The sequence below is a fragment of the Copadichromis virginalis genome, linkage group LG11 (genome assembly GCF_057382275.1).
Source record: "Copadichromis virginalis isolate Kocher_CV1m ecotype Utaka linkage group LG11, C_Virginalis_male_GT1.1, whole genome shotgun sequence".
Classification (NCBI taxonomy): Eukaryota; Metazoa; Chordata; class Actinopteri; order Cichliformes; family Cichlidae; genus Copadichromis; species Copadichromis virginalis.
The window spans coordinates 15,257,245-15,322,534 of record NC_140628.1 but is presented as its reverse complement, the minus strand read 5'-3'; the positions used below and the strand labels follow the sequence as shown (position 1 = coordinate 15,322,534).

The 65,290-nt window shown below is 39.3% G+C and overlaps 2 protein-coding genes and 1 long non-coding RNA gene across 3 annotated transcripts; 2 read left to right on the top strand and 1 right to left on the bottom strand.

Annotated features, from left to right (window-relative positions):
- Window positions 1–8,338: 8,338 nt before the first annotated feature.
- LOC146698249 (uncharacterized) lies at window positions 8,339–18,335 on the bottom strand. The gene is made up of 2 exons (XR_014922895.1): window positions 18,253–18,335; window positions 8,339–8,807 (listed from the first exon to the last, which is right to left on the bottom strand). It is a non-coding gene; the product is annotated as an uncharacterized LOC146698249 (long non-coding RNA).
- Window positions 18,336–19,060: 725 nt separating this feature from the next.
- On the top strand, window positions 19,061–36,070 carry LOC146698248 (sulfotransferase 2B1-like). The gene is made up of 6 exons (XM_085473290.1): window positions 19,061–19,299; window positions 24,663–24,871; window positions 24,961–25,087; window positions 25,202–25,296; window positions 34,111–34,291; window positions 34,482–36,070. Exons 1-6 carry the CDS (start codon window positions 19,158–19,160, stop codon window positions 34,595–34,597), a joined length of 870 nt encoding a protein of 289 aa, XP_085329416.1. The 5' UTR covers window positions 19,061–19,157; the 3' UTR covers window positions 34,598–36,070.
- A 2,089-nt stretch (window positions 36,071–38,159) lies between these two features.
- Window positions 38,160–42,099, top strand: LOC146698247 (sulfotransferase 2B1-like). Its single transcript, XM_085473289.1, has 6 exons — window positions 38,160–38,313; window positions 40,280–40,488; window positions 40,577–40,703; window positions 40,790–40,884; window positions 41,265–41,445; window positions 41,566–42,099. Exons 1-6 carry the CDS (start codon window positions 38,178–38,180, stop codon window positions 41,679–41,681), a joined length of 864 nt encoding a protein of 287 aa, XP_085329415.1. The 5' UTR covers window positions 38,160–38,177; the 3' UTR covers window positions 41,682–42,099.
- The last annotated feature ends 23,191 nt before the right edge of the window (window positions 42,100–65,290 follow it).

Below are 65,290 nucleotides of genomic sequence, written 5' to 3'. Positions count from 1 at the left end.
TATATTTATCAATCTAAAAAAAAATATTTAGTCTGATTTTATGTTACAATTAAAAAAGTGTTTTTATCTGAAGAGTTTGTAAATATCTGGTTTCAACTGTATATTTGATGATTGTCAGCACAAAGAGGGAGAGAGAGGAACAGAGAGGGAGATGGGGAATGAGGACAGAACAGAGATGGAACAAGAGCAGGTGAGACACACATGTTAGTCAAATGGTTGTTTACCAAAAGTATCACCGTATTATAGGTACTCATGTATCTCGTACCTAGTGTTTCTTTTTAGGTTTGTTACGTTTCAAACTCTATTAAGTTATACAGGCTTGTTTGCACAACAAGGCTAAATAATTATATAAACTTTTCTCAATCTAAATAGTGGACTTTGGTAGAATTTAAAAAAAATAAGTGTAGTGCAGGTCTATGATGATTTTTAGTGCTGCTATCATCTAGTTCTGATTCTGGTTCTGTCTTTGTTAAATCCTCAGTAGTCCTGATTTTGAACTGTTGTAGTCCTGTTTTAGTTCTGGATCAGTTCTGGGTCTGGTTGAATTGGGGTTTAGTCCGCCTGTCTCGATACAGCCCCGACATTGTTCTGCCTCGCTGCTTAATTAAAAAACTAGTTTAAGGTGTCCTGCATATGTGATATATATTTTTCCTATATGAAGCCATTCTTTTTTGAACAAAACTCGAAACAGAGCCTATTAATCTTTCAGTCATTTCTAACCCCCCCCCCCCCCCCCCCCTCAAAAAAAAAAAAAAAAAAATCCCACATGCATACTACCCTTTAGGGCTAAGCCCTGGGTGTTTCAAATGTCTGGCTCCGCCTCTGCGTGCATTTATCGAGACTTTCAACCCCAGGTAGGCCAATTATGGATCTTCGGATCCACATTATGTCAGCAGCCATTCTCCACTGTGAACTATGTTAAAAACAAACACAGCTCACACCCCACAGATGACAGTTTACAGTCCTGCTTAAAGATGAAAGCCCCACCGCTTTTCACACACGATTGCTGTACGCATAGAGCCGGCTGTAGCTTTTCAACAGCAGAGAGAGCACAGACTTTAAGGCAGCGAGGCGTGATTGCGGGTCCCGCTCAGGTGCGTCCGCCTCCCCTGCAGCGGCGCTCCAGACCACGCCCCGCCACACACATTAACCAGGTAAATACATATTTAGGCAGAATTTTGCAAATATCTATTTTTTTTTTTTTTTTTAGCAGCATAGTGCTTTTTTTTCAATTATTTTTTAAAAGTCAGGTCAAGGCTCCAAAAGCCCAAAGACGATATAAGGGTGGCGGCTCACAACAGTTTTGTTTGCTACATGGATCATTTTAGTTAAGCTGGGTGTCTTTCCTTTTGTTATATTTCTTTAAGAGTTCAAAATGTGTTATTTACGGTGGCCCCTAGAGACAAAGCAGTACAAACTCCAAAACACATGCAAACCCCAAAGCACATGTAAATTCCAAAACACAACGAAGTGCAAAATAAACGGCAAGTTTGTCTGTATGGGACGGTCTAGTCTCCGTCGTGCTTCCCAGGTTGCCTAGCAACCATGATACTAACCGCTGGAAACGTGTCATACAACTTTGTTTGACAGAAATGAGGGAGAACATGTTTTGTTCATTTGTTTGTTTGTTTCTACAAGAGCTTTGTGTGATTTGATAAGTATCTGAGGCTGAGACCACAGGACAGTAAAACATGATTTTTGGGCTTCATTTCTGTACTGAACAGTCATTTAAGATTAGTTAGTAAATAACAATTAGCTAATGTTGTTCATGAGACTAAAGTCATATCACTTTGGTAATGTAAATATAATATGGCCAATATTATAGTTATTATATTAATCATTATTAGCTATTACAGCAGTGAACATGAACTCTGTCAAATACTGAGCTTCAGTACAGATTCAAGTTGCAGTTATTTATGTCTTATCACCTTAAATCTTCACTCAAAGACAAGTATCTTTGACAGTGCATATATAGGTGTATCATATATAAGAGACAAATGTTGTTCCTTCAGTATGTTGGCATTACTAAATTTGGCTCATTGCTTACATATATTTATAAAAAGAAAATGTACAAGCTGTGATAACTGTTTCTGATAAAATGAAGAGTAGACTGATATATGAAATATTCCTTTATTGGGTGAGAAAATCAGACCATGTCATAACTGCTTTAAGTCATACAGAATAGATATCAGAGCCTTAAACAGGCTGGCTTCTGCTAAATGGGTCAAACTGGGCAGAAAGTATACAAACACATAACATCCTTATAGAATATGATGTAACACTATAGATCAACTTACCTCAGAATATATAAAGCATATAAACAATTACAGCAATATGATGCAACAAACACAGCAGTGCTACTAATCCAAAATACTCAAAGCTTCATAGAACTGAAACAAACATTTATTTTTAGCTCCATTCTGCTGCTGATACATACTTTAGGTTTCTGAACATTAAACTTGTTGCTGCCTTTCATAGTGTGTAACTTGAAGGCCCTGAGTACTTTCTCCCACACTGAAAACACTGGGAGGATAAAATTATTTGACCATTACCTAATAAGACTGATTCAGGACAGACAATTAGTTATTTTAAACTTTTCTAGCAGTCCTTCACAAACAGGGAACAGTCTGTCTATTCTCTCCATCTGTCAGCTGCTGCTGGCTCTTCCTCCTCTTCTTCCTCACACACTGCTGAGTTTGTCCTGGTGGATCATCAGGGGTGCAAAGCCTCACAGATGATATGCAGCAGTGGGTCCCTCAGTCTGTCCTCACTCTGGACACTTGCAGTCGTCACATATGGAAATCAAATGTGTGATAAGCTGCAGGATTCAAACACAAGTGTCACTTATAAATACATGTTCATACTTTTATTACACAATCAGAGAGAAAGAAACAGAGAGAGAGTGCAGGACAGACAGACAGGTGACAGTCTCAGGTGTATACACTGCTACAAAACAGCACAAAAGAAGGAGGATTGTGTTATTACGAAACAAGAAGAGTTCCCAGATGGTACAGTGGACACATGTGTGACTCCTGTGATTAAAGCATCTTTCTTTCAGCGTAACGAGTGAACCGCCAGCTCGTTCAAACACACGTTAAAGTCCGTTTAGCTCGACACCACCGAACAGAGGCAGCAATATAACATAGCTAACATTAACAGTGCAGTGAATCCTGCTTGTGCCGTGATATTCATGACTGCAAACCGAGCAGCATCACTGACTTTCAGCTTGTTGTGTTTGTGGATATATGACTGACTTTAATTATACATAAAATCATCACATTCTCTGTAAGATTAAAGTCAACTATTGAACGGCGTATATTTTGAAGTAAAGGCTTTAAAAACAAGTTAGTACAAACATCGCTAATGTCACATAACTTTCCCGACATGTGGCCAACAGTAATGTTTTAATGTTCTTCATTATAAAAACATTCGCGCACAAATAAGTGACATAATATTCAGTACTTACTTCTGAAAGTTTACTCTTCGGCGGCTCCGTTTCCGCCGTTTTTTTCGGCAAAATTATCCACACTACCGCCGCGCTATGAAATCTGGGATATGTTGGGCCATGAAGGCTACACCGACCCATCCTTAAAATTCAGGGAAATTAAGGACGCATTTGAGGGCCGCATTGTGTTTTGGAATTTGCATGTGTTTTGGAGTTTGCAAGTGTTTTGGAGTTTTTACGTGCTTTGTCTCTAGGGGCCACCGTAGTTATTTACATGAATAAAATGTAGCACTTCATGGATTTCATAAGCAACACACTTTAGTTGCTCTGTGGATTCTTTTAAAAAGCAGTTAAAAACTATTCTGTTCAAACAAGCCTTTTGTTGATCTACGTATTTTATATTCTTTACATTATTTACATTTGATCTTTTACATTGTGTATAATGTTTATTGATTGTATTGTTTATTTTAATATTTGTGTACAGCGCTTTGTGACTGCCTGTCTGTGAAAAGCGCTTAATAAATAAACTTTACTTACTTACTTTAGTTGTTCACACAAAGCATAAAGGTAAAAAAATATATATATATGTACAGTGTTATCTTCATTTTAGATTTCAAAAAGTATTTGCGGCTCCCAGTGTTTTCTTTTGCGTGGAAACCGGGTCCAAGTGGCTCTTTGGGTGTTAAAGGTTGCAGACCCCTGGTCAAATCAAATCAAATCAAATCACTTTTATTGTCACATCACATGCGCAGGTACACTGGTACAGTACATATTACTGAATGTGTATACTAAATATGTATATCTACGTGTGTGTGTGTGTGTGCATATATGTGTGTGTGTGTGTGTGTGTGTGTGTATACATATTTTACAAATTAAATAGAGTAAAATAAAATAAATATATAAAATATACAGAGGTTGGTAGTTGGATATTGTGCAAAACAAGTGGCATTTATATACAGTATGGAGTGCATAATGTTGAAGTTCCAGTAGTGAAGGTGAGGTGTCTATGAAGTGTTCAGCAGTCTGATGGCCTGGTGGAAAAAGCTGTCTCTCAGTCTGCTGGTACGGGACCGGATACTGCAGAACCTCCTTCCTGATGGAAGCAGTCTGAACAGTTTATGGCTGGGGTGACTGGAGTCCTTGATGATCCTCCCCGCTTTCCTCAGGCACCGCTTCCTGTAGATGTCCTGGAGGGAGGGAAGCTCACCTCCAATTATCCGTTCAGAGCACCGCACTACTCTCTGGAGAGTAGTGCGGTGCTGTTGCCGTACCAGGTGGTGATGCATCCAGTGAGGATGCTCTCAATGGCACAGCGATAGAAGGTCCTCAGGATGCGGGGGCTCATGCCGAATCTTTTCAGTCTCCTGAGAAAGAAGAGGCGCTGCTGCGCCTTCTTCACTGTTTTGTTTGTGTGTACTGACCACATAAGATCCTCAGCCAGATGTACCTCAAGGAACCGGAAGCTGCTCACTCTCTCCACAGCAGCGCCGTTGATGGTGATGGGGGTGTGTACTTCTCTGCACCTCCGGAAGTCCACTATCAACTCCTTTGTCTTTGCGACGTTGAAGGTGAGATGGTTGTCTTGACACCAGTGGGTCAGGGCGCTGACCTCCTCCCTGTAGGCCGTCTCATCACCGTTGGTGATAAGACCCACCACTGTAGTGTCGTCCGCAAACTTTACAATGATGTTAGAGTTTCTAGTGGCCGTGCAGGTGTAGAGTGAGTACAGGAGAGGGCTCAGTACACACCCCTGTGGAGCACCAGTGTTCAGTGTGATGGGGGATGAGGTGATGCTGCCCAGTTTAGCCAAAAGTGATGTAAAGGCTAATATTTTGAGGTGTGTAGGAGTAGTTAGACCAGTATTAACTGGAAGCCCAAAAATAGCCAAAAAAGGGTTCATTCTGACCTGGGTCCCAAGAGTCTTGGAAAGAATAACTAAATAATGGCTCCAGAAGTCATGGAGTCTTGGGCACAGAAAGAACATGTGACTCAGGTCACATGGGGTGGCATGACATCTCTCACACTGATCCACCACTTGTGGGTAGATCTCGGACACGCGAGATTTCGAATAGTAAACCCTGTACAATACCTTGAATAAGTTGTAACCTAGCACCAGTGTTGGGACTAACGCGTTACTTAATAACGCGTTACAGTAACTACGTTATTATTGTGGTAACGAGCACGGTAACTAGTTATTATGCCAAAACCAGGAACGCGTTACTCGTTACTGGGATTTAAATAGGCTCGTTATTCTTTACTTCGTGTGGTGGCTATCGCGGAGCTTCCACAGATTCAATAACATTAGCAAGTGGTGGAGGCCAGCAGGTGGATGAAGGAAAAGGGAGGCAAGAGGAGAGACCCGAAGTGGCCGCTGGTCCGAGAGTGTCAGGTGAACTGAACTTCAGGTAAGAAGTTATGACCTGCAGTCTATCTGAGTCAGATATGAACCAAGTTTAGGTGGAGTTTATTTTCGTTGTGCTGACTTTTTCGTACTGCGTACTAGCTAGCATGATGGAGTTTCTATACAGCTGGGTGGGTGCTATGATGTTACTGATGTTGAACTTTATTTTGTTCATAAGGTTAATTATTAGAGTTGCCAACTGTCCCATAAAAAACTGAATCGTCTGGTATTCAGAGAAAATATTACGCGTTTCGTATTGAGGTGAAAAGGAACAGTTTGTCCCGGACGTCAGCTACAACAAAAAAGACACAAAGCTGGAGTTATTCTGTGTTTACGCTGCACAGCTGCCTCTTCTCCTCTCATTCTCCCCCCTCCCTCCCTCTCCTGTTTCTACTTCAATCACAAAACTGATCAGTGATCAGCTGATCGGCTTTTCTCTCTTGTTTATTTATCGCCCACTTTGCGCCAGAAAGAGGAAACCAGAGGATGTCGCGCTAAACAACAGCAGCACGTTTAAGCTTGATCAGCTGTTGTTAGAATTTATTTAATATTACGTTCTAGTATCAGCTGATGTTTGCTGGAGCCAGGGCCGTAAAAGCTGCTGGTCATGATATCGGTTTGGTTATCTGGTGAGAGGGAAACATGAAGATGAAACCAGGAGATGTCCTTACTGAATCATCACAGCCGAACAGGTGATGGAGAAACAGGTTTACCTTTTAGGTGACATGAATGAGTTGAAGGGAAGTTATGAACTGTTTCTGAGAGACAAATAACACCAGGATCCTTTTTTAGGTAGCTGACAGCTGGTAACTGTGCAGGGGCGGATCTAGCAAAGTTTTGTCAGGGGCCCAGGTAGGGCATTAACAGGGAGAGGGGGGCACAAGGAAATACTTTTCTTTCTTATTCTCATTTAAAATGTCTAGCTTTTAAAAAAATAATTATCTGAGTCTTACAACAAACAATTGATAGATTGATACATATATACCATCAGAACAGTGTACATCACTGTCACAACAGTATTTATTTTCATTCAAAGTCTTTATGATTTTTCCTATAATGATGGGCCGTAGTCAAATTCCCCGGGACGATTTTTTTTTTTGTCCCAGTCCAGCCCCGTATACAGTTCATCTGCAGTCTGGTGTTACCTACATCTTCCTATTCAGAAGGCAGAATTTCCGAGTTCTGAGTACAATCGAAAGCACTACGACTGCAGTTTTTGTGTTGGATGTAAAAAGCAGGCTAGAATCATGCGGCGGTCAACGACGGTCCAGGCGTGGGATTTCTCTCGTGGAAATGTGCACATTATTTTTTTCCTTTCTATTGGTAAGTGGCACAGTGCACTTCTGGCAATAAGCAAGCTAGAAGACTGGCAAAGTTATGGAAGCAACACATTAATAAGAGAATTCTGAGTAAAACCAAAGTTACTTTCCCTAGTAACTAGTTACTCTGAAAGTAATGAGTAAGTTGAAGTAACTGAGTTACTTTTGATAGAAGTAACTAGTAATGTAACTAAGTTACTAATTTAAAGTAACTTACCCAACACTGCCTAGCACAGGACGTACTATAACAGACATTGGATACTGCTTTCTCCCACTGCTGATCCAAAAAGATTATTCCTAACTCCCACTCCAAGCCCTCCTAATAATAACCACCAAATGGACATCTAAATCCATGAGTTGTTTATATATTACAGATATAATTCATTTCTTATTGGGCTTAAGGGACAATTATTCCTCCCACGGTTAGACATCTGGAAGCTTGGATGCTGTGCCTAAAAATAATGAAATAGATGGGCAGCCGAAAGATTTGTTTCTGAACAGAGGTCTTTAAGTTAAGAAAGTGCCATCTTTAAAAAGATATTTAAAGGTGTTAATACTATTAAGTTTCCACTGTACATAAGTGCCATTGATAAGAAAAGGGGTAAATAGGTGGTTCTGTGTGATGGGCATGTGTACTGATGCAAAGACGTACTTAAAATGACTCCTGTATTGTGACCAAATCCAGTACCACAGTAGTGATGTGCGATACCACTGATTTCCTTTCCGATCCAATACCAAGTAAAATTCAGGGTGGTATCGACGTTACTGATCCGATACCCATACTTTGTACAAAAACGTATTTTATTTATTGTATCTTTTATTGTATCTCAAATTATAGCGTCATAATGATTACAGGATATCAGATTACTTGTTCTTATCACTTAATAATGCAGAATTCATCATATAGAAATAAAAAAACTGAAGTTGTGCGCAATTTGAACATGTTGCCTGTCTGCAGCACTAAAGGACTCCGCGAGAGACGTACGGTTGGACCGTTGGAAAGGATATTTGAACCTTAACAGACGTCATATTCTGTGATATGATTTACCCTGAGGTGTTTGACGAGGTTAGTGGTGTGGTGTTACGCCCCAGTCTAGGGGTACAGGAACGCAACATAAGTTTGAAAAGACTGCCCCGCCCTGGTCCCCAAAACCATACACAGAGGGAAACCAATTCCTTAGTGAATCGTGTTTTATTATCTACACTGCAAAAATGAAGCTCCAGGGTGAACAAAGGCCAAAATAACAAACAAAACAAGCTAAGTCAGGAGGAGGTGCTATCTAAAACCCTATGTGAAATCAAACATCAAACAAAAGACAAGCGCTACACCTAACTCCCTAACTGAAATAAACAGGAGAAAACAGTGCAAGGAAAAACAATACGGCAGCTCACCCCTTCTGTTGCAGTGCTATTTACAATGTGCTATGTACAATGAAAGCTAATATACACACTATATACAAAACTCAGAAAAGCCGCACAAATCACAAGCACAAAAATCTCAAGTTTTGAAGGCCAGGGTCAGGTCTGCTGCTGCTGTCAGTGGCTGCCCCGGGACAACTGCTGGTGAGGGATTTGAAGAAGATCACATGGCCAGGGGACCAATCAGCAGCCGTCAGCTCATCCACTCCGGGACCTGCAAAGACTTAAAGGCACAGACAACAACAGCCACCAAAACAGATTATGGACAGGGCCATAACAGTGGCCACAACACCTCACTTTCTTGCCACATGTATCACAAACCACGTCTCGGCTGTTTGTGGAGGTAAAATACGTCCACACATGACTCCATTCACGCTCAGCCATTGTTGTGAGTGCCATGCCAAGGGGCTGCAACACATTTATACAGCCATATTTCGCATATGACTATGAAAGGCAGAAGAGGAAGTAGTTCCTTCCAATGTAGACAATCCAAATGATATAGTTTCTTTCCACTGTGTTCCTGTTAATAATAAACTACAAATTTACCCTAAATTACTAAAATAGCGATATTTTAATATGAGAATTGATTCAAGAACATAAATGACTGGTATCGGAGGAATCGATATTTCAGTATCGATCCGCACATCACTATACCACAGATTTTTGGGGGTTTTTTTGTGAAATGAGAGGGGTTGAGTGGTAGTGGTTAGCACTTTTGACTTTCAGCAAGAAGGTCCTTGGTTGAAATCCAGCGTGTTGCGTTTTCGTCCTTGTTTGTATTGCTTCTATCCAGATACTCCAGCTTTCTCTCTCGTGCCAAAGACATCCAGTTAGTGTAGTTGGGTTAATTGGTGATTTTAAGTTGCCCATAGGTGGCTATCTCTCTTTGCTAATCCTGCTATAGAATGATGATCTTTCCAGGATGCACCTTTCCTGCCACCCAATGAAGCTGGGATAGGCTCCAGTCAACCTGCAAACCTGAACTGAATATTTATTATACTATTAGAAGGATTTCATTAAATATTTTAAATGGATTAGTTGGTGTTTTACATGCTAGTTTTCTAGTTAAGAGTTTTACGTGTTGATTTTAGCTTTCATTAGTGCAATCTCACAATAATAACAGTAAAAGCTTAAAATACTTCACAGCTGCATGATTGGTTGACTGGATTTGTAGAAAGATACACTTGTGGTCATAAGGTACATACGCTCATCATGGACATGAATACCATGGGCTTTGATCTTTAGTGTCTTAAAAAAAAAGAATCGTGGTCAAGTTTGAATTTATTTTGGATTCTTCTACACAGTCAAAAGTACAGATGCATAGGTGAAATGTAGGCATGAACTCAAATCTTTTAATAAGTGGTTCTGAATGAGCTGCATGGTCTTTTAAAATTGCACCACACATCAAAACTGGAACGGATGAAGAAGGTTAACATTCCCCAAAATCTGAGGACTATGCTTAAAAGCAGGGTCTGTATAAAACCAACCAATTTAGCCAACTACTTTTTGACTACCAAAAATGCCTGTTAAGGTGGTAATTGCTAATGGACATTTACCCAAATATTAGTCCTGGTGTATTTGTACTTGTATCTCTGTGTGTGTTATTATTATTATTATGTGTCTGGTTGTTATTATGAAAAATTCACCTCTTAACAACCAGGAATGCTGCAAACATGTGAAAGTAATCAAATTTGCTTCTGGAACATGCAGAGAATGACACATTCCTGAAGTTTGGCTCAAAATGCAGGATAACTTGTAGTTCTTTACATACTGAAAAACTGCAAGTATTAAACATTCCCCCATTAGTAAATCAATCAGATCAAGATGAGGATCAGATGGAGATAAAAAGGTCATCAAGGAACAAGAGAAAGAGACAATTTTTCCAGTTATCACACAGAATTGTCTTTTGGTAAAAGAAAACTGTATAAAAAGAAGATGGCAAAAAGGAAAGTGAAAGGTTCATGCCTTTGTATGTTTCAGGTGTCTCCTCTGCTTTTCACACACCTGATTTTCCCAGTAGTTACATCTCATTTTTCTTGGTTAACAATTTTTCTCCTAATAGAGCTCACACTGCCAAATGTTTTCTCCATCTGACAGCTGTTGTCTCTAGAGTCAAATAAAGCACTCACTTTTCAAGCGTCACAGTGGACTTTGTTGTTACATATTATAAACAGACACACATTATATTAACATGGACCCACTCCAAGGGCGTAGATTTGGTATGAACGGAAGGGACATGTCCCCACCAATATCCAGCGATTATTCAAATGTCCCCACCAATAATTTGATCTCTCCGAATAAAGAAAAACAAATCCGATAAAAAGAAAAAAAAAACGATCCGTCAACGTCTCATTCACACAGCGGCGCAGAAAGAGTTAAATTACGTTCTCTACTGGAGTCCTACCTCATGTGACAAATATGGCCAATGTGATTGGCTGTGCCTTTCAGGGAGCTCTGTTTAGTTTTAGCAGCTGCAAGCCTGCGCTGCGAGGACCTGCAAGGAGGAGAGGAGGATGGCAGCAAAAAGGAAGAACCTGGATATAAAAAAGTATTTCGGAAACTAACTGCACAACAGGCAGCACTATTAGTTATCTCAGTCTCCCAGAGTAGCATTTCTAATTTTGATTGAAACTGTCAGAGAAAACGGCAGCCTCGAGCAAGCCAGGATACTAGTTTACAGAGCCTGTTAAAATTATATGTCTAACACAGTGGTTCTTAACCTGGGTTCGATCGAACCCTAGGGGTTCGGTGAGTCGGTCTCAGGGGTTCGGCAGAGCCTCCACTGCGGAGGTCGCAGAGGTCCAGCCACGCCCGAATTATCGTGTAAATTTGTGATGACACGCCCCCTTCTGGCCATCGCTGGCTGCAGACGATCATGCTACACTGCTTGGCCAATCAGGGCTGCGGGGAATGTAGCGCGCGCAGTAGTCAACATGTGAATGTCGTGGTAGTACTTCGCGTGATTTTTTTTTTAACATTTTAATCCATACTAACTATGTCGGGCAAAAAAAGAAAGTGGTTGGACGAATATGTACAATATGGATTTACATGTATCACGGAACGTGATGGGAGTGAGCGTCCTATCTGCATGATTTGCAACGCCAAGTTGAGCAACTCTAGTCTCGCACCGGCAAAACTAAAGGAACACTTCTTGAAGCTGCATGGAGACGGGGAATACAAGAACACAACACTTGCTGAATTCAAGGTGAAGAGAGCCAGATTCGATGAAAGGCCCACTCTGCCTGCTCTTGGATTTGTACCCGTTAACAAACCGATCCTCACAGCATCGTACGAAGTTGCTTACCTGATTGCAAAGCAGGGCAAGCCACACACCATTGGTGAAACACTCGTGAAACCAGCCGCGTTAAAGATGGCAAATCTGATACTCGGAACAGCGGCCAAAGGTAAATTATCACAAATTCCTCTTTCAAATGACACAGTCAGCGACAAAATAGAAGACATGAGTAAAGACATCTTGGCTCAAGTAGTCGCCGATCTGATTTCAAGCCCGGCAAAATTCAGCCTTCAGCTCGATGAGAGCACAGACGTTGCTAATCTAAGCCAGCTTACTGTTTTTGTGCGCTATGTGAAAGATGACACGATAAAAGAAGATTTTTTTATTTTGTAAGCCTCTTACAACAACAACTAAGGCAGCCGATGTGAAGAAGCTTGTGGATGACTTCTTCGGAGACAACAATCTTTCATGGGACATGGTTTCTGCAGTTTGTACAGACGGAGCTCCCGTCATGCTGGGAAGAAACTCTGGTTTTGGTGCGCTAGTAAAAGCCGATGCACCACACATCATTGTGACTCATTGTATTTTGCACAGGCATGCATTGGCAACAAAAACCTTGCCTCCAAAAATGGCAGAAGTATTAAAAACAGTGGTGGAATGTGTGAACTATGTGCGAAATAGTGCTCTGAGGCACCGCATCTTCAGTGAGCTGTGTAAAGAAATGGGCTCTGAATTCGAGGTACTTCTGTACCATTCTAATGTTCGGTGGTTATCCCGGGGACAGGTGCTGAATCGTGTTTTTGCCATCCGTGTGGAATTAGCCCTGTTTTTGCAAGAGCACCAACACTGTCATGCAGATTGCTTCAAAAATCCTGAGTTCATTCTCATTTTAGCGTACATGGCTGATATATTCGCAGCTCTCAATCATCTCAATCAGCAGATGCAGGGTGGTGGAGTCAATATCATAGAAGCGGAAGAACACCTGAAGGCTTTTCAAAAAAAGCTAACGTTATGGAAACGACGAACAGAGAACAACAACTTTGCAAACTTCCCCCTTCTGGACAACTGTGTAAGTAAGGTCGAAGATGTGTCTGGAATCGGAGATGTTTCTGTATCCATGGAACTGAAGCAAACAATTGCAACGCACTTAGATGAGCTTGCAAAGTCTCTCGACAGATATTTCCCTACAAGAGAGTCATATCCAGCATGGGTGAGACAGCCGTTCACGTTTGCTGTTGAGACAGCAGATGTCAATGATGAATACCTTGACGAAATCATTGAAATTCAGCAGAGCCAGGTTCAACAGCAACTCTTCAGAACAACAACACTCTCAACGTTTTGGTGTCGACAAATGGACAAGTATCCAATTATTGCTAAGAAAGCCCTGGATTTTTTTATACCATTTGTTACAACATATCTTTGCGAGCAATCCTTTTCGACGATGCTGGACATAAAAACGAAGAAAAGGAACAGACTTTTCTGTGAAAATGACATGAGACTGGCACTTGCCAAGGTGAAGCCACGCATATCTGAACTGGTCTCTCAAAGGCAACAGCAGAAGTCACACTGATTTGCAGGTATGTAATTTGTTGTAAGTTCATGCATTGTGTTGGTTTTGTTCTTTGAACAAGGTGATGTTCATGTACGGCTCATTTTGTGCACCAGTAAAAAAACATATCTATGTCTTGAATTTGAAAAAAAAAAAAAAAAATTTCACTAAAGAGGGGTTCGGTGAATGCGCATATGAAACTGGTGGGGTTTGGTACCTCCAACAAGGTTAAGAACCACTGGTCTAACATTAAAATGTTGGTGACACAATAATTTCTTCCTAATGGCACTGACATATTTATAGGGTTCATTTTTGAGGCAAAATATCATGAGATAGTCATGCTTTTGCAAATATTCCACCTTGGAGTGCAGTTTGCACAAATTGTTTTAAAAATGCACTCACCCTACAAACATTACTGATGAGTCAAGATCTGCACAAATTGACAGAAACACTGAAGCAGCTACACATTTTATTCTTATTGTCATGTATGTCCTATTTGTCAGGTGATAGAGAGTAATGGTGATACAAGAATCACAGGTGACATTGGATGATGACTTGGTGGTTCATTACTGTATTTGAAGCACATGTGTGACTGCATGTATGTGGAATGTCTCACTGTTATTCATCAGCTGACAGAGGCAGCTCTGCCATGTTGTAGCTCGGACAGAGGTGAAGAGGCGAGGTCACAGGTGACTGACTGAAGATTTGGTGCTATAGATTAACTAGTATTTATTATCATGACAATTGTTAGGCTGCTGATGTAAATTGATTCATTAGTGTATATTTGACAAAGAATCTGAATTGACATGTCTCACTTTTTATATGGCACGAATCCATGTTTTATTTTATCAGGTAGCAATATGTCCTAGTGCAGTCAGAGGGGAAGAGCTAGGGCCAAAGGTGAGGCACATCAAGCACAGAATAATAATTTTAATCTGAGGATAAAACGCATGTACTGAGCCTGAAAGAAGCTTCAGTGCTCTCAGAAGACTAAAAAGATCGCTAAGGTCCACCAGGAGAGACTGGACAGTATAGATGTAAAACAAATATGCCAGCAGTTTATCTCAGTTAACGAGAGGAGAAAGCATGTGTTCGGCTCCTTCACATAGTGGACATTGAGTTGTTGTGTAGGGCACCAGTAGTCCATGTCTGTTGCTGTAACAGTAGTTCATGTTTAGAATAAAAAATCCCAGCTCACTGATTTGATAGGGGCAATAGTGTAGTGTGCCTAAAATGTTGCATAATTTTGCTAAGAGATCTTTTACTTTGTGGTCATCTTAGATGAGCAGTTTTATGGACAAAAACCACCAGGTCATTCAGTGTTCCCTTAGTGCTAATGTGTTAGAGATGTTGGTGTACTATAACTGAACTAATGTTGTTAAGTCCTTAAAGTCATTTTCTTTTATTGTCATGACTGTATTTGAAGCTATTTTTATGTTTGTATGATACCTGATTTGTGTGGAATATGGCTGAAGTAAACTAAAGCCTAAAATACTTAGTCAGTCATTTGTTTTTATAGTAATTTAACATTATATAATTCACATATAAAACTATGAACTGCAATTTTAAATGGTTTAAAAGCATGCAGAATAGCATATGTAGGCAAGTATATTTCTCCTTTTTTTAATCAAGAAGCAAAGACAGAAAGGAAAAAAAGAAACAGGGCAGGGTTCAGTGGTTGAATCATCCGTCCCCACCAATGCCAAAACCAAATCTACGCCCTTGACCCACTCCAAGATAAGGTCAAGATACAAGAAGGGAGAACATTCTGATACTTTCCCAGAAACACAGAGGACATTTGAAGGCTACAACTTAACAAAGTTTTAAAAAACCTATGATCCAGCTTTATGCTGCAGTCAGTAATGTCTGCAGCATAAGGCTGGTCATAGTTTGTTTGTTCTTTAAGTTAGTTTACTAAATATAGCCAAGACTAATTTAGTAAGAACACAAGGGTCTTTTGGTTCAGACCAGCCCGTGGTCATCAGGACTTGGCTCCATCCAACCTGGAAATTATCAAAGCATTTTGGAATACTAAGTTTTTTTTCTGGAAGGTATACGTACTAGGGAAATTGCACTAACAACCAGGAACAATGCTAAAAATTAAAATTGGCCCTTGATCTTCAGGCAGTACTGCATAAAAACCAGGTTTCTGTCATGAAAACTATGGGATGGGTAGAGGAGCACTTCTAGAAATCCTTGTCTGTGAACACAGGTCACAAATTCAGGTTAAAGCCCTGTCTCTCTGCAAAGGAGAAGCCACATATGAACAAGAACCAGAAACATCACCATCTTCATTGCGCACAAGCTCTTTTAAAATGGACTGAGGCAAAGTGGGCAACTGATCTGTGATCAGACATTTCTATTTCTATCCTTAACCACCATGAGGAAGTCAAAAGTGAAACACATATGTGACGCTGGTGCAAAGAAATGTGTCGTGAAAGTCTTAAAAGACAAATTGAAGTATGCTAACTGTGTCTTACTCAGAGGTTGTGTTAAAATGCTGTACAGTTTAGTGCAGGCTAAACAAGTTAGCTTTCTGTACTGTGGTGAAGTCTGCAATATGACTGAAGTATGTGCTGAGAAAAACTGCCAAGAAAGTGTATGGTGTGGTGGTGGAATAAAAAATACAGGAAAATATTCGAAGGGAGAGGTTATTTATATCTGATAAATTGAGTATGAAACCCACTGAATTGTGATAAATAAATTATCATTTGGGAAAAAATATACCTCAAACATGCACTATGAAAAATCTCTGAACCTTTTTGTCTTGCCGGTCATGTCTATAACTTTAAGCTGCCCTAAAGTGCTTTGGAGGCAGACACATTTATATTCCAGGTCTCCAAAAAAAACCCCAGATTCAAAATCAATGAAAAGCTGGAAGGCGTGTTTTGTTGGGTTAACTGAGTATTTGGGAAAGTAAACCCTGGGTCATTTAGTGGTAACTGAAATGTGTTTGCAAATTGCTGATGTTTTATCTCATAACTCACAACACACGTCTCTCCTCTACATAAGCTTTATACGTTAAAAGTAGGGGTGGGTTTTTATAATCGATTTATCGATTAAAATCGATTCTGGCTTGGATAACGTAAAATCGATTCATTAAAATCCTGAATCGATTTTTTAATATAAATTTATTTTGCCCGAAATGCCAGAATCTCTGGTGAAATCTCACAAAATTTCAACAACCACCAAACAGCTAAGACAGTAAATGAGAGCAGGTACACGGATTCTGCACATAGACTTAAACACACAGCGCGACCCGCGAATCAGAATCAGTTAGATGTCGCCTTTCTCACAGTCGGGGCTGAAAGCCGACAGCTCGCTGATTCTGATCTGTCGGCGGGTCCGCGCTTTGTGTTCACGCCCTTTATGCGCTGATTCTAAAGCTGTTAGTTTGATCTCTCTCCAAACAATATTGACCGAACCAGCAGCAAAAGAAGATCCAAACTACGCTTCACATAAACATCGTCATGAATTCACTCTGACTTTTACTGTTTTGCTTCCACCATTATGCACAGCACTCTCTCTTTCTCTCTCTCTCTCTCTGTACTTCAAGAACAGTTTCCCGTCTAAAAATCTGTTTTCTGCGTTATTCGCTTGCTTGCTACGCACAAGTCTACCGTAGTTTACAGCGCTGTCGGCTGCTGTTTTTTTCCCCCTTTTACATTCTTCTGAAAAGAAAACCTCATTTCTGCTGTTCAATACTGAACAAATTTAAACTTTTTAAAATTATTCAAAATGCAAAACGCTTAGCCGTGTCTCTAATAAAACCGCTGTAACGTCAGAGGTAATGTTCATATGTTGATTAATGGTTTTCTTTCGTTTTTGATGTACTGCAGAATATTTTTTATAAAATCCCAGGCCAGGAAAATCACCTTCATGTTTTTCTGTGTTTTATCTTCAGCTACTTTGACACAAAGGCATCTGCTGTGACGCTTACACCTGTGATAAAGTCTTGCGTGTGTCAGCTTCCTTTTTATTGATACAAAAATATGTAAATGTACTGATCTGAATTATAATATTTCTGACTGTCAAAATTTCCCAGATTTAAATCGAATCGAATTAAATCGAATCGTGGATCGAATCGATTCGGCACCTTGTGAATCGGAATTGAATCGATTCTAGAAATCAGTGACGATACCTATGGGCAGAAATCTGTGCCATCAGAAACTGAATTTGAATAAGTTCAATTTGAATTTGAATTGCTTACAATCTGAATTGTAACTTGAATAAATGCTTTTGAAAAATGAATTTGAATTAGTCTAATTTGAAATTGAATTTATGCTTTGAAAATGATCATCACTAAAATGAAATTTAATTTTATATTTTGAAAATGAATTGATTTGCTTTGAAACTACATTTTATCCTTTAAAAATTCAGCTCTCGAATAATTTCAGTTTCACTTCTCACCATTCAGTTTCAGTTCTACAATTCAATTTCAGTTCCAAAATTCAGTTTTTTGGAACTTACATCCACATCCACATTATATCACTTCAAACAGAGGTGATCCAGTAATGCTGCACTAATGAATTAGACTAACTATTCACTTTAGCTAAAGTTATTAAGTTAGCTAAAGAGTTGGGATGCTGTGTAAGACATAAATGAAGCTAAAATACAAAGGTTTGGGCACCGTTTTGCATGTTTCCCTACTGTAGGGGTCTCTGCAAGCATACAGAGGGGGTACTCTGAGAGGGTACAAGATGACAACTCTGGAATTCTACTAGAAACAGTCGATCATATTTGTTTGTCAAAGCTGAATTCAGGGCAAACTACGCTAAATTAGTGTTTTTAGCTAACAGCTACAATAAGCATAAAAGTTACTGCACGGCTATCATTTGTTAACATGACGCTTGTTCTTATACATGTAATACATTTATTACCAACCTGAGAGTTTATCCGCTGGTCATTCGACATGACGAATGACTTCTGAAGTCTTAATTCAGCTCAAGACGCTGTAGATTCCCGTCAGTAACACTTTCGGTCCGCTAGTAAAACGTAGTTCTATTAATCTGCGCTTGAACCGGAATCGGATGTAAGTTCCAAAAAACGGAATTTTGGAACTGAAATTGAATTGTAGAACTGAAACTGAATGGTGAGAAGTGAAACTGAAATTATTCGAGAGCTGAATTTTTAAAGGATAAAATGCAGTTTCAAAGCAAATCAATTCATTTTCAAAATATAAAATTCAATTTCAATTTAGTGATGATCATTTTCAAACCATAAATTCAATTTCAAATTAGACTAATTCAAATTCAGTTTTCAAAAGCATTTATTCAAGTTACAATTCAGATTCAAGCGGAGCAATTCAAATTCAAATTGAACTTATTCAAATTCAGTTTCTGATGGCACAGATTTCTGCCCATAATAGTGCCCCTGTATTGACCTGATATTAATATATATATATATATATATATATATATATATATATATATATATATATATATATATATATATATTGCTGTATCGAACAAAACCTAATTGTAAATCAGGCGCCATACAGAAAATCACGTGCTGCCTTCACGTTACCCTGTAAAATCTGGCTATTACTTTATTCGACATGATTGTGGGACAGTTAATTGCTATTAGTCTGAATAGTAATTTTGAGGTCATAAGTAACATAATAAATAACTTTGGAGATGTTTAAGGAATCAAGCACTGGGCACGAGGAAAGTAAATATTTACTGTTTGATTTGCATTTTCGCCTCCTCTGTGATTTCCCACCGTGCGTGAACGTGGCGGGGAAGTACGACGGTTACTGACAGCTACACTTTCTCTGCATACTTCGAAAAATGTCGATTTCCGAGGAGATGTACCTGCACTATCACGGACTGATTGTGCCCAAGGAAACTCACTCTTATGAGAGTTTGGAGTTTGCTCAGGGATTCAAGTTTGAAGACGACGACGTCCTGGCTGTTACCTACCCGAAGTCAGGTGAGAGCTTCTGTAAAACACTCAAGCGGCTTTTACTTCACAGAAAACTGATGACTAAACCTTTGTGATGGTAGAATTTGATGATAGACGCTGCACCTGCGCATTTATCTGTGTAAGTGGTGTCAGACAGAGCACGCAGAGTCTGCGGGTGAGGGTGAAAATAAATGAGGTTCGCGAGTGAATTGTACGCCGTTGTTTTACAATACAACAGTTGTTGTACAGTACAACAGTTGTTCTGCCAAAAAGTGATTTCCGGTATTTGCCAAAAACTTATTGCTCGTATTTAAACTGCTATAAGTGTTGGCCTATAATATGTGAAACATATGTCAAATGCATCCCTTATGGATGACATAAAGTCATCTTGAGCCACAAACAACATTAGTGTAAGAAGGTAGAAGCCGCAATCAGTTTTTGGCAGTGACTTTTACGTAACCTTTATTTATGCAGTTAAAAAAATGTCATTAACATTAAAAATGTCTTTTGTAAGAGTAAGCTGGCCAAGAGGACAACAGAAATGGCAGCAAATATTACAATAGTTCTGTAAAAATATTTTAAGTGGGGATAAACGACCAAATTGGTTATAATGTAAGTACAATAACACAGAGTTGTAAAGATACTTGAAAAACAGATAATTTTTTAATTCTATATATAACCCCTTTGTAAACCCTGTTCACCGAAGTCTGTTTACGAACATACGTAAAGATATTACACATAAAAAATACATGGAAACATTGGAAATCAGTTTTTGGCAGGCAATCACTTTTTGGCACAACACCGTCCTTGAACAGTTTGCTGCTCAACCTGAATGTTTACTATTACCAGTTTGCCTTTGAAGGCTAGAGACTGCATAAACCTATATATGTGGTTAAGTAAGCCTAGATACTGTGCACTATGCAAGAGTTATGCAAAGTTTTTCCAGTCACTCCAAAGCCGTGTGTCAACTGTTATGATATTGTGAAAAATGATGCAAATGGCTGTGGTGAACACGTACTTCAAGAAGAGGGAGGAACATAGAGGGATGTATAAAAGTGTATAAAATGTGCAGTTTGAAGGAAATGGGAGTCTGCAAGGTAGTGGCAGGTGAGAATGTAGCTAGGCAGATGAGTCGCTGAAGTTGAAGAGCAAAGAATGTTTTACAGAGTTCAGAGAGGATTTAAGATAGCTCTGGGTGGAAGGCAAGGGTTATCAGATGTCTGGGAAAACTGCGCAGAATGTATCCTCTGGATAGTTTCCAAACAACAAGTAGACTTGTTGTGAAAAGAAGAACTACAGGAAAGTATCCAAAGTGAAGAAAGACCTGAGTACTGGGAGCTTGTCATACAGCAAAGAGAGCGCTTATGAAAGGAAATGGTTTATAATGAGTTGTATGTGAGGCTGCACACTAAGAAAAGAAAATGGGGCTTGTAACAACTGGCTAGTCAAGACAAGGTAGAAAGGATGTCCAGCAGATTAGCGTGGTTAATGATAGAGATGAAATATACCAACAAGTGAAAAGAGTGTGTTGAGATGATGGAAAGCACTGCACCTGGCAGTCATGTGTGTGTATGATGTGCAGGATCTTTAATTGGAGAGCAGTTACAAACTGTGCTCACATTTACTAAGACCGATTTTCATAAGCGTTCCTGATACTAAGCACCGGTTCCCACTATTGTTTCTGTTAACCCGTTATGCAGTTATACTTGAAGACCTGGGCCCTATTTCAGGAAGCCGGTTTAGAAAACTCAGAGTGAAAAACGATACTCAGGGTTGAGTAACCCCGAACTGTCCAACTCGGAATATTCGGTTTCAGAAAGGCTGATAACAATTAGTTCAATCAACGCGGAGTTGCTTTAACCCCAAGTTAAACGCGCGCACAAGGATACATAAAGCCCTGATTAGTGGAGCACAGATTAAGCGAGTCACCATGGAGACGGAGGGAAAGAAGGCGCGGTCAATGTATTTTACAGCACTTGAGGCCGAAATTCTGATGGCAGCATATGCCGATAACATGCAAATTTTGCGGAAAAAAAGTAACACAGCCTCAGCTGCAAAAGAAAGGGAGCATGCATGGCAAAACATAGCCGACAGAGTCAATGCGTGAGTGTTAATTTAAACATTGATCTAGGGATTTCCACCCATTTAACACGTTATTTTATTATATTTTATTTTATTTTATATTTTATACATTTTATTTTGTGATGTGACGTGAGCGCAGGTGCAACCCAACAGGCCCCAAACGTTCCTGGCAGCAAGTAAAAATGAAATATAAAAATATAGTCCAAACAGGTAAGGTGTAATTGTATTATGAGCCATAGTGCTTGGTCTGTTTGTCCGATGTAAATCAATTGCAGTTAGAGGCTACATTAATTTCCCCTCTGTAAGCACTTATTGAAATTATCTGAGCACATTACAATTACATATTTGCTTACTCTGTATGCTCAAATGTGACCCGTTATAGCCAACAGAAAAAAAGCGGAGGCCCGAAAAACAGGTGGAGGTCGTCCACCACCACCACTCACAGAGGCTGAGCAGTTGGCTTCCATATTTGTGATAATGTTGGCAGCATCACATATGATCTTCACAGTGCAGAGAACACAAATTAGCATCCATTACTATAATAAATAATTTGTTAGTTTGAAATGCTACAGGGAGCTATGTACCTGTACATTAATGCTGTGGAAAGACTTCCTGTTCACATAGTCTCCTTCATTTACTGAAGGAGCAATGATTGGAATGTGAGTGCCATCTATACAGCCAATCACGCCTGGGAACCGTGAGAATAAATGTAAAATTTAAGTAGTAGTTCAAGTATCACCACATCATGAATTAAGTTTCGTTCATCCTGCTACCTGCAATTTTGTGGCATCCCTCTTTGATAAATCTTGTGGGTCTATGACCGGGGAACACCACAAACGAGTACAGGAGACGTTTCAGTGCAACTGTAACATTCCTGACTGCCCGACAGACGGTAGCCTTGGAAACGTGCTCAGCGTCACCAATATTATACAGAAAGCTCCCATTTGCAAAAAACCGAAGTGCAATACAAATAATATGTACAGAACTGAGAGGATGTCCGCGATGTGTCACATGAGCAATATTAGGCCTGAGGATGTTATTCAAATAAATTATAGATTGTGCTGAAAAACGGTGACGTTCACACAGAAAATCATCAGGAAATGATAAAATGTCCAAACGCGCTCTAATCACTCTCTCCCGGCGGAAAGCTCTGCGGAGAATTTGGGCTTCAACATCTGCTGGCTCTTCAAGGAAGGGGCATGCCATGTCTGACACTTCCTACAGTCAGGTTTCTGACAAAGAGGCGGAGAAGGTCAGGGTTAGTTGAAGTAAACCTGCTAGGGGGCAGGTTAGCTTCACGGAGTGTGTCGTCATAGTAACTCACTCAGAATCAGTGTTGGGTAAGTTACTTTAAAATAGTAACTTAGTTACATTACTAGTTACTTCTCTCAAAAGTAACTCAGTTACTTAAAGTTACTCGTTACTTTCAAAGTAACTAGTTACTAGGGAAAGTAACTTTGGTTTTACTCAGAATTCTCTTGTTAATGTGTTTCTTCCATAACTTTGCCAGTCTTCTAGCTTGCTTACTTGCCACAAGTGCACTGTGCCACCTACCAATAGAAAGGAAAAGATAATGTGCACATTTCCACGAGAGAAATCCCACGCCTGGACCGTCATTGACTGCTGCCATGATTCTAGCCTACGTCACAGCGTCATGCGCGCCTTTTACATCCAACACAAAAACTGCAGTCGTGGTGCTTTCGATTGTACTCAGAACTCAGAAATTCTGCCTTCTGAATACGAAGATGTAGGTAACACCAGACTGCAGATGAGCTGCATACAGGGCTGGACTGGGACAGAAAATTGGCCCGGGCATTTTGACTAGAGACTGGCCCACCATTATAGGAAAAATCATAAAGCCTTTGAATGAAAATAAACACTGTTGTGACAGTGATGTACACTGTTTTGATGGTATATATGCATCAATCTATCAATCGTTTGTTGTAAGATTCAGATAATTATTTTTTAAAAGCTAGACATTTTAAATGGGAATAAGAAAGAAAAGTATTTCCTTGTGCCCCCCATTCCCTGTTAATGCCCTACATGCCCCCCTGGCAACACTTTGCTAGACCCACTCCTGCACAGTTACCAGCTGTCAGCTACTTAGAAAAGGATCCTGGGGTTATTTGTCTCTCAGAAACAGTTCATAACTTCCCTTCAACTCATTCATGTCACCTAAAAGGTAAACCTGTTTCTCCATCACCTGCTCAGCTCTGATGCTTCAGTAAGGACATCTCCTGGTTTCATCTTCATGTTTCCCTCTCACCAGATAACCAAACTGATATCATGACCAGCAGCTTTACAGCTGTGGCTCCAGCAAACATCAGCCGATATTAGAAATTAATATTAAATAAATTCTAACAATAGCTGATCAAGCTTAAACGTGCTGCTGTTGTTTAGCGCGACATCCGCTGGTTTCCTCTTTCGGCGCAAAGTGAGCGATAAACAAACAAGAGAGAAAAGCCGATCAGCTGATCATTGATCAGTTTTCATGATTGAAGTAGAAACGGGAGAGGGAGGGAGGGGGGAGAATGAGAGAAGAAGAGGCAGCTGTGCAGTAAAGACACAGAATAACTCCAGCTTTGTGCCTTTTTCATTGTAGCTGAATTACGGGACAAACTGTTCCTTTTCACCTCAATAAGAAACGCGTAATATTTTCTCTGAATACCAGACGGGACGGTTGGCAACTCTAATAACTTATGAACAAAATAAAGTTCAACATCATTAACTTCATAGCACCCACCCAGCTGTATAGAAACTCCGTCATGCTAGCTAGCACGCAGTACGGAAAAAGTCAGAATAACGAAAATAAACTCCACCTAAACTTGGTTCATATCTGACCCAGAGAGACTGCAGGTCATAACTTCTTACCTGAAGTTCAGTTCACACTTGGACCGGCGGCCGCCTCGGGTCTCTTTTCCTTCTGCGTCCTCTTTCCATCCTCCACCTGCTGCCCTCCACCACTTGCTAATGTTACTGAATCTGTGGAAGCTCCATAGCCACCACACGAAGTAACGAGTAACGAGCCTATTTAAATCCCAGTAACGAGTAACGCGTTCCTGATTTTGGCATAATAACTAGTTACCGTGCTCGTTACCACAATAATAACGTAGTTACTGTAACGCGTTACTTAATAACGCGTTAGTCCCAACACTGCTCAGAATTAATCTAAACTCGCTTTGTGAAACCGAAAACCCAGAGTTTTCGTTAACTCAGGGTATACTTACTCAGAGTTTGCACTAAACCGGCTTCCTGAAATAGGGCCCTGTAGCTCATACTCATTTATTTTTTTATTGCTATTTCTTCAGGTACAATCTGGATGCAGGAGATCCTCCCACTGGTGCTGAATGGGGGGGATCTGACCCCCATCCATACCATTCCTAACTGGGAGAGAGTCCCATGGCTGGAAGAGAAACAACTGGCACGGGTGGTGGATAAGCTGGCATCTCCACGGGCACTGGTCTCACATTTTCCCTACAACCTCATGCCCCCTTCCTTCTGTACCTCCAAAGCAAAGGTAATGACTCTGTGTGATATTCCCAATGTGTTCCTGATTGTGTAAGAGACTTTACACACACGTATGTTTTTGCACTCTTTCTGCTGTAGGTGATCTACGTCATGAGGAACCCAAAGGACATCATGGTGTCTTCATACTACTTCCACCAGATGGCTGGCTTCCTTGAGGATCCAGGAACCTTTGATGAGTTCATGGATAAATTTCTTGAGGGCAAAGGTCAGAGATCACATATGCACAAGAGGAGACATGCAAGAAAATCAATATTTGCAAGTTCTATCACAATAGTGGTTGGATCTGTAACTGGTCAGCCAATGTCTGCTTCATTTGCAGTGATGTTTGGAAAATGGACAGACCACATGAAGAGTTGGAGAAACAGTGAACTGGGAGACAGAATAATGTACATTACATATGAAGAAATGGCTCAGGTAAAACACTTCCAATGTTTTCACTGAAAGGAAAGTATTTCATGTGAGGTTTTTTTTTTTTTCTTGACTAAACTACCAGACACACTGTCTCATAGTGCACCGCATTGTCAGTGTGTGCGTGCACACTATGAGAGACAGGTGTAACAGAGAGCTGCCATTACCTGCACAGAATAAATATTTTAACTCACACTTTCTCTTGTTATATTTTCAATTGTCATATTCTGCATTGAAGTAAACAGAAAGTAATTGGAGGACTGTTGAAACTTTTATTCATTATCAGGTCATCAGCTGAATTACATGAGCAGCTGTTGTTAGCTGTGTGTGTATTTGTGGGTGCGGTTGTCTTGCTCAACTTCAGCCTGCACCTCGTCACTACGGCATTCGCCTACAATATACAAGTAAAGAAAGCGATCTATATCAATATACTAGAGCTGGGCGATATGAGATTTTTTCATATCACGATATGTTTTTTTCATTTCAGGCAATAACGATATCTATCACGATATAAGCCAAATAACTATATTTGTTAGATTTAAATGTGCCGTTGCTCACAAGTAAAATGTGAAATAATCAGCAGCTTGTTTTGATTTAAATATTTATTTCCCATAATAAGTTCAACAGGGTAGATGTACTAAAGGAACATGAGACTTTTTCAGATAAATAAAGGCAAATATTGCAAACTACACAAAAGGCAGCCGCTAAAGCGTTTAAGTTTCAAAATAGAACAAACGAAACAGACTACTAAATTGTCAATTCCACTTAGAAACAAAATATTAATTCTAAAAATAAATCTTAGTTTGTTTTACAGAAGAACAGACAAAATTGACTAACTTTTGTCAATATCAAATAAACTGAGAACTAAAAGGAAATTCTCAATCTCTCCTTGTTGTATAGCTTAGCTTTTCAAACAGTTTTAACAGTTACTTTAGTCTGACAAAAGCCGAATGACGAATTAGTGCTTCCAGTCAGAGATTGAGCATGCACCGCTTTATTGCATTTCCAGACTTGCTTTTGGCACAATTTACAGTGCGCGCTACTCTGTTTTTTGTCAGACTTGAAATAGCCGAAATACCTTCACACTACGGAACTTCTATGGCTCTTCCGTTCGACAATCTCTCCGGCATTGGAACCATCATCTGTTTTCTCTTCGGTCACGCTCTCGGTTGATTTTTCTCTAGTCAGCACACTCATTTCCTCCGTTACCCGGGCGGCACGCCGGCTGGCTGCTTCCCAAAACAAATACACATGTGCGGCTTGGCACTTGTGCTGTACGTAACAAGTCACGTGACGTGACGCTGCGGCTGCGATTGGTTCGGCTCTGCGCTACTTAATTTGGATTGGCTGTTTTTTTTTTTTGTTTTTTTTTTTAAGAGGACAAGAGCGGTGAGGCCTATCGCAATAGTTTAATTTTTCTATCGAGAAAAAGTTATTTCGCAATACATATCGTTATCGTTCTATCGCCCAGCTCTACAATATACAAATCTGTTGGTTAAATAACATGAATTTTTGCAAACATAAATCATAGTAGTCAGCTAGAACATCATAGAAAGAAATAGTTTTTTCAGCCTTTTACTCACCTCTGCTGCTTCCTGGTTGCAATGTTATGATCGGGGAAGATTGTGCCCCAGGCAGTGTTGGGAAGGTTACTTTTAAAATGTATTCCACTACAGATTACAGAATACATGCCCCAAAATGTATTTTGTAATGTATTCCGTTACGTTACTCAATGAGAGTAATGTATTCTGAATACTTTGGATTACTTAATATATTATCATGCTTTTTACAACTGCATGAATGTACTGTTGCTGTGTGATTTATTACTATTACTGAAGGTCCGTGGCTCCGAACCGTAGTAAAGGGACCTCTGGCTAATACGTCGGTTCCGAGTCGGGCTCGTAGCCGAAAAATAGAGACAGAGAGAAGCGTTGAAAGGCTGCTCCAACGGAACTTATTGTTTCGGAGGAAAACACGAACACAGTGTACACTCGAGTCTTAATAGCTTACTTACAACTGGGCTCGTCAGGCACTCTTCTTGGCTGCAGTGGTTATTATTGTTTCTGCTCTGTGAAAGCTCGTACTTTTCCACTCACATTTTTCTCCCTCCTTCGCTCACAGACACATAACAGGTATGGCAGTCCATTCTCCCTGCAGCACGGACTACACTGCCATAAGGCTACATTCTTTAGGCCAATTAGCTTAGCACGAGAACAACAACAACAAAAAAGCGCTCTCTAACCCAGGAAACACACAGTCGCAGAGAGAGCGCGTCACCATGGCAACCGTAACGCTGCCGCCTGGAACAACAGAACATAGCTGTCAAACAAAACCCAAACAGTCCTGACCCGCCACAATATGAAACAGGGAAGTACCGCCGTGTAATCCATTTATTTCAACAAAGTAACTGTATTCTAAATACCACCTTTTTAAACGGTAACTGTAACGGAATACATTTACTCATATTTTGTATTTTAAATACGTAACGGCGGTACATGTATTCCGTTACTCCCCAACACTGGCCCCAGGACCCGCAAACAATTTATTTGTTCCGGGAGGAGAGTAAGGCACGAGTATAGGGTATGGGAATTTATTTATTCATTCATTCATATTTATAATAGGATTATTGTTGGTTATTATTTTAAATGTGGCCTAAGTTGGAAATGTTTGTAAATAGTGTATTTTTATAAATATTTCTGTGTTACAATGCAATTTCTTTTGTATCATCTATAGTCCTGAGTGAAACCTGCAGAATGGAATATGCTGTGAGGTTATTTAAACCCATCTATTCCATTCAGTCAAAGACTCTTTGGTTCTTATGTTGGATGTCTGCTTCCATGGCCACTCGACCAAGCTGACAACTGTGTTTTTAAAAATTGTTACTTACCTACATCTATATTGTGTTTTGAGTAGGGGTGGGACTCAATTAAAAGAAAGTTAATCTAATTAACTAGAGGTTTTGTAATTAATGAATTAATCTTGATTAATCACATTTAATCGCACAAGCAAATGTGCCTCAAAGCGCAAATGTTTTTTTTGATTTAAAAGGGTTTTAGTGGGCGACAGAATAAATAATAGACATGGTCATGAAAATTGTAAACTCAAGCTCTTAATTTCTGGGGGGGAAAAAAAAATTAAACTGCATTTCAATTCAAAACAGAGAAGCAAAAATAATATCTCTGGCCAAAATTGGGCAGACTTTAAAATAAAATACTGTTATAAGTACATTTTCAAAATGGTATTGTCTTTCAATAATAATGATAAAAATTTCAACATAACGTGCAGTTTTTCTTCTTAAAAAAATAAAGCAGAAATATAAAAGGTTATTTGACCAGTTTCACCTTTAAACTGTGAGTAACCTTAGCCAAAATTATTTTGTACATTCCGCTAAAACAGTGTGATCATCGACTATTTTAGTGCAAAAAATAACAAACCCATTGGACTCACAATACCTACGTACTCCATACTGTCTGTGTCTTTTAACCAGTTACTTAGACAAAGTAACTGTGCTTTTATCTGTTTTTATCTTGTAAGGTATGAAGATTCATGTGCTTTGTGCTGAGGTGTTTTTTTCTGTTCTCAAACTGCTCTCCTCTCAGGAGCTCAGTCTGCTTTTCTCCTCCTCTCCCCTCATGTATTGTGCATTTCATTGTTTTTCTTATCATCCTTTGGGAAGACAGCTCTCTGACCTGTCTTCCCAATGTGATGTTTTTGCAGTGTATATAGTTAGAAGGGGACCCATTTCACTGCAGGTAACATGTACATGAAACATTGCAAGTGACAGGTAAATGCATAACCATCATCATCATCGCTTCCGGGCCAGGCCAGACAGCTGTGGGTGGGTCTCTGCTCGACTGGACCACCACTGCAGCGGGGAGTCTGTCTCGCTGATGATGGATTCTGCTCTGTACAAACTCAGAGCCCTGTTGCACAGGGCATCCTCATCTCAATCAGAGTCTGAAGACAAAGAAGAGAGGAGGAGGCCCATTGTCTTTGCTGCCTCCTTTGTGGTGGCATCTTTACGCTATTCCTGCAGCAGGGCTTCAAGGCTGGTCCAAAACTCTTCTCGCTCTCCGCTTGCAAGATGCTTTAAATCCTTAAAGCGTGGGTCAAGCACAGTAGCTATCTTGAGCCACTGATGGTTGAGTGTAGCTACACGCTGGGATAGGTCCTTTGTGAAGGCAGTCTTAAATTTCACCATGTAGTTTGAGTTATCATTGGAGACCTCCATGGTGTGACGCAGGTGGCAGAAAGCAGGTAAAACCACGGAATATAAGACATATGGCTCACCTCCAAGAAGCTCAGTCACAAACCTGTAGTAGACAGTTCAAGAAAATAATGTCCTAAATTCTTTGTTTAATGCTACCGCATCCGGGGCAGCCGATGCGCCAGTATTGGGGAACAAGGATGCTGGTGAGAAGTGGGCTACTGGCCGAAGGAACCGAAACATCATCACACCGAAAGTGGAAATACAAATTTGAAATCATTGCCAGAACTACTGAACTGCAAAATCGACATCAGAGCTTTATCCAAATTATGACTCACAGGATCAGGGCAGACGGTCGTCAAACCATCACTCAACGATGACCAGATGGCACTCTACTACTCGGGTGGAGAAAAACGAAAAGCAGGAGTTGGCTTCATGGTTGCCCGTCGCACAGTCAAGAGTGTTGTCTCATTCCAGCCAATCTCCAATCGCCTTGTAGTGCTCACCATCAACGGTAGCATCAAAACCCACCTCATTACCATCTACACACCAACCGAGACAAATCCAGACCCGGCCAAGAACAATTTCTATAACCAACTACAACACACGTTGGATTCAATCGGACTGGGTGGGAGAGCACGGGGTCGGGTCATTTTGGACATGGTGTAATGAACAACAACGGTTTGCGCCTCTTGTCCTTCGCCAACACCAACAACTTCATCATCGGAAAAACACCCAATTTTAACATCCAAAGAAACATCAACTCACATGGCAAAATCCAACAGGTGATGACTCAGCGATGTTGGATTACATCCTGATTGACTCCTGTTTCCGTGATAAATCTTCTACTACAAAGAGCCAAATGCAAATCGCACCCATTGGCAAAGCCCAACTGGAAATGCCTGTCAGATCCCGCTTACAAGGCAGAATTTCAAATAGCATTATCCAGCCATTTTGCTGCATTGGTGCCATCCGAAGATGTCAACGTCAAAGAGCAACAAGTTTTGGACGTCATCATGGAAAGCGCCAAAGACCTGTGCCATCCCACACGCTGCCGAACACAGCCGTAGATATCCGACGAATGTCTCGATATGGTAGATGAAGCGAAATATGTGAAGCTGGTCGACTTTAAACGATATCGTCAGCTCAACAAGGACGTCTGACGCCGATTGAAGGAAGAACGCGAGGCTTACTGGAACCAAGTAGTGGCTGACTTGGAGGAAGTGGCCTCAAAGCATGAGTGCCACACCATTTATCGAATGCTCTGATGCCTGAGTAGAAAAACCAAATCAACAAATGACAACATCTGAAAGGCTGATGGCACCTTTGTATGATCATCAACTGAGCGGTTACAGTGCTGGACGGAGCCACAAGGACCACCAGCAGAGCCGCCACCCATCGAAGCACCAGAGACCCCGATGGTCCGATGATGAGTCAACCCTGGCAAAGATGAAGACAGCCATCGGGACTTTGAAAAATGGAAAAGCGCTTGGTGTGGATGCAATTACAGCGGAATCGATCAAGGCTGGCGGTGATGTTCTTCTCCAACAAGTGCACCTTCTTCCGCAAAAAAATGTGGCGCACAGAGACGATTCCAAGAACATGGGAGAAGGCCATCATTATCCCAATCTTCAAGAAAGGCAACAACCGAGAATGCCAAAACGAATGCGGCATCAGTCTGCTCTTGATCAGTGGAAAAGTCTTCATGAAAGTAATTCAATCATGCCTGCAGAAACATCGCGAACAAACGAACCGCAAAGAGCAAGCCGGCTTCAGATCTCACCGCGGGTCCTGTGACCAGATGTTCAGTATTTGCCAGGTGAGGAGCAAATTTTATGTGGGAAACGGACGGTCATCATCTTTATTGACTTTCAGCCTACATTCGACTGCATCGATTGGGCAACACTTTGGATGACACTGGAGACTGAGCACATCCCACCAAAAGTAATTAAGCTCCTACAGGAAAATTAGAACGGATCATTGAGCCAAATTCGCATCCGAAACAAGCAGTCGACTGAATTCGCCATCCGCACAGGAGTCACCTTACTGCTGCTCTTCAACATCATGGTTTACACCATCATTTGACCGTGTAGTAACATCCTGTGTGAGTGGCTCTTTCTGTTGCTCCAGTCTTGTTTGCTCCTGGTGTAGTTCCTCCATATTAGCAGGGGTGTCTGTAATGCATCTCATTTTGCTTCCCTTTCAATATCATAAGGCTGTTCAATTTTACTTGAAATAGTCTTTCGGCACAGCAGTTGAAAGTTGGATCACCTGATGCTAACTGTAGCACATTTTCTAACCCCCTATCTTCTACCACTGATAGTAGTCTACAGTCCAGAGCAATCCTTTTATGCGAGAGTTGGTAAGTTTGTCCAATATTGGCTTACTAATTTTGGTTCTGGGGCCAGTCATTTCATCAAATTTGGACTGTTCATATGTTTTATTGTCACTGCCAGTGCTAGGTTCTGTGCCTCCTGCAACATGTTTTGAATTTGGATGGTATCGTAAGGTTGAGGTGCTTCGGTGGTACGGAAACTCCTTTTTGGACAGCTTGCACAAAACCATGCTTTTATCAAGGCTTCTGTCAGGTAGTCTTTTGAAATGAAATTTGCCTCCGATCAGTCCTAACAATGCGCGTTCTTCTTCTCCCTTTTTGTACATCTGATGTGTGCATTAGTGTAGTTGGTATTCCAGGAAATTGTGCATTGACAAAAGTTCCCCTTTGCTTGAAATGCAAAGTGTGATTAAATGCGTTATTTTTTATTTAAATTATATTAATAAATTATTTTACATGTTTAAATTCCCATCCCTAGTTTTGAGACACAATTTCCCACATATTTTGATGCTCCACCTAAAGGCCCGAGTGCACCAATGTTCCCTCTAAGCTGCGCACATGCACAATTGCGCACTGCTGGCACGGTCTCTGCGCACAGAAAATCTGTGTTGTGCACAAAAAAAAATCTAACCTGAATTGAAATTAAAATTAAAACTTTAACAATTCTGTTTTGCAGTGTTAGTCAGTGAGTGACTGACTGCTCCTGTATGGGATTAGAACGATGCCACCATATTCCATAGTCCAGCCAATAATGCCATTTACATTCGCAGCTAATCAATGTGGTTGACAGGCTATGACAGCGTCCTTATGTGCCGACACCGGTGTTTTAGCTAGCAAAGCGGCGTGGCTTATGTGGAGTGAAGCCACATTAATGACAACGTGTACAACCATTGGAGATGTGAGCAGGACAGACGAAACAATTGACGGAAAAAGTGTGGACTTTATACCAGTTTTTAAATTGTGTTGATAGGCCACCTAAAACCAGAGTTATGATAAAAAGATATGCAATGTTTGGTTTTCTTCCTGAATACTATCGTTGTTTATATTTACTGCGGGAAGAAACGGTAAAAACTGTGTTTTATAAGGAAAACGCTCGAAAGCCTGTGAGCAAAAACAAAACCAAAAAAACCCCCACCCTTTCCTATTGGTCGAAAAATATACCATGTTGACCAATCAAAAATGATATGGCAACATGGCATTTATTGTTTAGGAAGGGGGGAAGTTTTAGGAGTGACCGCAGTGTTTTGCCAGGTGAGTGATTTGCGACGTTTAGCACAAATCTTGTGTAGTTAGCGTGTTGTCTTGTATAGTTAGTGTGTAGTGTAGTCAATAGTTTTGTTGTGTGTGTCAGAACAATGAGGCGACTACTGAATGTTACAGGTGTTACAGGAGTGATACATCTCCTGTTGTCAGGCAGGTATCAGGCTGTTGTTCTCCTTTATCTCATAGTGGACAGAACTAATTTTTTGGAGTGACACAAATAATTTGTGTGGCATCAAATTTGATGCAGAACAGCTGATTGTTCTGTAAATAGTTTGAAATATTTATTTTAAAAAATGCCTTGGCTACATTTTTAGGTAAACAGCTGCAAAAAACTCCGTTGTTTGAAAAACTCAGTTACTTTTTTGAAGAAGTAACTATATAATTAATTGCCCAACATTGGTCATTATATACTGTATTTTGCAAACAGAGAATTACAGGACTCTCTCCCAGACCACAGACTCATACTCATAATTCAAGTCAGAGCTTTATTTAAAAAAGAAAGAAAGTTGTGTTTTCAAAATTGGAGTTAGAGTTATTTTCACTTCCAATAGTGTTAACATACTAAACAGGTCATGAACAAGATTTTTTTTTTTTTTCAAATTTTCATTGTCAGTGTGCTGAAGCAGTTAATTAAAAGTAGTCTAACATAAATGCTTTAATTTGATTATTTTAATAAACCATGTAATTTGGATGGATTCGATGTTGGCGTGACCACAGTGCACACTTCTAATGTTGCTCACAGTGGTCCAAGGGACCGCGCAGGGAGTTTGTGTGTTCGCTCAGACACATGAAAAATTAGAGGGAACATTGGAGTGCACCCTCCACATTTGTCACTTTGAGCAAAACAAACCCAGACTTATGTCTTGCCAAAACTTGAAATTGTGACTTAAACTATTCAAACCCCTGACCTTTCAAAGTTTGCTCATGAAATGACTTTAGAATAAGTTTTCAATAAAAGCCAAATTTAAAAAAACACTGACTGTTTCACATTATATAACGAGCGTGTTTCTTCCAGGACCTGCCTGCGGCTCTCAGGCGTATTTCTGATTTCCTGGGCTGCAATCTGACTGAAGAAGTAATTCAGAAGGTAGCAGAGCATTGTTCTTTCAAGAGCATGCAGAACAACAACATGTCCAACTTCAGTCTGATCCCCAAGGTGTACATGGACCATGACAAATCTCCTTTCCTAAGAAAAGGTGAGTTTCCATATCCCATTATGACACATCTGACTGGGTTGAAAAATTAGTGATATTGAACACAACACACCAACTTGGACGCGTTTGTTATCAAAGATGTCTTTTCAGAGTTTCTTCCATGGTCAATTTCTGTTCTCATCAGGTGTTTTTATGTTTATGTGACTCTTTGCATGCGTGTTTTTGTTGTCAGGCAATGCTGGAGACTGGAAAAACCACTTCAGCTCAGAGCAACTGACCCGATTCACCTCTGTGATTTCCAAAGAGCTGGAAGGTGAGAGCTTCTCTCTGCCATGGAGCTTGGATTGACCACCATCTGAAATAGTGAGATGGAGAGATCAGGAGTGGTAAAGACAAAATCGAGACCTATATCGCGAGTAATGTTATATTTCTTATAGGAGGCACATCTAGTATACATAGAGCTGCCCCAAAAAAACAAAAGAGTGCATTGACCAGCACAACAAATTTTGGATCCTTCGCTCTGATTTAGCGGTGAGTGCAGCGCATGCCGTTGTGAAAGGGCCTTTATGCTCCGCAGTGTGACTCACAGGTCCCAGGTCAGCCCTGACTTTGTGTTAGGTAATACTAAAGTAATAATGGGATTTCTGGTATATCACAGCTTTATCCTTTCAACAGCTACCGGAAGTTAAGGGACCTAGCTTATAATGAATATTCATATGGAAATCCTCCAGCTTCAAACTATATTACCCTTCCAGGACCTGCAGCTCAGCAAAGCACCCCTTCGACAGCCCAACCCATCTGTCTCTGATTGGATTGTTAAATTTGTGATTGACCTGACATTGACCAATCAGCTGAAAGGAAGAAGAATTTGGTCAAAATTTTTAAGTTTAATATATAGTTTTTTGCTTTGCATCTGTAACCAGACCTTAAAAAACAAATTTGTAATGTGTAAATATTTTTTTACAAATACAAATCTCTTTTACATTGACACAAATTCTCTTCCATAGATGCACAAACATAAAATTTTCAGATATTTGGTTTACAGGTTACAAAACTCAGTTCACAACTATGCTGTCTGATTTACAAAATATTCGTACTTGTAAAATATTTATAATAAATATTTTAAAATATTTATAACCACAATTTGAGCCCATAAACTAGTGCCATGAACTAGTGGTAAAAAACTAAATTGCCGCAAAATGACGTCACTTCCGGTTTCGAACAGGTCATGACGGACATGCGATAGTTCGCGCTGATGGATGTAGGAAGTGTTACAAACAGCTGATCGGATTGGCAAAGCGTGTTTCTGTAATATTATGTTTTTGTTGCTACAAGTGCTTTTTATGCAGTTTTTGCAAAGCTATATGTAGAAGGAAACTGTGACCTAGGGCAAGCTGATGGAATAAGATGTAAGTACAACTCCTCCGGTTTCATATGCAAAAAAAATTATTGCGCTAGCTTACGTGGTTGCAGTGCTACCGGGATTTAAAAATAGTTATGTAAAACGGAGCGTGCCCGCTCCGACCGGCTTTAAAGGGTTAATATATATTGTTTTTTAGTGTGTAATACTTATTGCATGTTAACCTTGTATATGATTAACTTTTGCCATCTAGGACCTCCATATTCTGGATCTGCATGTATTTGACATTTAACTGGTACAATTTTTAAAGTTACTGAGCATAGCACATTCACGGCACAGTCCACATGTTTCTGCTAATACAAAGTTATGATACTGCAATCTTAATTAACATGGATGTAATGTTGTATTTAATTTGTTGTTGAGAATTTTAACAAGAAGATCAATAAAGTCATTAACAGTAACTTGTTGTCTTATTTACTTCTTTTATAGTTTTGATGAAATAGTAGTCAAATTTTAAATGCTAAACATCATATTGTTCTCCGGACGTATGATAGACACACAGGCTTGTTTTTATTTCAGCTGTAGCTGTAATAACAAGAATGATGGATGAATCTTTGAAAAGACACATTTCTGTTGGATTTTGTAAAAATAAGGCCTACAAATAAAGCTCCATTCCCCTATATCTGTAACGGGGTTGCTTTTTTTCTCTCATAATGAATCAAGCTACTTTAGCCACTCTGCATTCCTCTAATCTGATTTTCAAGCCTGTACATTATGTGTACATAGTGACTCAATGTGCTCTAATCACCACTTATATATTACAGAGCTGGAGCTTTTAGTCAGCAGGCGAGCTCACACAAGTTGATCCTTCTGGGATGTTGCAATGGTAGACTGAAAAAAAAGCTAGGATACTAGATATAAAAATGCTTTGCTAACTTTATGGAGCAAGTCAAAGCTTGAAAATGCCTTGCCTTTTTATGTTTTGGAGAAAAGTTATTTGCAAGCATATTCAACTTAAAATGCAACAGCTATGCAGATTTGAAGCTGCTAGCATATACAGGTGTGCTTACAGCAACATTTTATGATGAACTGTATCTTGGAGACAAATGCAAACACATTCCTACATGTCAGACCACAGGGGTTGGAAGCCCACACAGGACATTGGGTAGACTAAAGCAATTGTCTGTCTTAAATGAACCATATCCAACAAATGTTGCACCAAATCAGCCGTGGGCTTTCAGTAATAGTAATAAATCACACAGCAACAGTACATTCATGCAGTTGTAAAAAGCATGATAATATATTAAGTAATCCAAAGTATTCAGAATACGTTACTCTCATTGAGTAACGTAACGGAATACGTTACAAAATACATTTTGGGGCATGTATTCTGTAATCTGTAGTGGAATACATTTTAAAAGTAACCTTCCCAACACTGCATATACTACGTTATTAAGTTTGTGTTTAGGAATTCTGTCTTTGGGATGAAAGACAGAACTCCTATAATATTTAAAACTTTACTTTCTGTATTTTGAAAATACACACCATGCTTATATGAATCAAAATTTCAGTGAGTCTTCTGCAAAGAGTTAGCAGCCAGGAATGCTGCAAAAATCTGAAAGTAATCAAATTTGTATCTGGAACAAGCAAAGAATAACACATTCCTGAACTTTCACTCCAAATGCAGGATAACTTGTATTTCTTTATAAACTAAAGAACTACTGGTGTGAAACTTTTTCCATTAATACAGTCAGATCCAGTATACTAATAAAAAGATCACATGTGGACAAATAGGTCATCAAGGAGAGGAGCCCATTTTTCACGCAGGATTGTTTTTCGGTAAGAAAAAACTGAATAAAAAGGAGGACGTACAAAACGAATGGTATTCACTCATTTTTTGCTAGTTCAGCTCACACGGCCCAATTTTTTTCTGTCTCTCATTTGTTGTCCCTTGAGTCCAATAAAGCTGTCATTGTTGAAAAGGCACAATGGTCACAGACACAGACATAAACACAGGCACACACACTACTTGCTTTTACGAGCTTGCTGAACAACGCTGTAGTGTTTACACTGTCGTGCTACTTTGCTGCGGTTGTGAATTCCAGTGAGTCATATCAAGCCAGGCATTATACTAACACGGAATCACTCCAACTTTATGTCAAGACACAGAAAGGGAGAACATAACTTGATGATTACAACCCAACAAAATTTCAAAACCTATGACCAGTCAGTAATGTCTGCAGCATGAGGTTGTTTATGTTTTATTTTCTTTAAGTCAGTTTTACTACATAAAGCCAAGAGTAATCGAATAAAAAGACAGTATACTATTTGAGACCAACCCGTGGTCATTAGGTCTTGGCTTCAACCTCTGAAATATAAAAGCAGTTTGGAATACAAAGTTCCCTTTCAGGAAGGTATACGTACTTGGGGGAGAATGGTCCAATCATGCCAACTAGATTATTAAATAAGGAGGTGCTCAGGGAAAGGGCACTGACTACGTAACAGGAGAAAGTCTCTAACGAAGGATAGGAGAAAAGTACAGAAGACTCACTCATCCAGAGAACTGTCATGTCTGCCACTGAGTACATTAAGTACCACGGTCTCCTCCTGCCCCTGGAGGCCCACACCACGGAGAGCTTGGAGTACGCCCAAAATTTCTGTGTGGAAGACACTGATGTGTTTGCCATCACTTATCCGAAGTCAGGTATGTGTTTGTTCTCATATCTGTTGTCGCTGTTTAGCTTTTCTAGTTGTCTCTGATGGTTTTTGTTGATAAGCTTTAGTTTCCACATTTTATATATGGAGGAATTTATTCCTGTATATTTAAGAAATTTGTTTTGATGGCAGCAAAACATCTCAAAAAAGCTGAGATTTGGGCAAAAGAACACTGAAAAGGGAAGTGACACTAAAAATAATCACATGGAGGAGCATTTCAAAACTTATTTGGTTAATTAGCGACAGGTCGTCAGCAACATGACTTGGAATCAAAAGATCATCTCAGAGAGGCAGAGTTTCTCAAAAATGACGCTAGGCAGCGGTTCCTTTCTGAAAACAGCATTCACAAGTTGTGGAATGGTTTCAGAAAAATGTTCCTCAAATTAATGCCTGCATATCTGAAGGTGTGGGGGTCTGTGCTTATGGAGTGAGTGCTTGCACATCTGGAAAGGTGCCTTCAGAGCAGAAAAGTAACTTTTAGTTTAATTTTTCTGTGATTTTCTGCCTCTTTTTCTGTGATATCCTGCCTTTTTGGCCTAAAGGGACCACCCACCATTGGAGAGGAACTCCTCTAATAAGCACATCAGGGCTTAGGAGGGTAGCTCAAATAAGTCAAACGATATAGACCAAAAGCAAATATCCATTACAGAGCACATAAATGAACCGGCTTGGTCTCAGAAGGATATACAGGTTTCAGAGGAACATACACTGCCGTCCAGGCAATATCTTTTTCAGGGAAGGTCTTGCATATTTCAGCAACATAATGCTAAACCACACACTGCAGCTATTACAGCATGCTTTTATAGTAGAAGGTTCTACTTCAACTGGCTCCTTTCAGTATGGAAGAGTAGCAGCTCTACCCTGAGGCACAATCTCTAATGGAGAGACCAGCCTCCCTTCAGAGAAAGGCCATTTCTGCCAACTTTCTCAAACTTAGAGGTGCTGATTCTCATTCCCACCACTTCATACTCAGCTGTAAGACAGGACAGCAGGGGGGAAAGTGGGAATTTCTTGAAATTCAGAGATTATACATAATGTCCTTATTTATTTAAAAAACAAACTGGAGTATACTCTCTGTATCCCATTCAGAGGTTGCATGAAAATGCTATGCAGTTAAGTGAAGGCTCAACAAGTTAGCTTACTGTTTGTAATAATGCACCTTGTAGGACTGGTAGAGAGCAGACTGTGGGCTTCATGGTCAGTTTAACAGACAATGATGGTGGGAATATTATTAGTAGTCCACTCACTGAGCTTGACGTTTATAGCAGCTTCATACTCTGTAACATCTAGCATCTCTGTTGGCTAAATCCATAAACAACAGTGAATCTCAGAGCAGCAGCATACCTTAGCTGATCACAGCATGTACTCAAAGAAAAATCCTACTGGAGCTCACATTGGGAATTGTTCTTATGTGATTCTTTTCCCTATGCCCACCACTCCAACAGATCTTAGCATTCCCCCACCTACTAAATCCTAATGTAATGTTGGGCTACATAAATTTTTTCTGTTTACATGTTGATGCAAAGTCACCCATCTACAGTGCAGGCAGCAGCAACAAATGTAAGGCTGAGTTAGCTTAGCACAAAAATAGCTGGTAGAAATGTTTTTCAAAGAGCTGTTTTTTTTAATTTTTGTACTGAGGGTACATTTACATCCAGTATAAGTACACATGCTTTACGTATACTTGGTCAAAGAAGTTGAATCATCTGGACGACCCTTTCAAATTTTGATTTGTCAGACCTCTGGAAAATCTTTCACTTAAGTCTTTGTTAGATGAAGTCAGCCTCAAAGAAGACAACAGCCTTTCTGGATCTTTTTTCCCTTGCAGGGCAGGATGTTGTTTTGAAGTTGTGGTGCAATGACAAACTGTGTTCAATGGCATTGTTTCTCAGAAGGGTTCCTGAGCCCGGGCATAGTTTCCAATACAGATTGTTATTTCACTGTTATTTCTTCAGGTACAATCTGGATGCAGGAGATCCTCCCACTGGTGCTGAATGGGGGGGATCTGACCCCCATCCATACCATTCCTAACTGGGAGAGAGTCCCATGGCTAGAAGAGAAACAACTGGCACGGGTGGTGGATAAGCTGGCATCTCCACGGGCACTGGTCTCACATTTTCCATACAGCCTCATGCCCCCTTCCTTCTGTGCCTCCAAAGCAAAGGTAATGACTCTGTGTGATATTCCCAATTCATTCCTGATTATATAAGAGACTTTACACTCATTATGTTTTTGCACTCTTTCTGCTGTAGGTGATCTACGTCATGAGGAACCCAAAGGACATCATGGTGTCTTCATACTACTTCCACCAGATGGCTGGCTTCCTTGAGGATCCAGGAACCTTTGATGAGTTCATGGATAAATTTCTTGAGGGCAAAGGTCAGAGATCAAAACTGCACTTCTATTATCACCAGTAGAAGAGTGGTTGCATGTGAATGATTTGCCAATTTCTATCTTATTTGCAGTGATGTTTGGAAAATGGACAGACCACGTAAAGAGCTGGAGAAACAGTGAACTAGGAGACAGAATAATGTACATTACCTACGAAGAAATGGTTCAGGTAAAACACTTAAAAAATTTTTTGTTAACAACGTCTTCCATTGTTTTCCATGAAAGGAAAGCATAACAGATCACTGTACAGAACACTTTATCTTCGAGTATTGTGTTGTCAGTATGTCTGCAATATTCCCAATAGAAAAAGTTATTTTAACATTCTTGCTGTTAAAAAAACCCTCAAAGTTCATATTACGTTTGGACGTATAGTATTCAACTAATAAAACTCAGACTTTTTATCGTGCCAAAAATGTGAAGCTTAAATCACTCAAATCGCTGACCTTTCAAAGTATGATCTTAAAATGACTTCAGAATGAGCTTTCATTAAAAGCTAAATTTGAAAAACACACACTGTTTCACATAATATAACAACCGTGTTTCTTCCAGGACCTGCCTGCATCACTCAGGCATATCTCCGATTTTCTGGGCTGTAATCTGACTGAGGAAGTCATTCAGAAGATAGCAGAGCATTGTTCTTTCAAGAGCATGCAGAACAACAACATGTCCAACTTCAGTCTAATCCCCAAGGTGTACATGGACAGTGACAAGTCTCCTTTTCTAAGAAAAGGCGAGTTTCCATATCTTCTATCAAAAGTGTATTTTTAGATTTCTTCCCAGAATCAATTTCTTTTCTCATCAGATGTTTTTATGTTTATGTGACTCAAGCTTGACATGTTTTTGTTGTCAGGTATTGCTGGAGACTGGAAAAACCACTTCAGCTCAGAGCAACTGACCCGATTCACCTCTGTGATTTCCAAAGAGCTGGAGGGTGAGAGCTTCTCTCTGCCATGGAGCCTGGATTGACCACCATAGAGATCAGGAGTGGCAAAAATCCTGGCCTGTTATTTCAGACCAAGTAATTCATGCTAACTGAGCCAATATTCTTAAACCTATTTATGGTTTCAATATTAGGACCATGAGTAAATAGCATTAGAAGTAGCAACGTTTATTCACATGTCTTCTAATACAATTAAACCAGGATTCAGAAGCCTCACTGAGTCCATTAAAGTTCTCATGACTGGCATGCTTTAAATTAAATGGAGACTATTTATAGATACAGATAAAACTAGCTTGACAAAATATTTAGTGTATCCTGATATAAATCTGAAGCCACAAGCACTGGACATTAAAGATTGTACAATTTGTGCTGATTTACCCACAAGGAAATACTGTTGCAACATTTGAATTCCTCACAAATTAAAGTGAGATTTTTATACCTCTATACTGCTGTTTTAATTTTATTTTCCAGTTCACATAATATGCTGAAATCTGTCATTTTTTAGTAAGCACTTTTTAACTTATTTTTATCTCTAATAATTATTTACATCTTCATTATTTTAATATGTTATTTTTTGGAGGGGGGAATTGAATAACTACTTTAGATTTAACTTTAAAAAAAAAAAAAAGTAAAAAATTATAATTTGCCCAGTGAGTCTAAACTCATGCACTAAAATGTACTATGTGAATACTTAATTTCTGTTACTTTGGTATTATTTAATCATAAAATACAGGTTATCGCTTATTTGTGTGATAATTTAACAGAAATGATGCCTAGCAAGAGGAGTAAAAATATAAATCTGATGTCTGAATGTACTGAAAAATGTTGGTAAAGTCCTTCAGATTAAAAAAACCATTTTTTTTCAGGACCATTTCTTTTTAGGCTAATAAAATTGGTGTAAGAATTTATAATCTGATGTAGTCTCAGCCTTCACTGATAAATGATGGCTTTTCCACAGCCATAGCAGAGATGCTTTTATTTAGAGTTGCTCTTAATGTAAACCAGGTGTTATTACTTTAAGTGTAATATACTTAATTAAAAAAATAATGCAGGGCAACTTTAAAGGAAAATGTGTTACAAGAACAGTCTAGAATCTAGATTTTAGATTTATTGTTATGTATGGTCATTCTTGGACATTTTCTTTACTGCACCCTGTGAACTCCTAGATTGCGCACTTGTTCTTTGTTTACCTCAACTTTGGACTAAATGAAGAAAAGGCTCAGTACACCTGGAACTCAGTGTAATTGGCAATCAAAAAATATAGTTAAACATTACATGAGCGATTACAGACTTTGCACCACATAGCGTGCACTTCATCTACTCATAATGCACCAGATCAGTACCAGATGAGGAGTCTCGTAATACCTGATCCGGCTCGAATTTGAGCCAAATGTGCACAAATTTTATTAGATTAGAACATTCAGTGTTGTTCAAATCATATTCCTTTTAGAAACTATTGAACAACAAAACAGTAAAATGGGAGACAACAGTGGAGAAAAGTTAGCTTTTTTAAAAGTATCTATTTTAAGATAAATGAACATATTTGTACATTTTGTTTAATTAATTAATAATTTATTCTGAAAATATATAAATTTTTAACAGCATTTATTTTAAAAACTCAAATACAAAATGAAATGTTGCTTTCATTTTACAAGTAAGAAAGGGCAAGCAACAACAAAAAACAACACAAAACTGTACATTTATTATTAAAATTTCACACAAACACACAAATAAAATGCAATTGTTCAACACTAAACAGATCAAACAGGATCTGTGCAGGATTGGATCAAGAATGATACATACACTCCTAACAATCTAGCACAATTCGACATTCCTTCAATTCCTCACATTTAAACCCATTTAAAATATTTTCTAATATGGCATCAGACATGCCAAAGTAGAAAACAATGTGGCAGCAACTTTAGGTTAAGGCTTCTTTGGCTTTTTGGTGTTCTTTGGGACCTCCACGATCACCAGCGGAGAGCAAAACAGTCGAGTTCAGTATCTGCTGCACTTGCAGACGAGCGGTTCTTCCACACAGCTCCTGTGAAGACAAAGCATGTACCGTTTGACAAACATACCCAACATTCCAAAGTGAAGTTCATTCATTGATGGCTCTGCTGAAATGTGGAACATTGAAGAGTTAAACACATAAATGAGGTAAATACAAATTTAATACGGTTAAAATCAGACAATCGTATAAGCCACAACCACCTCACTACACAGTTATCATGGTCCTGGGTCAGTGATTGAGTGTTTTCTGTATTATTATTATTATTCTGTGATTTCATCATGGTTTATGATTAGTAGTGGTTTAGTTCACTTTTAATGTTAATTATGTTGTTCGCCCCTGTCAGTCGTGTCTCTCGTCATTCCTGTCCCTGTGTCCCACGTTTCCTCTGTTCTGTATCAAGTCTGTGCCTGTTGTGTGTTTCCTGTTTTACTTTGAAAGTCTGTGTCTCATGTCAGTGTTGTTTCCCTTGTCTCGTCAGGTCTAATTTCTCCCAGCATGTTTCCCTCCTGTCGCCCATTCCCTGATTACTCCAGTTTGTATTTAAGCCCTTTGTTTTCCACGCCTTGTGTTGTGTTGTGACGGCTGTGAAAGCTGCCGTTTTAAATTCATGCCGTTGTGTTCTGTGAGTCCTGCATTTAGGTCCAATCTCCTGCCTGCACATTTACACAGCACATGATATCATGACAGCAGTAGCATTTGTTAGAGGATGGAACCACAGGTACATGTAGGTGAGCTGTTTTGCTGAGCTGCTCTCCAGGACTAATCAGTTTCACTATCGGTGTCAGTATCACCAAAGATGAGTCTACCAAACAAGCCTTGTTACTTTTAAGCATGGATAATTGAAACATTTGCTTCATTTATGACTACCGATAAATCAGTGATGAAACTACAATAATCAAGAATTGCTGACATTTCAAATACTCGTCAGTCTAATCTAAGAAGCCCTGGGTGATTTGGCCTCAAAAGCACAAAAACAGTCCAGTACTGGACTTTATCTGTTCTTTTTTTATATGGAGTTGCCATGTGCTTTCGTAAAGTGAACTAAGAGAATAAAATACACACACATTAATGCTGTTTATGACACATTTAAAGCCATATAAACGTTGACATATATCTCCATAGACTTGTTGAATTAAGTGGTTAAATGATTTTAAAACTGTCTGTCTCTAAATAATTCCTAAAGATTTTCTCTCTTCTCTGGGACCAAACCTCGGTTTTCTCTGGCTGGCCGGCAGAGCCTGCAGGCTCATTGCCACAACCTCCTAGGGCTTCTGCAACATAGTGGCTGGGTGACCCCCTTCCAGGGCTCCCCTCTTTGTATTTGTACCCGAATACAAAGGGACAAAGACTAGACTCTGGGTTATTAGCTTACTGCAAGATAAATTAATTAATTAATAAAATAAACTACCTAATGAAAAGAGCAAATATAACAAACATGTCACCCCATGTGCAAGTGAAAGATGTGAGGGGAAGGGAGTGCAGTCCTTATTAATGATAATCTGTACCACTTGATTTCACTTAAGGTAAACAGGAACAAAGGTGCCAATCAGAGACAAGGAAATGTGGACAGGAAGTAACTAAAGCCAAATCAAGCCCAGGATCATATTAATGTGGATTCACTCCAACTTGATGTGAGGATACAGAGAGGCATAATGTTGTTGATAATGTGTTTCCTTCAAATAGCAGTTTGCAGTATTACATTGTTCATTATTGTTCATTATTTTTTCCCTTTAAGTAAAGGGAAAAAGACACAACTGGCAGTCCAGCACACATTGCTAATACCACTGAGAACATTAACTACCACACCCTCCTCCACCTCCTCCACACATTGGACAGCTCAGAGCAGCAATAAAATGTTCTGTCTGGCAGACCCTGATTCCCATTGTTTCAAATGGTTTTTGCAGCTTCACTTTTGCTGATAAACTTTATTTTTCACATTTTATATACATGTCAACGTCTCGGATAAAACAAAAATGAAATTAGCTAACAAAATTATATGATTTGCAAATCACATAAGCCCATGTTTTACAAAATATTAAGCATATCAAAAGTTTAAAATGAGGAAATGCACCATCTTATGAAAAAATAAAGTGATTTTGAATATGTTGGCAGAAGTGCTTTGACAGCTGTTTCTTTTTAGTACCTAAAAGCTATTTTTCTTCAAACTGTCAATAAGGCAATTATGAGATTACATTTTATACAGCTTTCTAACTTTTTAAAAATGGTAACAGATGTTCAATAATACATTACTGAGATGTTCAGTGGTTCAAATTCAGTGGTCATGTTTTGGTTTTATGAAGATGCAACAGATGCCCATAGTTTCTACCTGAAAGCATCTCAGATGACACTGGAGGCCAGCAGTGTTACACATAAACTGGGTAGCTGAGTAAGTTTAGTTTGGTCTGTGGGTTTTGTGCTTCATTACAGGTCTTTGAAAAGAATTTAATGACATGCGAGAGAAATAGCTGTCACAGCATTATTCATGCCCTCATGATCATGGTGCAATCAGCCGCTTTTAGTTTAATATAAAAAAATTGAGATAATTAGTAATAGATTAGATACATTTTGACTGCCAGATGAAACAAAGACAGAGAGGGAGTTCTGGAACAATTAAACTCTTTACTATGTCGATATGTCAGCTACTTCAGATCAAGTATCTACTGTTAACTGACTCAAAATTCTTAGATTTAACCCCCCCCCCCCCCCCCCCCAAAAAAAAAAACCCCAACAAAAACCTGCTGCTCCAAATTATTACTAAACTTAACAATGATTTGATTCAACCAGTAGATGGCAGCCAAGTATCCTCATGAACAAAGCACAGTAACCAGCTCCTCATAAAACACAGACACAGTGGCTCATCATGATGCTTTTGTGCCCTAATATAACAGCGTGAAAAACAGTAAAATGAAAAGAAAAACAAAAGAAACAAGAAATCATTTTGCAAAATGAAACCTTTTATTAAATAAAATACCATTGTGTGTGTTTCTACTGTTTTCAATCTGTTTTCTTAAACCTTTTGTGTTTTGTTATATATATTTGTTATATTTTTTTGTGTATTTGCATATTTTGTTCTTGTTATTTGCACCTAAGGGGCCTACACGAGCAAGGCAAAGTAAAAGAAGCCAAACTCAAGTGAGCTGAACGTGACAAAAATGTATTTTTTGCAGAACTGTGCAAACCAATTCACATGAATATATAATACTATTAATAACATTGTGCAAAAGAAGGCTTACAGAACAGAACGCAGACAAAACGAATACAACAGTTTTATATATAAATGAATAAACCAAATCCTTCCTAACTTGTATCAGCTCTATACACTAACAGATTTTGTTACAGAGAAACTCTGAGTTAAAGAGTTTCTTTTTCAAGTTTGTAATAAAAACAAAAACAACCAAACAAATTAAATATTTAACCAACAAAACCATTTTATGCATAATACTGCACATTTTCTAAATCGTGCATAACATATTACCAAGTTGTTACCAGTTATAAGTTCATTAATTATCAAAAACTCAAACAACACTAGATATTGAATTTCTATTAATTTGGTTCCACAAATCAGTGCAATCTTACTAGTCATCATAAAATAGACTTAATTTCTGTTCCTGTTTATTTAATAAATCTATTTTTATTCTTTGGTGTAAATGCTAAAGAATAAAAATAGAGTTTGATATAAATATATACTTGTGTGTATTTTTTAAACAAATCAACATAAATTATCTTCTCTTTATAACTTAATTTCATACCACTGCCACTCTAACTGTCCCATGCAGCCTGTGGGTTGTTTGCAGTACGTGGGCGCATACACGTTCAGCATCTTCGCCACGTGATGGGCCCTCTTCCTGACTAAACCAAAACTAATGTTCATATTTGTAACTTTTTCATTTTGGCCTACGTTTTGTTTTTCCATTGGCATAAAACACGATGGAGCCACTCCAGTTATGTCCTGCATTATCCATTGGAAGGAACATTTAATTTGTCAAGTTTTCCATCAGTGACTATCATTTAAGAATTAACTTAAAATACATTTATCCATTACGCTCAAGATTTCTAAGTTTATTTTCTGATATTTATTTTTGTGAGACGTTTTTTCCCTCTGTATCTGCTAAATGCAAACATAGACTTTAGCAATCATTGACTCAAACTACTAAATTACTTTAAAAAAAATGTTGATGCACTCTCCTTAATTATTGCCTATTGTCCTTCAGTTTTTTCTGATGTTTCTTTTTTTTACATAGTTAAAGTTAAGTTAAAGTAGTTTCTGGAACAGCTTCTCTGCATGTGCCTCTCCCCAGAGTTCTGACACTATTTCAATTACATGGTGGCCTTTTGTCCCCAGGGGAAGAATTGGGTGTGTGTGGATCTCAAAAAGTAAATGATGTGCTCTAGGACACCCACCTCGCTGCCGCCTTGTACCCGCTGGTCCTGCCCTGGGCTGCCCACAGGATGCTATCCTGCTTTGATGCTCTCATCATACGCACACACACAGCATACAGTATACAAGATAACTAATAGTCCCTTAGAAGATCCTGTAATCTTAATAAAGTTTGCGACAAGCAGCCAGCATAGTCTTCCTTAGTGTGTTGACTTCCATCACCCAGAGCACTGTTCACACTAATCAAATGATTTTGCATTAAAGGTGTTTTTGACCAGCCTAAAAATGACAAAACTGTTTTTGTCCAAAAATAATTTGGACAAAGTTGCTTTGAAATAACATCTAGCAGAAACAATTAACTGGAATAGATGTAAACGTGAGCCTGTGATGTGGGCCTTGTGATGGCTAAGCGGTACTTAGCCATCACAAGGCCCCCCCCTCCCCCGCCCCGTTAAACAAGTGGTTGTCTACAAAAATATCCTGCTGTTGTCTTTATAAGACACATGCCGCCAGCCCTCCCTAGGGTCATATAGCCTGCTGTAGACATCTGCAGATAGACCAGTGATAGCATACAGTGCATCTAAGCATCCGCCCAGTCTGTATGACCCAGTCCCAGAAAGGCCAATAAACTGTCACTGTTGCGTGTTGTGTGGCATATGTTACAGGCCGCTATCATTCATCACAAATACAAAGTGGGTGTTTCTCCATAGCTCCATTTTTATTAATTTAGAGCTTATGTGCATTTGATGCTTGAGACTGTTCATGCGCTCTCTGGTTTTTATACCTAATGCTTGCATCTCGCTTACACTTATCTGTCTGTGCTCTCCTTTATTGCCTTTCCCTTCACCCCTACACCAATCACAGCACTGCCTGTCACTGAGTCTGACTCTCCCAGAGGTCTCCTCGTGTTAAAAAGGGATTCTTCCTTCCCACAGTCGCCAAGTGCTTGTTTATAGCTAATTGTTGGATTGCAACGATTTTCTCGCTAACATTGTACGGTATATACCTTATGACAAAAACCACCCTGAATTTGACTGTTATTGTGAACTGCTGGCATATAAATACGATTGAATTTCACTCAGTTATCTACATATTTCTTCTCTGTTCCTCTGTTGCCACTGTTAAAACAGCACTCCTATATCTCAGACATCTGGTCATAAACTCATAAACAGGTAGTTAGCATTTGCAGATATATGAAAACTTAAATTTCACAGACACACACACACACTCACATAGACGAACATACTCCTCAGTCACGCCCCACCCAGGGTGTCTGCACAGTTCCGGGCCGTGGGGCAATTAGGAATAATGGCAGGAAGCTAGTTAGTGTTATCTCATGTCACGGCGGCCTCCACTGGCACTGAAAGACCCGGGACCGGTCACGTAGAGACACAGACAGTCAGACAGGGAGCCTGGACAGAAAGAGAAGGAGGAAGAGGAGGCGGAACTGTAAGAGAGCCCTTGGGCAAATGGCCTAAAAAGACACCAATATTATTATTATCATCCGCTGGGCTGTATGTTAAATTAGAAGTCACACTTGAAAAAACCAAGTGTTGTCCCAAAGAGTCTTCTAATGTGAAGATAAAATTTAAAATCCACACGTTCACATATCAATAAGCTCATAGTCCAGCGCAAAGGGTTCCAGAAATTTGGCAAAAGTGACCTAATGTCTCATCTATGTGCCACTGCTTCGTCTGCAGTGTGGCTCCTGGCTGCAGTTAAGATGTCTTTCTATTGTTTCAGCAGCACGTTCCATTTCCTGTATGCATGACACTGTGCACATGCCTAGGACTACGTGGGTGTGTTTTGATGGGGGGCGACAGGGATGACGGTAGGAGTAGCGCTGAAAAAACGTAAGAGGATGTGGTCAGGGAGGCCCAAAAAAGACTAAAGAAAATAAAAAAAGAAATCCCTGAATGAGGCTCAGGCACAACAAACAGTCACGTTCACCAGCTTCAGGTCACATCATCAGACTGGCAAGCACACAGTGCTTGGAGAAGTCATGCTTCTGCAAGATATGTGTCAAGATCTGGCATTAATGTGGTATGGATTAATAAATTAGCAATGCTATGAGTGGGCTGTTGCTGAGAAGAAACATGCTGACGACATAAAGACAATTTTTAAAAATCCTATAAAAGTAATTTTGACAAATATGCCTTGTCTATGTGAATCCATAGTCTGTGTTCCACTACAGATTTTATCAGAAGGTTTATCGATGCTGACACTGGCCTGTTGTTGTGGACACAAATCTGTTGTGCGGAGTGAACTTTCATATCTCTTTGCGGCAATCTGTACTGAGTTTACTATGTATGAAAGTGTGGGGAATAAAGTGAGCTTACCGAATGTGTTTATTTGTCAGATCTTCTCTTTTCCCTTTTATCGTCGCACCATTTCAACAAAAGAAAAGGCCTCTGTCAATAGAAGAGGCCGAGATAAGACCGCAAAATACCCCAACAAACGATTTACAGTAATGCCGCATGTTACGTGCCAGTTTGCAAACACTGTCTTTAAAGTACATGAAGGTCACTGTTGCCACTATAATGAACTTCCTACGTATAAATCTGTCGTGTTTGTGCTGATTGTTGCTAATCTGCAATAATCTAAGTGGGATGACTTTCCAAACCTTCAGTGAAGCCTGTGCTCGCAAGTTCCCGACTGTATAAAGATCCGCTCTTTATTTTTTCTCACTCTGTCCAGATCAGAGCTTAAAAAGCAGTTGTTTGTCAGAAAGCATCCTTAACGGAAACCCTAGTAAAATATCAGCCACTGCCAAAGCGCACTGTTTGGACATGTGTTCATTCACTCATGTAATGGCAAAAAAATAAACTATAAGACGAATAAACAGGCCTCTATTTTGGTAAAGTTTGTATTTGAGTTAAGAAACTGGGCTGGAATTGAAAACTTCCCACCAATTAACAATGTCAGCGTTTGGGTTATTTATTGTTTTATAAGCAAACTTTTTTTTCCCCCAAATGGCCAAATGATTAAATTTGAATGACCTCAGAATAAATGTGTGATTGAAATTCATCCAATGGCCAAGGCCAAACTGAGCCCATGCGTACGCTGCTGCAGAAGCTGCTTGTAGATAGGTATGTCCCTCTGTTTGTGTGCAAAAATAGCTGATTAGACTAAAGATGTTTAATTTTAGATGAACTGTCTTCAGAGCAGCCTACCATCTGTCTTCCTTCTATTGTTGTGGCTGATTGTATTTTGAATTTCAGTGACGTACAGTAGCATCGGCAGGCTCAGCTATAGTAAAACTAATTCCAGGGGAGTGGCTCCCAATCACAGACTGATGATGGATTGTGTGAGTGAGGAAGAATAGTGAATTTCTGAATAATAACAATGCTAAATACTTTTCACTCGTTTGAAAGCATGCCTGATATGCTGACTTCTTTAAGAAGAAAATATCTTGATGTTCTATCAGGAAACAGCTCTATTTTTAAGTTAAAATAAACAAAATGTAAAATGATGTAACTGCAATGCTCTGATGTTGGGTTTTTTAAAAAAAATCACAGCAAGGAAACTTCACCGACTCATCTGCAGCTGGATCTGCCAGAGTGGGTCTGGATGTTCTCGATGTTCAGATGAAAGCTCTGGTGAGAGACTTTATGGCGACATCCAAGATTGTTTAGACTGTGGGGCTGTTTGATGAGCGACATGGCTTTGGCTGAAAAACCATTTCTTACAGTACTTTGTTTAGTCAATACATTTTAAGAAAAACATCTAAATATTTCCTGTTGCCCCTCTGGGGTCACTGGAGTGTAACTATAGTGCTTTACCTCTGACCCAAATCTTTCGTGATATCACATCTCATCAGAGAAAACCAAGCAATCAAATATTAGAAGGTCATGAGTATCACCTGTCTTTGTCCTCTGTGTATTCACTATGAGTTTCCTGTATGGCAAAAGAGGTCAGGAAGAGAGGAGCACCGAGCAGGAAACTGTGTGGGTGTGTTACTCCCATTACGACCTGGAGAAATGTGGAGGTGCAGGGTCGCACAAGATGCTGGATGAGTTCAGAATAGCCACACACAATGCACGTAAAAGTGGTATACACACAGACAGCCCACTGCGGTGTTTGTTTATTAGGTATTTATGTGACAACAATGGCTGGTGTAAACAGGGTGTCATGACCTCAGGGCATCTTTCTGTCTGTATTTCTGTGTATAAATACACTTTGTATAAATTTAGCAAGACGCTGCAATACTATCACTATCACTTCTTTTGTTTAGAGCCCGGTCCAGCGTTATTTTAGTAACAATGGCTGTGTCGCAATTCAGGGTCTGGATCCTTTGGAGGCCGCATTTGAAGGCCGATTATTTCACAGCGATGCGATGAAGGCGGTCCAAATTGGAAGGTTGCTCCAAATGTGGCCGACAAATGCATCCTTCATTGCCCGAATTTGAAGGATGGGTTGGGTGTCCTCCGTGGTTTGAACACCCGGTCAGCTATCGACCTGACTGGGTGGTCAAGGCTCACTAGAGCCGGCGAGAACAGCGAACTCCTGGCACATCATTTTCAAACCCTGCGCGGTCTTTATCTACTCAGGTTATAGATAAGTCACTTAGAACTTAAAAAATGTCATTGTTTGGCTTTTTTAAGTGTTTTATGAGTAAATTGGTTTGGCTGAGATTAAAGTTATAGTTTTTACACAGCTGAATAGACGTCAAACAGAAAACTGATTAAACAGAAGTGTGAGATGGTCGAGAATTTGCTCCAATGTCCTGTTACATTGGGGCAAAAAAGTATTTAGTCAGCCACCAATTGTGCAAGTTCCCCCACCTAAAATGATGACAGAGGTCAGTAATTTGCACCAGAGGTACACTTCAACTGTGAGAGACAGAATGTGAAAAAAAAAATCCATGAATCCACATGGTAGGATTTGTAAAGAATTTATTCGTAAATCAGGGTGGAAAATAAGTATTTGGTCAATAACAAAAATACAACTCAATACTTTGTAACATAACCTTTGTTGGCAATAACAGAGGTCAAACGTTTACTATAGGTCTTTACCAGGTTTGCACAAACAGTAGCTGGTATTTTGGCCCATTCCTCCATGCAGATCTTCTCGAGAGCAGTGATGTTTTGGGGCTGTCGCCGAGCAACACGGACTTTCAACTCCCGCCACAGATTTTCTATGGGGTTGAGGTCTGGAGACTGGCTAGGCCACTCCAGGACTTTCAAATGCTTCTTACGGAGCCACTCCTTTGTTGCCCGGGCGGTGTGTTTTGGATCATTGTCATGTTGGAAGACCCAGCCTCGTTTCATCTTCAAAGTTCTCACTGATGGAAGGAGGTTTTGGCTCAAAATCTCACGATACATGGCCCCATTCATTCTGTCCTTAACACGGATCAGTCGTCCTGTCCCCTTGGCAGAAAAACAGCCCCATAGCATGATGTTTCCACCCCCATGCTTCACAGTAGGTATGGTGTTCTTGGGATGCAACTCAGTATTCTGCTTCCTCCAAACACGACGAATTGAGTTTATACCAAAAAGTTCTACTTTGGTTTCATCTGACCACATGACATTCTCCCAATCCTCTGCTGTATCATCCATGTGCTCTCTGGCAAACTTCAGACGGGCCTGGACATGCACTGGCTTCAGCAGCGGAACACGTCTGGCACTGCGAGATTTGATTCCCTGCCGTTGTAATGTGTTACTGATGGTGACCTTTGTTACTTTGGTCCCAGCTCTCTGCAGGTCATTCACCAGGTCCCCCCGTGTGGTTCTGGGATCTTTGCTCACCGTTCTCATGATCATTTTGACCCCACGGGATGAGATCTTGCGTGGAGCCCCAGATCGAGGGAGATTATCAGTGGTCTTGTATGTCTTCCATTTCCTGATGATTGCTCCCACAGTTGATTTTTTCACACCAAGCTGCTTGCCTATTGTAGATTCACTCTTCCCAGTCTGGTGCAGGTCTACAATACTTTTCCTGGTGTCCTTCGACAGCTCTTTGGTCTTGGCCATGGCGGAGTTTGGAGTCTGACTGTTTGAGGCTGTGGACAGGTGTCTTTTATACAGATGATGAGTTCAAACAGGTGCCATTCATACAGGTAACGAGTGGGGGACAGAAAAGCTTCTTACAGAAGACGTTACAGGTCTGTGAGAGCCAGAGATTTTCCATGTTTGAGGTGACCAAATACTTATTTTCCACCCTGATTTACAAATAAATTCTTTACAAATCCTACCATGTGAATTCATGGATTTTTTTTTCACATTCTGTCTCTCACAGTTGAAGTGTACCTCTGGTGCAAATTACTGACCTCTGTCATCATTTTAGGTGGGGGAACTTGCACAATCGGTGGCTGACTAAATACTTTTTTGCCCCACTGTATATTTTAGATAGCAACGAGCAGACGGCTGAGTTTATTAAACTCCACCGAGACAGCAGTGACGCGAATCTGAAGCCTAGACCGTCCAATTTCACAGCGTTGCACAGCCTCTGGATGCAGCCCCTGCATTGAGACACAGCTAATGACTATCTTACAGACATGACTGCAGACCACGGCATTTTTGCACCTCATACATTTAACTACGGGACAAGCAGAAAAAAAAAAATCTTCCAAAATTTAACTCTTAAACTGGTGGCAGGCATTTTTTCCCACTTAGATAGAGTCTTGTATTAGTTACAATGTTTTCTTTTTTGTTCAAGTTTTCTGTTTCATCCCTTTCGCTTGCCCTTTTCCATGGTTTTCTTCCTTCTCTTCTCTTTCACTGCACCGATCACCTATTTCAATATGCAGTCACAAACAACGATTTTTACACATCTGCACGGCATAATCGTGCACTCAGCATCAGCACATCCACTACAGCCGCACAGCGCATACAGACATATAGGACCCACACGCACAAGTGCCTACACACTCGCTCATACAAATTAATATGCATACACATAATCAGACTTATGGAGCCTCTTGCCACATATTTTTTAAAACTTGACTGATAGATAGTAGTGCCTTTTTCCACACTCACTACACATACACAACTATGGAATATCACATGGAATATGCATGGAGCTTGCTCCAGAGAACAGAGGTTAAAGATATGTAACCAGCTTAAAAAACTGCAGGCAGATGTACTCATAGACTGTCACAGCTACAGATGAACTTAAAACACCCGAGTTTCCTAATGTGTTCTCTGCCTGCTATAACTCTAGACAAAGGGGAGTAGCATTTTAATTAGGGCTGAACGATATATCGCATTTGCGATAATATCGCGACATGATCAAGTGCAATTTTCTAACCGCAAAGGCTGCGATTATACTCTGGACATGTCCAAATTCATGGGCTGCATCCTCCTGAGGCCGCATTTGTAGACCGATTACGTCACAGCGACGCGCCGAAGGCTGTCCAAATTACTACCATATCCCAGAATTCATAGCGCGGCCCAGCCAAACTCCAGTTTCCAACAATGGCGGCCGCTACTAAGTTTTAAAATTACTCATACTAATCTTTCTGGGTCATAAAATAAACTTTTAACATATTTTCAGGCGAGAAAGTAGTTGTGTAAACATCAAATATCTGCTCGGTTTATCAAGATATCCCATATTTGCAAAAGTGCTTCGACGTTTTCAGAGGCGTCTGCTACCCACCAGCTCGACAGCTAGCCGGGAGCTCGAGGGTTACTGATGCGGCCGAGAACGGCACAACTCCCGGCACATCATTTTCAGATCACCGCGGAGTTTCGCTGCTCGGGTTAAACGTGATATATAAGTCACTTAGACAACCTAAAAATGTTATTGTTGGGCTTTTTTCAGTGTTTTGTTTGTTCGTGAGTAAATCGGTTTGGCTGAGATTAAAGTTATTAGATTAGATAAAATAAAACTTTATTAATCCCCCGGGTGGGTTCCTCCTTGGTTTTCACACAGCTGACTAAACGTCAAACAGAAAACTTATTAAACAGAAGTATGAGACAGTCGAGAATTTACACCAGTGTCTGGTTATATTTTAGATAGCAAGAAGCAGACGGCCGAGTTTATTAAACTCCACCGAGACAGCGGTGACGCTAATCAGAACTAGCCTTCTGATTAGCTAATCAGAAGGCTAGACCGTCCAATTTCACGCCTTAAAACTTTAAAGGCGTGTTTGTGTGTGTGTTTATACAATTGCTATTATGTTTGCACTTTATGTGTAATGTTACTGACTGCAGAGATCAGTAAGATGTGTGTATTTTTTATTTATTAGTTTTATTTATTTAATATTATTTTTTAATTGAATGACTGTCTAGTAGTTCACAGATGTCGAAAAACTGAGTGTGGTAAAGCCACTGATTTTTTTTATGTATATTTCTGCAATCTGCACATTGTACTGACTTTCATTTTAATGTTTACACCAGGGTTCCTTGTCAGCACTTTATGCTCAGATGTTTGTAAGCTAAAAATAAACTATTGTGTATGTTCAAATATACTGTTGTGATTGAAGAAGTTAAATAAAAATGTCAGTCATCAATTCATGCATCACCTCATGTCATCATAACAGAGGTCTGTCTTCCAGGAAAGAACAGTTTAAAATTAATGTAATATAGTATTGGCCATACTATGTATTGCTTGTCTTTGTTTAATAATACAGAAGACAAAGACCTTAAAAAATAATCGCATATCGCATCGCAATCGCAATATTGGGGCAAAAAATCGCAATTAGATTATTTTCCATAATCGTTCAGCCCTAATTTTAATACACAAAAATATTAATGTTACATACTCACAGTTATAAATCCAGAGGGCAGATTTCTAATCATTAAATTATCTGCACTTAACAAAACGTTTTGTATTGTGAGTACATATACTGGTATATAAACTGTTTAAAATCTACAGTTCTTTCAATTAATTGCTTCTTTTGTTATTCTTCTTCTTCTACCCAACTGCAATCTGGAAATGTTAAATATTCCTCCTAGGCTTGCAGATGTAACTGCATTAAATCACATCCCACTTTTAAGGAAAGTAGAAGATGATCTAGATCAGGGGTGTCAAACTCAAATACACAGTGGGCCAAAATTCAGAACTGGAACAAAGTCGCAGGCTAACGTTAATATTTATTGGGAAAAAAATCGTCCTCTAGATATAAGAATGAATCTTTTCTTATGGACTCAAACAAGTTTTGCTGAAAAACTGAATATGGAACAAGCAAAGCTTAAAACTAAACAATATATATATTAGCTGTATAATACCAGTAGGCCAGCTCTAATAGTAATTTGGTATGGCTTTGCCAAATTTGGCCCGTGGGCCAGAGTTTGACACCTATGGCCTAGATGGAAGTCTCTACCCATATCACTCATGGGAAGAGTCGCTTCAAAACAAATGAGGGTTTTGCCAAGAATCAATTATTTATTCTCAATGATCCCGCGTAAACCATCTCCTGACTGTTTTAGATCTCTGGAATTTTCCATTTCTAAATTCCTTGGGAAGATAAGCTCTTAAAAAACCCTACAAAGGACCAAGGATAGAGGAGGACTAGATCTGCCTAACTTTCGCCACCACTTCTTAGCCAACAGGCTACAAATTCATCTCAGGAATGTTAAAATACACTTTCTTAGATGAGCCCTGGCTAGATGTAGAACAGCCATTATGCAATTATATAGAGCAGGGCTCTCAAACTCACAGCCCGTGGGCCACTTGCGTCCCACGTTGTACATTAACGTCAACAAATATAATGCAATTTGGTCCTTACTTTACTTTTTTTGTTGGGGAGGATTTGATTGTTGTTGAGTGCAATGCTAAAATGCGTTCTTTAAAAAGCAAAAAATGATTTAATATGCAGGCAATATGAGCAGAGAGTACAAACATGTTGAGGGATTGGCTGTGTTAGTTCAGTGAGAGAGTTATTTGTAAAGAAAACTTTTCTTTCACCAGCAGTCAAAAACTAATGTGTACACTTTAGTACGCAGGCTTCAAACTACCAAAACTCTCCTTTAAAGAGGACAAAGTCAACGTCTCAAACCTGTCAAAGACAGTATAGCAAGGAACACAGACTGAGGGGCCATGAGCAGAAGGAGAGATTTGAACCCTAGTGGAGAAACCTTCTCATTAAAAAGTGTAAAAGAAACTTTCACAGGCTGCAGGGGAGGGCTCAATACAGTCAGTCTGCGATGCACTAAGAACAGAGTCAATGATCTGAACTAAAACACCCGGATTGTGACACTTAAACCTCACTCGCATCTGACAGCTTGGGTCATGTCGTTCAGCCAGGGCTCAGATTTAGTTTTTTATGCAGCTCAGCTCTTTAGTCTGGCCGCATAAAAACTCTGTAATTTGTTATTATAGATGTGCTGAAAGCTCCCTGAAAAGCCTTCAGTTGATCCAAAATGCAGCAGCAAGAGAACTGACAGGGTCTAGAAAGAGAGAGACCATTCATCCTCCCATGATGCACTGTGTGTGTTTCGTCTTCACTCACCTTTTTTCACTCACTCTGCATTTATACACCTCTCTACAATGAAGTATTAGTTATTATTAATCTCTGGTTCTCTTCCAATGTGTTTCTTTGTTAAACAATTTATATAAAATATAAATTTAAAAAAAAAGTCCGAATTTCATGCCCATGTTTTATTTACAGTAGAACATAGAACGTATATCAAATGTTTTAAATGGGACTGGGGCATTTTGAATTTAATGGCAGCAACATGTCTGAAAAAATTTGCGATGGGAGCAATAAAAAGCTGACAGTATAGGGGGTACTCAAAAGAAACATATGGTTATTATGTTGGTAACAGATCAGTAACATGATAAAGATAAAAAAAAAAAGGGCAAATAATCACCAATCTGCTAAAATATGCATCTACAAATTATGAAATCATTTCAGAATAATGTTGCTCAATGTAAAATTGTGAAGACTTTGATTACCTCATCTATAGTACATAATATCACAATGCAGCATGCAGCACACAATAAACTCAATTAAGACAACACATACTCAGACAGCTTGATGGATTCGGTCTGTACTTAATGTCTACCGTTGCGCACATACACAGACACATGTACACAAGCCTTTGCAATGTCGTACGTGCACTGGCTAAGCATCCGTTATCATCTGTGTGCAAGCACTAAGTACTTCCTGCATCGTGATGTTAGAGAACAACAATACTGTGACCGCATGAATAGATTTCTTGGCAATGATAACACGATTCCTCCTCATTATATTTTCTATTAATATTTTTGTCTGGAACTTTTAATTCACCCGTGTCTGCAATATAGTTTTTATAAAGAACAAATTTGCATAAATCCTGAGAATCTGGAGTCATTTATGTAGTCTGATCTGATCAGAGATGAATGAAACTTGGATGGAGCAATGTGTGTTAGGAATGAAAAACTGTCCTCTGGGATTTGGAAAATTATTTATCCGTTACATCGCTCCATTGCACAGTTTTTCATATGTTCATAATCTGCCAAATTCTTTTGTTGTACTTGCCTCACTTTTCCATTCTTCAAACTGGAACGAAAACTTTTGCCTTTTTTCGAGACTCTGAACATTTGGAAACTGTTTAAACTTTTAAAAAGTTGAACTTAAAAATGTATCTAAGTAGCTTTTTAAAAACAATACAAAAAACATGAGCCAGGATTTTCAGCATAATGAAGACACTTGAGGACAAGCACATACTCACAGCGGTCTGTTTTGTTCACACAAAGGGGAGAGCGAGGGTGGGCCTCTCCTCAGTCACGAGAGCCTTGCTGTCTCTCACTCCTTCCTGCCTGTCTCGTCCTCATATCTTCAGCTGCTCTTGTTCCTGTCAGTCTGTACATGTTCGTGTATGCAATTCTTTTGTGTATTATCTGTCCTTAGACACATTTAAGGTCCTCTGTGTCTTTGACACTGAAACATGTTTTTTTAATAAGGTCTTTTTATCTTAAACGATACATAAAAATATATACTTCTACACTTCTAAATTTCTTCAAATCTAACTTTGCTTACCTGGTTAACTTTAACGTACAACTTAAAACTAGCTAAAAGAGATCTTGGGATGTTATGTTGAATTTTTCTTTTCTTTTTTTTTTACAGACTTACCTGCTTTTAAAGGTTTTGTTAAAATGTTTGTTCTTCTGTGAAAACGAAGACAAACAGCAAGTTTCCAACTCATCTTTCTTTATGTCTCAAACTCCAACAAAGAAGGAGAATTTAGTTTTTTTTTGCTTTGTTTTTTAATCAGCATAGTTTAAAAAAAAATTATTATTCTTTACTATTTTAAGTCTATATGTCTACCATTTTAACTTATGTGTAGCCTTTAAACACATGAATTGAACATGAAAGAAGAGTTGTTTTTATTTGTATAGCAAATATTTGTTATATTCTGATCCACCAGAAAACCCTTTAGCATCATTTTCTTACCTGAAAAGCCAACAAAGGAGACATGTTGGCCCATTGCGTGACCCCAAAGCCAAAGACAGTTCACATCCTGGAATCAGTTTTTCTTTTACACTTTTTAGAATTTTATTTCATTTTTTTGTGGTTGGGTTTAAGGATGGATGCATCCTTCTAGATTTGGAAGACAAATTAGGCTTCTGTTATGTACATAAGAAAAACAAATCATAAGCCATTATAAAATTTGATTTGTTCAGCTCAACCAAAGGTGCGTTTTTGTTAGATGTTTTAGCTATCGTGCTATGCTTGGCACCACCTGGTTGCTGATACTCTGGAACCTGAAAAAGCAGATTATACAAAAGGAATATTGTTTAATAAAGTCTTAAATATTTTGTTAAAGATGATCATACTGTCATTATTGGAATATTTACTGAATTTCAGATAAGAGATAAATGAATCTAAACAACTTCCAAAATCTGGCTTGCATTCTTTTCAATAGTCCTAAAGTATAATAGTTAGTATAAAGTATAATAATTTAATCAATTTCAATATACTTCTCCTCTTGATGTTAGAAAACCCCCCAAAACAAAACAAATGGATTCCACCATCGACAATATGGTACACAGCTTTACTTAGTTTTAGTATATTTTGTTTGAGTATATTAACTGGATTTAGTCTGTTTTTGAGCATTTGCTTGTGAATTTGCATGTATGTCTGAGACAGTTTGGCTATAAATATATGTAGTTATAAATATAAGCATAATGTTGAGGTTTTGGCACCAACAGCTGGAACAATTGTTCTCAATTTGTTTATTTATTGGCTACAAGGACAAAACAGAGGACGTGGACACCGTTACCATGCTGTGTGTGTGTGTGTGTGTATATTTGTGTGTTTGTGGATGGTGTGTCTTCATCGAAGAATGTTGTCTTGGGTAAATAAATGGCACATAGAAAGTACGATAGAGTTTTTATCTGGGAACGCTGTGTTACCGGATGTTAAATCTGTTTGTTTCCCACTAATCTCTGCAAAATGTTCCAAATGGAAATAAATTTTACACATTCTGCCAAGTCCTTCTTGGTCTTGTTAAACAGAGAGTTATTAATATAAGTACAATTTTGAGTTTTTGACAAAATCACCTGTTGTTCTAAGTTTATTTGTTTATTTGCCACAAGATCAAAAAGAGGGGTTGCAAAAATTCTTAGATGTCAACAGTTAGAGTTAATATTAAAAAATACTGTCTTGGGTTAATGTATAACTCACAGGCAAGAAATAAAGCTCTTGGATAATGTAATGTGTAACAGTTTATGGCCACTAGATAGCCCCAAAAAATGCTGCTGAGACCAACAAATGAAAAAAAAAAGAGACAAACATATATATGTTCACTATTTACTGATTAGTCAGTCTCTCTGTTCAGGTAACATATATGTTTATGTATTTAAAGCTGTTATATTGAAACTTTCCTTTAGAAAAAAAACAAAATAAAAACAATGTGATATTTAGGGAGGTATGTAAACTAATGTCGTCTTTGCAAGTAATTCAATTCAATTCAATTCAATTTTATTTATATAGCGCCAAATCCCAACATAAGTCGCCTCAAGGCGCTTCATAGATACAGAGAAAAACCCAACAATCATATGACCCCCTATGAGCAAGGACTTTGGCAACAGTGGGAAGGAAAAACTCCCTTTTAACAGGAAGAAACCTCCGGCAGAACCAGGCTCAGGGAGGGGCGGCCATCTGCTGCGACCGGTACTCTCAAAATTCATACTCACATTTACTTATGCTTACTACTTACAGTTTCATTTTTAGCTGACAGTGCATTAATACACGTTAAGCTTTAGCCTCACTAATTACTCTAACATGCATGTCTTTGGACTATGGGAGGAAACCCTAGTACCCAGAGAGTATGCAGGCCTCCAGTCGTGGTTCTAACCAATAACCTACTAGCTATAAGGCAACAGTGCTAATCACATCATTACTCCTCATGATCTTTGTGTGACCACTTAGATGTGTGGTTATTTTGGATTTTGCCTTCATAGCGCCTTGGGCCTGAACTAATAAATTGTTAGCAGCACCATGAATTAAAGCAAGACTTTTGTCAGTTTTATAAATTTTGCTAGTAATCAAGCAAAAAAAAAAAAAAAAGACTCAAATAAATATGATGCCAACAAGATCTGTGTGTGTGTGACCACCGTCGTTAAACGCCCTCGTTATGAGCGCACTCTGTTCTAATGAGCCATAATAACACCTCCTGATAATCAACCTGATAGGTGTCCCCTTTGGGCTCTCCAACCTTTGACTGGCTGGCTGGACGTTGGTGTGGAGACACTGATAGGCTATCAAAGGGAAAGAAGGAGAGGCAGGCTGGCAGTTGGCCAGTGGAAGTGATAGGACCCAAAGGAACAAGACTTGACTAACATCACATAGATGAAACACAGTGGCATAAACTGTATGCGTGCATGTGTGTACACTTTTACACGTTTAAGTTCATAACACTGATCATCATTACGATCTTTATGGTTATGATCAAAAGGGATGTAAAGTGTTCCCTATTCGTAGTTACTGTGTTTGATTTTGTCATAGTGGATTCCACGACACTCGGTGGACAAAAGTATTGGACGACACGGTCTCTCAGTTTTTGAATCCAAGTATTTTCAGTCGCATTTCCACAGGTGTATGAAATCAAGCACCTAGTCGTGCAGTGGACCTGAACAAACATTTGTGAAATAGTGGATCGTTCTAAAGAGCTCACTGTAGTTCAGCACAGTACTGCAATAGGATCCACCACTGCAATAATCTCAGGCACAAAGTGGCAGATAATGTGAAGTTACAGAGTGAGTCTCTGAGCACTGAGATACATAGCGCATAAAAGTCAGCAGCGCTCCACTGCCTCAATAACTGCAGAGCTCCAAGCTCCTCTGACATGAACATCAGCGCAAACACTGTACACCAAGAGTTTCAAGGCATGGGTTTCCCTGACTGAGCAGCTCAAACAAACAGTGTGGCCCAAACAGTCTTTGCTATTTTGTCCCATATACATGGCAACCATGTAGTATATGGGATTATGTGGCAGACCAACACTTGAATTTAGCACATTTATGGTGATGTAAACAATCGTGTTGTTTTTTTGAAACCAAGAGTGACCAATTTGGACTAAGTTATGAACTAATGTTGTACCGACTTTGGTTAGCAATAGATAGTTAAATCCACCCACTATAGATGCTGGATCCCAAAGATCATATCTAATTCTTGCTGACATCAAAATAAATTAACACATTAAAAATGGGCACAGGCACAAAGATGGTTAGAACACTTAAAGCAAGCCTTATTGAAACGTAACTGCATTAAAAAATGGTCTAAAAATGCTTCAGTGGGGAGCCAGGACTCTTTGCACACCTTTAACAATGCACAATTTTAAACCCTGATAAGATTTAAAGATAATCCTCAACAACATTAATCAGTTCTCATGAAAGGCACTGCATTTATATTTTGATATATCAGAAGTTGTTAAGAACAGAATCACTGATTCAGCAGTAACTTAACAGACCATGATAGATTCACAGAGCACGTAGTACAAAAAAAGCACCTACATCATTTTGCTTTTCATTGATTACTGCTGATTGTTTATTCTTGCTTTAATCTGATGTGAGTAGCACACGCTTGCTCAGTGGCATGTCTCATTTTGAGAGTGACAAGAGAAAAAAACCATTCTCCCGTGAAAACACAACATTTATGTCACCTCGTCACTGTATACACTTCGCTCCTTTGATTTGACGTCGCTTTCACATCTCAAACAAAAGCTTTTTTTTTCAAGGTCTGTGATCAAATGTAGCCAACAATTAACACTACCAAAGGCGATCCCAAAATACGAGCTGTTTTGCAAAGTTAAGAAATTGTTTTCTTTGCAGCAGAATGGGCATCACTGTGGTTTGTTGATCTCAGCTTCCTGCAGGATGTAAAATGTCTGTGAATGCGAGCGTTGCCATGCTGTATGTGCAGTCTGGTGCGCTTTCTTGAGAAGAATGTGACCCTCTTTAAATGAGAGGAACAAACGATGGAATGATAAAAATATCTTTCTCCATCTCTTCTTTCCCTTGAGGGCTGCCTCCCCTCACTTTCATCCGGCAGCCTGAAGGGACAAGGAGGGAACAGGGTGGAGAAGGTGAGAGAGAGGGAGCGAGAGAGGGGGAACGTGAACTTTAGCAAATGTAACTTTTTAACTGCAGATTTTAAAGAACCTAATGCCTCCTCGGTAATGAGAATAATACAAATATTCCCATAAAATGAGATAACGATTGTGTCCTTACACAATGCAAACTGAAGGACAGAGCATGCACATACACACACTGATGTGATGTAGAGGTATATTTAGCGATATATGCAATGTAAATACCGTACCTAATTTGTGCACATTGTTTATTCTGAAGAAAAATGTTGTTGTTTTGCAGTGTTAAAAAAAAAGTGCAAATGAAAAGATAGAAAAGAAGATAAATATGAATTAAAACAGGCCAACCCAACAATACTGGCAAACATACACTGTTAAAAAGAAATCCTAGAAAAACAGTAATATTCTGGCAGCTGGGGCGCCAAAATAATACCATGAAATAACAGAAAATAACTTTCCCATAAAAATAAGGTTTTTTTCAGTAATGACAATACAGTTGGTTGCCCTAATTTTACATGGGATTTTGCTTTTTTCAAGTGCTTTTAAACATTAAATTAGGAACATTTTAATGTGATCAAGCAATGAAATTACCTATAAACAAGGTCAATGAATGTGGCAATATGAATAATAATACTTAAATGTACAGAAATATACAGTTAACTTAAATAATAGTGGATTGCATGCCTGGGGACAGACTGACAGCTCGAACCGGCAACCTTCCGATTACAAGGCGAACTGCCAACTCTTGAGCCACGATCGCCCTATATAGCAATAACAATTATTATT

What these genes read in the sequence shown, in the direction of transcription:
- LOC146698248 (XM_085473290.1), top strand. Translation starts at nt 19,158, where the DNA reads ATGTCGATTTCCGAGGAGATGTACCTGCACTATCACGGACTGATTGTG. An exon ending in CATATGAAGAAATGGCTCAG is followed by an intron (nt 25,297 to 34,110) that starts GTAAAACACTTC and finishes TGTTTCTTCCAG; the next exon opens with GACCTGCCTGCGGCTCTCAG. An exon ending in ATCTCCTTTCCTAAGAAAAG is followed by an intron (nt 34,292 to 34,481) that starts GTGAGTTTCCAT and finishes TTTTGTTGTCAG; the next exon opens with GCAATGCTGGAGACTGGAAA.
- LOC146698247 (XM_085473289.1), top strand. Translation starts at nt 38,178, where the DNA reads ATGTCTGCCACTGAGTACATTAAGTACCACGGTCTCCTCCTGCCCCTG. An exon ending in CATCACTTATCCGAAGTCAG is followed by an intron (nt 38,314 to 40,279) that starts GTATGTGTTTGT and finishes TTATTTCTTCAG; the next exon opens with GTACAATCTGGATGCAGGAG. An exon ending in TCTGTGCCTCCAAAGCAAAG is followed by an intron (nt 40,489 to 40,576) that starts GTAATGACTCTG and finishes TTTCTGCTGTAG; the next exon opens with GTGATCTACGTCATGAGGAA.